The following is a 72,089-nucleotide window of genomic DNA, read 5'->3' as shown; positions in this document are numbered from 1 at the left end:
ACTGGCGGCAGAGAAGTCAGGCGCAGGAGTGCAAAAACTGTGTTACAATGGTGCAGTTTAATAATAACAACCACCGGAAACCGAACAAACAATCAATGGGTACAAAACCCGTTGCACACCAGATAAACCTGCACATGCACTTACAATAAACAGTTCCGGACAAGGACATGGGGGGGGAAGAGGGTTAAATACACAACATGTAATGATGGAATTGAAACCAGGTGTGTGGGAAGACAAGACAAAACAAATGGAAAATGAAAAGTGGATCGATGATGGCTAGAAGACCGGCGACGCCGAACGCCGCCCTGGAAAAGGAGAGGAACCAACTTCGGCGGAAGTCGTGACAATCCTAAATGTTTATTGCATGACTACCTAGTAAAGTTCGGAATACTGCAGCCAATGTTAATTGGTGATGTGTCCCAAAAGTATTGATATATTAAGTTTCCGACAGGATCGGGCATCAGCAAAAAAAAGTTGTGTAGTGAAAGTTTTCAAAATTATTACAACCAACCAGAATCAATTATTAATACATAATGCAGATTTAATATTTAAATAAATGTATGATTTCTTAGAGTGGATAAACTGAGCATTATACAAAATAGTTATGTAATGTATGTCAAGGGACTATATAATGTTACAATATGGGCAATGTTACCATAAAAACATCTTAAAACTTCTTGGAAATAGGGGGCGCCCTTTTCACTTTTGGATAAAATGGTGCCCAAATTAAACGGCCTCGAACTCTGTCCTAGATCATATGATATGCATATTATTATTACTATTGGATAGAAAACACTGAAGTTTCTAAAACTGTTTGAATTATATCTGTGAGTAAAACAGAACTCATTTGGCAGGCAAACTTCCAAACAGGAAGTGAAAATTCTGAAATGGGTCTCTGTGAAAGGCATCGCCTATTCAATTGCCTTGTATTTATGGATCTGTATGCACTTCATACGCCTTCCACTAGATGTCAACAGGCAGTAGAACGTGGAATGAGGTGTCTAGCCTGATGTGGGACCGAATGAGAGCTTTTGGAGTGACAGGTCAGCCATATTGGCAGTACTTGGCAACGCACCTGGGCTGTCTCTTATACACATCTAGATGTGTATAAGAGACAGGGGTATGTCATATCTTTGTCTGCAATGCGTTAGGTCTGTCTCTTATACACATCTAGATGTGTATAAGAGACAGGGGTATGTCATATCTTTGTCTGCAATGCGTTAGGTAGACACGAAGAAATGCTCCGTCTGGGACGTTATTGGATATATATGAGAAAAACATCCTGAAGATTGATTCTCAACTGAGTTTGACCAGTTTATTCGACTTTTATTATCACATTTAGAAGTTTTTGTTCAATGCGTCAAATCTTCATGGACACGTGAGCTACACATGCTAGCCAAAGTTGCTAATTCGACAGAAGAAATGGACATTAAAACAAAACAACGATTTATTGTGGAACTAGGATTCCTGGCACTGCATTCTGATGAAAGTTCATCAAAGGTAAGGGAATATTTATGATGTTATTTCGTATTTTTGTTGAATATGTTGACTCCAACATGGCGGAGAATGGCTGAGCGGTGTCTCAGATTATTGCATGCTGTGCTTTTTACTAAAGTTATTTTTTTTAAATCTAACACAGCAGTTGCATTAAGAACCAGTGTATCTTTAATTATATGTACAACATGTATTTTTCAGCAAAGTTTATGATGAGTTTTTCTGTTAGATTACGTGGCTCTCTAAAATTTCTCCGGACATTTTGGAGCAATTTGTGACCATGGCGCCAATGTAAAACCACGATTTGTAGCTATAAATATGCACATTTTCGAACAAAACATAAATGTATTGTATAACATGATGTCATAAGACTGTCATCTGATGAAGTTGTTCAAAGGTTAGTGATTAATTTTATCTCTGTGGGTTTTGTGAAAGCTATCTTTACGGTGAAAAAATGGCGTTGTGTTTTGGGCTATTGTGGTGAGCTAACATAAATATATGTTGTGTTTTCGCTGTAAAACATTTTAAAAATCAGACATGTTGGCTGGATTCACAAGATGTTTATCTTTCATTTGCTGTATTGGACTTGTGATTTCATGAAATTATATTATATCCCTGTGGCGCTAGGCTAGGCTATGCTAGTCAGCGTTTCTGATGACAATGATCCCGGATCCAGGATGGGTAGTCCAGAAAGGTTAAAGTAAATATGGACAACATTTCATTTACATTTCATTTACATGTGCAATAAAAACAGACACTAGCTGCTAGACAGCTTGTGGTGCAGCTAGTTGATGAGTTAGGGAGAAGCGCCGGTGGGACTTTTTGAGCTAAGTGTCCAAGGGCAGTAAAGGATATCAGGGTGCCTAGGAACTTGAAGCTGCTGATCATCTCCATGTCAATGTACAGTAGATGGGAGAATGGTCATTAAGTCTAACCATCTACTTTGTTTTGCTTACGCTGAGGCTGTTGTCCTCTCACCATTATGTCAGGTCCCACAGCTCCACATTTTTGTATTAATACAAATTTGTTATTACAGGGTTTTCACCCAGAGGCCTGAGTCTGCTAACCAGTTTGTGAGGCAGGATGGAAAGCAGAGCTATAAACGAAAATGCACTCTGACGCATGTAAAATGCATAATTGACAAATTTGTTTGGACAATAGGCAAACTGGAGTTGGTCCAGTGAATGTTTGCAACCATGTGCTACACGATATCTATTGTTCCAGTTTTTAAAATCGATATCTATTGTTCCAGTTTTTAAAATCGATATCGACCGGGCTGCAGTGGAGATGGTAAGAAGCTTCGATATCATGGGGACCTAACTTCTAACGTCCTTTCCTGGTACACCCACACAGACACTGCAGTCAAAAATGCCAACCAGCAGCTCTCCATCCTACGGTAGCTGAAGAAGTTTTGCCTGACTTCAAACATGAACAAGAGTGTCGGATTGAAGTGTCTGAAAAAATTTCAACAGAACCATAAGAGCAGATTCCTTTAAAAAAAAAACTTTACTGGCACAGTGGTTTTAAAATAATTCCTTGACTCCAAGAACCATAGATTATTTGTAGTTCATAACACAGTGGTGGGCCGTCAGGGCCAGCAACGCCTTCTCTGCTGGCCTAAACATCATCAGAATATAATTTTTTTTTTAAATATATTTTCCCACAAATATGTATTAAATTATTCCCCAGAGTAAGTTATACTCTTCATTTCATAGCTTTCCTCTTGGTTGCACTGCTTCCAGCCCCAGGTTGAGATTTGGAGGGCTGGTCTTTATGTTAGATCTTTTATCCAATCATATTCAGCCATCATGTGTTGCCAGGGGTCTAAAATCTGCCCTCAGGCCTTCAGAATCAACAGTGCGGGCGCTTGTAGCTTAAAGTGAATGGAAATGAAAATTTAGTGTCAACCAATCAGCTTTAGAGTTGGCTATTGTACGCCTGCTGGCTGGCTCCAGTGTTACACAGGAGCCAGCTAGCAGGCGTAGTGCGTGCACGTCTTTTGATTGGATTACCAATATTGAGAGGCAGGTCCTATGGGCAGGTCTATAAAGAACCTCAGAAATAGGAAACTGAATTTGATAAACAAATTAATTTGCGTACTACTAAGCTGTTTTTTCAACCCACAATGGCGGAAGGAGGAGAAGATATTGATTTGGTCGAGGATATAATTATAACGCCATTCTCAAGACTAACTTTTCAAGAAAAGTTAGACATTGTAAGGTAAGGTCGCCCGACGCCGACGCTACAAAGCCTGTCACAGGCGGGAAAGGGGTTCGTTCGCCACTTTCAAAGTTCCAACTACGAGCGCTATCAATGGCTCACAGGCTCCGAGAAGCACTGCAAACTGTACTGCTGGGAATGCCTATTATTTGCAAGTGATCGATTTGGTGTTTGGAGCCACACTGGCTTTGCAACTTGAGTTGTCTAACCAAGGCAGCAACGAGACACCAAAGTACGGCTGGGCACTTACAAGCAATGGTGCTTTTGAAAACTTTTGGGGACACCCGAGTGGATCTACAGCTCAACGAACAAGCGCGCAGGGCAACGGAGCTGCACAATGAAAAGGTGAAGAAAAATAGGGAAATATTGAAAAGACTCATTGATTGTGTCATGTTTTTGGGTAAACACTGTTTACCCAAAAATTTTCAATTTTTGTCAATTTCAAGGTGACGCAATGCCTGGTTATACTCCGTTTCTGTCTAAATGTATAGTGTCTAGAGCCATGGCATCATAATGATGGTAATAAGAGGTGGATTAATTCAGGTGGGACTGTGTAGGACCTCACTGAAGTACCAGGCCCCAGGCCCACGGCACGCCACTGTCAAAACATTAACACACAACTGACATTAACTTCTACTTGCTACGCATCCCGGATCCGGGAGCACCCCCCACAGTAAAAAAGCTGACTAGCATAGCCTAGCATAGCGTCACAAGTAAATACTAGCATCTAAATATCATTAAATCACAAGTCCAAGACACCAGATGAAAGATACAGATCTTGTGAATCCAGCCATCATTTCTGATTTTTTAAATGTTTTACAGGGAAGACACAATATGTAAATCTATTAGCTAACCACGATAGCAAAAGACAACTTTTTTTTCCCACCATTTTTTCCTGCATGGGTAGCTATCACAATTTCGACCAAATAAAGATATATATAGCCACTAACCAAGAAACAACTTCATAAGATGACAGTCTGATAACATATTTATTGTATAGCATGTTTTTTTTGGAAAAATTTGCATATTCAGGTATAATCACAGTTCTACATTGCAGCTGCAATCTGAAATATGGCCGAAGCTCTGCAGAATAATTACAGAGACCAACGTCAAATACCTAATTACTCATCTTAAAACATTTCTGAAAAATACACAGCGATAGCAAATGAAAGCCCAACATCTTGTGAATCCAGCCAATATGTCAGATTTTTTAAGTGTTTTACAGCGAAAACACAATATAGCATTATATTAGCTTAGCACAAAGAAGAAAACAAAAAAAACAAAAAAAAAAAAGGGGGGGGGCCAGAAACACAAGCATTTACCCAGCAGCACAGGTTAGCGATCGTAACAATACAGCAAAAGATATATAATTTTGGACTAACCTTGATATACTTCCTCAGATGACAGTCCTGTAACATCATATTACACAATGCATATAGGTTTTGTTCGAAAATGTGCATATTTAGCAGCACAAATCGTGGTTATACAATGTGATCAGTGGCAACAGGTCATGCATTCTGGCCGGCGCCATCTTGGAAAGGCACCTAATCTAATCAATAAATAATCGTAAACTTGACTAAAAAATACAGGTTGGACAGCAAATGAAAGATGCATTAGTTATTAATGCAACCGCTGAGTTAGATTTTAAAAATTAACGTTACTAGACATACAGTCTGCGTTACAGCCAGACTAGTGCCGCAATAATGGCGGACAAATGCGTTTACATTTTTCCACATAAATACGGAATAACATCATAAATAGCTCTTACTTTTGGACGAGCTTCCATCAGAATCTTGGGCAAGTGGTCCTTTGTCCAAAAGAATCGTTGCTTGGTTGTAAAACGTCGTCTTCAACTTCGGAATTAGCAGCTAACAATAGCTATGTGGCCACAACATGCCCAAATCCTCAAAACCGAATACTAAGGAAATTCCGAAAATAGCAATATACTCGCATAAACTGATATAACTCGGTTTAAAATAACTTCGTTATGATGTTTCTAACACCTATATCGAATTAAATTACAGACGGATATAGCTAAGGCCGATAACTGAGCGTTTCAAAATGCCATTCTGAGGTCTTGCTTTGCGCAATGACGAACGACGAAAAGAGAGCTCCCTTCGTTCCTTGGCCTTTTATAAGCTCTGAGAACTACGTAGAAACTCCATTCCACTTCTCATTGGTGACTGACATCCAGGGGAAGGCGGATGCAGTTCATGTCGACCCATAGGATACATACAGAGCTTTAAACTGATCTGAGAACAGAGCCTCGTTTTCAGACCTTCGCAGTTCCTGTCATGGATTTCGCTGCAGAAAGAGTTCTGGTTCACCCACAGACATAATTCAAACGGTTTTAGACACTAGAGATTGTTTTCTATCCAATAGTAATAATAATATGCATATTGTACGAGCAAGAATTGAGTATGAGGCAGTTTAATTTGGAGACGATATTTTCCAAAGTGGAAACAGCACCCCCTATATTGAGAAAAGGTTGCTTGACCGGTTCCCTTCTGCAAAACACAATTCATGGTTCCCTTCTGCAAGACACAATTGTGTAAAAATAAAGCAGAAGGAATGGGAACCCTATTCCTTTGAAGCAGTACTATATAGTACTGGGTATATACCTGAAGTTGTTATTTTACCCTAATAGGCTTCCATGTAATGTAAATATGACAAAAATGAAGTGAACGTGCACATTTAAGTCTACTCTGTTCGAAAACTGATATGTTGTAGATGTCAGCAAAGGTTTTACAAGGTTGTCACTGGCCAAATTTGCTTTATGTTAGCTTTTCAGTGTTTTCATGCTAATTGCGAGCTAACACTAGCGTTGAAATGACAGTCAGTCAGGCTGAAGAAGTTCCCTAACTTCAGCTGTTGTTTTGCTTAAATAAATGGCTTTGGGCTAAAAACGTAACTCAAAAACATGTCCTGCTTTAGTACTAGCTGATAAGTCACATTTAGGTTGCTTGTCTTCCTTTAGTCAATGATAAAGCAAAATAGAGACAACATAGTCCAAAAGTCGACAACTACCAGGATTTTGAGCAGAATGTTTTTGTAGTATCTCCATTGTCTAATCTATGTATGCCTGGCCCTGCATTCAAGCAACAATCTTGCTAGTATGTAATTTACCTTGATAGTATTAACATAGTCCAATGTGTTTCTGTAGCTGTTATAGTTGACATGTTTTTTCAGCAGGGCTTTTAATAAAACACAAGACAGCGCCGTTCACTGCGGCTAGCAGTATGGCCGGGCAGAGTTTGAGGCTAACTATATAATATGGCCGGGGTTCGAGGCTACCGACGTTAATTTAGTTAACTAGCCAGTATCTGACTTAGCTTATGCTAAGCACTGCTGATCCTGGTGCTAGATTAATGTTAGATGAAGCAGATGCTACGCTACAGCACTGTTTGCTAGCACAGATTGGAATATGTTCCGGGATTCCTCCGATGGCATTGAGGGGAACACCACATCAGTCATTGGCTTCATCAATAAGTGCATCGATGACGTTGTCCCCACAGTAACCGTACGTACATACCCCAACCAGAAGCCATGGAATACAGGCAGCATCCGCACTGAGCTAAAGGCTAGAGCTGCCGCTTTCAAGGAGTGGGACTCTAACCCGGAATCTTATAAGAAATCTCGCTATGCCCTCCAACAAACCATCAAACAGGCAAAGCGTCAATACAGGACTAAGATCGAATCGTACTACACTAGCTCTGACGCACGTCAGATGTGGCAGGGTTTGCAAACCATTACAGACTACAAAGGGAAGCACAGCCAAGAGCTGCCCAGTGACACGAGCCTACCGGACGAGCTAAACAACTTCTATGCTCGCTTCGAGGCAAATAACACTGAAACATGCATGAGAGCACCAGCTGTTCAGGAAGACTGTGTGATCACACTCTCCGCAGCCAATGTGAGTAAGGTCAACATTCACATGGCCAGACGGATTACCAGGACGTGTACTGCGAGCATGCGCTGACCAACTGGCAAGTGTCTTGACTGACATTTTCAACCTCTCCCTGTCCGAGTCTGTAATACCAACATGTTTTAAGCAGACCACCATGGTGCCTGTGCCCAAGAACACTAAGGTAACCTGCCTAAATGACTACCGACCCGTAGCACTCACGTCTGTAGCCAGGAAGTGCTTTGAAAGGCTGGTGATGGCTCACATCAACACCATCATCCCAGAAACTCTAGACCCACTCCAATTTGCATACCGCCCCAACAGATCCACAGATGATGCAGTCTCTATTGCACTCCACACTGCCCTTTCCCACCTGGACAAAAGGAACACCTATGTGAGAATGCTATTCATTGACTACAGCTCAGCGTTCAACACCATAATGCCCTCAAAGCTTATCAATAAGCTAAGGACCCTGGGACTAAACACCTCTCTTTGCAACTGGATCCTGGACTTCCTGACTTCCCCAGGTGGTAAGGGTCAGTAACAACACATCCGCCACACTGATCCTCAACACAGGGGCCCCTCAGGTGTGCGTGCTCAGTCCCCTCTTGTTCTCCCTGTTCACTCATGACTGCACGGCCAGGCACGACTCAATCACCATCTATAAATTTGCCGATGACACAACAGCGGTAGGCCTGATCACCAACAAGACAGCCTATAGGGAGGCGATCAGAGACCTGGCCGTGTGGTGCCAGGACAACAACCTCTCGCTCAACGTGATCAAGACAAGAGAGATGATTGTGGACCACAGGAAAAAGAGGACCGAGCACGCCTCCATTCTCATCAACGGAGCTGCAGCGGAGAAGGTTGAGAGCTTCAAGTTCCTTGGTGTCCACATCACCAACAAACGAACATGGCCCAAGCACACCAAGATAGTTGTGAAGGCACGACAAAACCTATTCCCCCTCAGGAGACTGAAAATATTTGGCATGGGTCCTCCGATCCTCAAAAGGTTCTACAGCTGCACCATCGAGCGCATCACTGCCTGGTATGGCAACTGCTCGGCCTCCGACCGCAAGCCACGACAGAGGGTAGTGCGAACGGCCCAATACATCACTGGGGCCAAGCTTCCTGCCATCCAGGACCTCTATACCAGGCGGTGTCAAAGGAAGGCCCTAATTGTCAAAGACTCCAGCCAACCTCATAGACTGTTCTCTCTGCTACCGCACGGCAAGCGGTACTGGAGCACCAAGCTTCTACACCCAAGCCATAAGACTCCTGAACATCTAGTCAACAGGCTACCCAGACTATTTGCATTGCCCCCCCCTCTCTTCCTCTTTATACCACTGCTACTCTTGTTGTCATCTATGCATAGTGACTTTAATAACTCTACCTACATGTACATACTACCTCAACTAACCAGTGCCCCCGCACATTGACTCTGTATCGGTACCCCCCTGTATATAGTCTCGCTATGGCTATTTTACTGCTGCTCTTTAATTACTTGTTACATTTATCTCTTAGTCTTATCCGTATTTTTTTTAAACTGCATTGTTGGTAAGTAAGCATTTCACTGTTGTATTTGGTGCATGTGACTAATACAATTTGATTTGATTTGAACTATTCACCACATTTTATGTACTGCAGTACTAGATAGCTGTAGCTTATCCTTTCAGGACTAGATTAGTTGGGTGGACAACATGTCAGTGCATGCTGCTAAAGCTCTCATTAGGTTGGAGAACTTTCGTCATAATTACTGTGTAAGTCTGTGCAAGGGGGTGAGAACCATGAGCCTCCTAGGTTTTGTATAGAAGTTAAATAGCTGTCCTCCGGCTACACCATGGTGCTACACCAGAGAGTGCTGTTGAGGCTACTGTAAACCTTCATTATAAAACAGTGTGTTTTAATAAATAATTTGATGACGTGAATATATTTAGCATAGTTTTATCTCAAAAGGATACATTTAAATAGGGAAACATTAAGCAAGTTTTCTGAAATTCACTGAGTAGGATGGTCCTTCCCTTCCTCCTCTGAGAACCCTCACTGGTGCACACTGCATAGCACAGAAGAAGCCTATCGATCCCAATGGCTAGCTGACTACACGACCACTTTTGCTAGGTGAAGCTGACCAGCCTAAACTTCCTTTAAATGTTCATAAGTACACTTATTGACTCAGTGTAACTCACTTTCTACATCTCATGGCTCCTCATTTCACCCAACATTTCTCCTTCTCCGTTCTCTAAGTTCCACCTCTGTTCTCGTCTTTCCAGCAAACCGATTCGCTGAGAGGAAAACTTTTTGCAACTTTTTTTTGGTTGAGAAAACTGTCCAGTTCTCAGCAAGTGTCTCTTAAATCAGAGGTTCTTAAAGTGGGGTCTGCGGAGGTACTGCATGGGGTCGTGGCCAGATAAAAAAATATTACATACATATTACATAAAGCTTTTAGCACGATGTCTGGTCACTACAAGTACTTGGTGATGCCATTTGGCTTAGCCAATGCTCCGTCAGTGTTCCAGGCATTCGTCTAAGGAGGTGTTCCTGGACATGCTCGGATGCCAGGTGGTTGTGTATATCGACCACATCCTGGTCTACTTGGCTACCTTGGAGGATCACATTGCTCACGTCCGAGTAGTCCTGGAATGCCTCCTGGCTAACCAACTGTTTGTCAAGGCCGAGAAGTACCAATTTTGTCAGGAGACTGTCTCCTTGCTAGGCTACCAAATGAGCCCACAAGGAGTGAAGATGGACGTCAAGAAGGTAGATGAAGTCAGGTTATGGCCAGTTCCAACCACCATAAAAGGGTTACAACAGTTTTTGGGGTTTGCCAATTTCTACCATCGTTTCATCAGGAACTTTAGCTCCATCGTCGCTCCTCTTTCCTCAAGGGTGGTCCCCGTAGGTTGGTGGGGAGTCCAGCAGCTGATGAGGCCTTCCGCCTATTGAAGTGACGTTTCACCTCCGCCCCATTGCTCAAACACCCAGATCCCACGATAGCCTTTGTTCTGGAGATGGACGCTTCAGAGGTGGGCGTGGGGTCAGTTTTGTCTCAACAACAAGGTAATTCACAAAAAGTGTGTCCGTGTGCGTATTACTCCAAGAAACTGTTCCCTGTAGAGAGGAATTACGACGTTGGCGATCGAGAGCTCCTGGCGGTGAAGTTGGCATTAAAGGAGTGGAGACACTGGCTGGAGGGCGCCTAGGACCCATTTGTCATCCTCACCAACCATCGGAACCTGGAGCACATACGAACAGCGAGGAGGCTGAATCCGCACCAAGCAAGGTGGGCCCTTTTCTTTACGAGATTTGACTTCACGCTGACCTATCGCCCAGGCTCAAAGAACACCAACGCCGATGCCCTGTCCCATCTCTACGATTCGGGAGAGGGTCCTGAATGCACCCATAATCCCTTCCTCTCGAGTTGTAGCCCCCCTGTGGTCTGGGACGTAGATGTGGACATTTGCCAGGCTCTAGAGAAGGAGCCCGCACCCACTACCTGTCCTCCTGAGCGTATCTACATTCCCACGGGGATAAGGGATCAGCTGCGGATCTGGGAGCACACAGCTGTTGTTGCTGGAAATCTATATTTTATTATTTATTTCACCTTTATTTAACCAGGTAGGCTAGTTGAGAACAAGTTCTCATATGCAACTGCGACCTGGCCAAGAGAAAGCATAGCAGTTCAACACATACAACAACACAGAGTTACACATGGAATAAACAACATACAGTCAATATTACAGTAGAAAAAAAAGGAAAACAAAAGTCTATATACAGTGAGTGCAAATGAGGTAGGATAAGGGAGTTAAGGCAATAAATAGGCCATGGTGGTGAAGTAATTACAATATAGCAATTAAACACTGGAATGGTAGATGTGCAGAAGATGAATGTGCAAGTAGAGAACTGGAAGGAAAGGTGGCCAAAGTATGAATTGGCTTTGGGGGTGACCAGTGAGATATACCTGCTGGAGTGCAAGGTACGAGTGGGTGCTGTTATGGTAACCAGTGAGCTGTGATAAGGTGGGCTTTACCTAGCAGAGACTTGTAGATGACCTGGAGCTAGTGGGTTTTGCGATGAGAGGGCCAGCCAACGAGAGCGTACAGGTCGCAGTGGTGGGTAGTATATGGGGCTTTGGTGACAAAATGGATAGCACTGTGATAGACCGCATCCAATTTGTTGAGTAGAGTGTTGGAGGCTATTTTATAAATGACATCGCCGAAGTCGAGGATCGGTAGGATGGTCAGTTTTACAAGTGTATGTTTAGCAGCATGAGTGAAGGATTCTTTGTTGCGAAATAGGAAGCCGATTCTAGATTTAATTTTGGATTGGAGATGCTTAATGTGAGTCTGGAAAGAGAGTTTACAGTCTATCCAGACACCTAGGTATTTGTAGTTATCCACATACTCACATAATCCATACAGAGTTGTGATGCTGGACAGGTGGGGGCAGTGATTGGTTGAAGAGCATGCATTTAGTTTTACTTGCATTTAAGAGCAGTTGGAGGCCATGGAAGGAGAGTTGTATGGCATTAAAGCTCGTCTTGAGGTTAGTTAACAGTGTCCAACGAAGGGCCAAATGTATAAAGAATGGTGTTGTCTGCATAGAGGTGGATCAGAGAATCACCAGCAGCAAGAGTGACATCATTGATGTATACAGAGAAGAGTGTCGGCCCGAGAATTGAACCCTGTGGCAACCCCCATAGAGAATGCCAGAGGTCTGGACAACAGGTCCTCCGATTTGACACACTGAACTCTATCAGAGAAGTAGTTGGTAAACCAGGCGAGGAAATCATTTGAGAAACCAAGGCTGTTGAGTCTCCCAATAAGAATGTGGTGATTGACAGAGTCTAAAGCCTTGGCCAGGTCGATGAATATAGCTGCACCATAACGTCTCCTATCAATGGCGGTTATGATATCAGTTAGGACCTTGAGCATGGCTGAGGTGCACCCATGACCAGCTCTGAAACCAGATTGCATAGGGGAGAAGATACGGTGAGATTCGAAATGGTCGGTAATCTGTTTGTTCACTTGGCTTTCGAAAAACCTTAGAAAGGCAGGGTAGGATAGATTTTGGTCTGTAGCAGTTTGGGTCTAGAGTGTCTCTCCCTTTGAAGAGGGGGATGACTGCTGCAGCTTTCCAATCTTTGGGAATCTCAGACGATACGAAAGAGAGGTTGAACAGGCTAGTGATACGGGTTGCAACAATTTCGGCACATAATTTTAGAAAGAGAGGGTCCAGATTGTCTATCCCGGCTGATTTGTAGGGGTCCAGATTTTGCAGCTCTTTCAGAACATCAGCTATCTGGTTTTGGGTGAAGGAGAAATTGGGAGGCTTGGGCGAGTTGCTGTGGGGGGTGCAGGGCTGTTGACCGAGGTAGGGGTAGCCAGGGGGAAGGCATGGTCAGCCGTAGAAAAATGCTTATTGAAATTCTCAATTTTAGTGGATTTATCGGTGGTGACAGTGTTTCTAGCCTCAGTGCAGTGGGCAGCTAGGAGGAGGTGCTCTTATTCTCCATGGACTTTACAGTATCCCAGAACTTTTTTGAGTTTGTGCTACAGGATGCAAATTTCTGCCTGAAAAAGCTAGCCTTGGCTTTCCTAACTGCCTATGGATATTGGTTCCAAAATTCCCTGAAAAGTTGCATATCACGGGGGCTATTCGATGCTAATACAGAACGCCACAGGATGTTTTTGTGCTGGTCAAGAGCAGTCAGGTCTGGAGTGAACCAAGGGCTATATCTGTTCCTGGTTAAAAAAAAATTGAAAGGGGCATGCTTATTTAAGATGGCACTTTTAATGAATGACCAGGCATCCTCTACTGACGGGATGAAGTCAATATCCTTCCAGGATACCCGGGCCAGGTCGATTAGAAAGGCCTGCTCACTGAAGTGTTTTAGGGAGCGTTTGACAGTGATGAGGGGTTGTCATTTGATCGCGGACCCATTACGGATGCAGGCAATGAGGCAGTGATCGCTGAGATCTTGGTTGAAAACAGCAGAGGTATATTTGGAGGGCAAGTTGGTTAGGATGATATCTATGAGGGTGCCCGTGTTTACAGATTTGGGGTTGTACCTGGTGGGTTCATTGATAATTTGTGTGAGATTGAGGACATCAAGCTTAGACTGTAGGATGACCGGGGTGTTAAAACCTCTTGAAGCTAGGGGGCAGTATTTTGATGGTCGGATAAAAAACGTTCCCAAAGTAAACTGCCTATTTCTCAGGCCCAGAAGATATAATATGCATATAATTGTCAGATTAGGATAGAAACCACTCTAAAGTTTCCAAAACTGTCAAAATATTGTCTGGGAGTACAACAAACTGATATTGCAGGCGAAAACCTGAGGAAAATCCAACCAGGAAGTGCTGTTTTTCTGAAACTACTCTGTTCCATTGCAAGCCTATCCCCCATTTAAAGGGATATCATTCAGATTCCTTTCCCTATGGCTTCCACAGTGTGTGAACAGTCTTTAGACATAGTTTCAACCTTTATTCTGAAAAATGAGCGAGAATGATCACATCGCGTCAGTGGATAGCCAGATGTCCTTAGATTTGTTCATGCGTGCGCCACTGGTAGCGAGACATTTTCTTTCTCTCTTGTATTGAAAAGTTTAGCGTCCGGTTGAAATATTAGCGATTATTTATTGTAAAAACAACCTGAGGATTGATTATAAAAACTTTCAACATGTTTCAACTAACTTTACGGTACTATTTGGAATTTTTGTCTGCCCGTCGTGACCTGCACGAGCCTGTGGATTACTCAACAAAACGCGCCAACCAAATGGAGTTTTTTGGATATAAAAATAATCTTTATCGAACAAAACAAACATTTGTTGTGTAACTGGGAGTCTCGTGAGTGCAAACATCCGAAGATCATCAAAGGTAAGCGATTCATTTTATTGCTTTTCTGACTTTCGTGACCAATCTACTTTGCTGCTAGGTGTTTGTAATGTTTTGTCTACTGAGAGCTGTCCTCACATAATCGCATGGTTTGCTTTCGCTGTAAAGCTTTTTTGAAATCTGACACGCCAGGTGGATTAACAAGCTAAGCTGTGTTTTGGTATATTACACTTGTGATTTCATGAAAAGTAAATCTTTTTAGTAATTTAATTTGAATTTGTCGCTCTGCAATACAGCAGATGTTGACGAAAATTATCCCGCTAATGGGATTGGTGCGCCAAGAGGTTTTAAGCATGTCCCATGTCCCAGTTTAGGTCACCTAGCAGTACGAGCTCTGAAGATTGATAGGGGCAATCAGTTCACATGTGGTGTCCAGGGCACAGCTGGGGGCAGAGGGTGGCCTATAGCAAGCGGCAACGGTGAGAGACTTGTTTCTGGAAAGGTGAATTTTTAAAAGTAGAAGCTCAAATTGTTCGGGTACAGACCTGGATAGTAAGACAGAACTCTGCAGGCTAACTCCGCCCCCTTTGGCAGTTCTATCTTGTCGGAAAATGTTATAGTTAGGGATGGAAATGTCTGGGTTTTTGGTAGTCTTCCTGAGCCAGGATTCAGACACGGCTAGGACATCCGGGTTGGCAGAGTGTGCTAGGGCAGTGAATAAAACAAACTTAGGGAGGAGGCTTCTAATGTTAACATGCATGAAACCAAGGCTTTTACGGTTAAAGAAGTCAACAAATGAGAGCGCCTGGGGAATAGGAGTGGAGCTAGGCACTGCAGGGCCTAGGTTAACCTTCACATCACCAGAGGAACAGAGGAGGAGTAGGATAAGGGTACGGCTAAAGACTAAAATAACTGGTCGCCTAGTACGTTCAGAACAGAGAGTAAAAGGAACCGATTTCTGGGCGTGGAGAATTGATTCAAGGCATAATGTACAGACAAAGGTATGGTAAGATGTGAATACAGTGGGGGTAAACCTGTGCATAGTGACGATGAAAGAGATATTGTCTCTAGGAATATAATTTAAACCAGGTGATGTCACCGAATGTGTTGGAGGTGGAATTAAAGTGTTCACTAAGGCGTATTGAGCAGGGCTAGAGGCTCTACAGTGAAACAAGGCAATAAATACTAACCAAAACAGCAATCGACAAGGCATGTATATATTTCTTATAGTAGTCAATCTATCTCCGAGAAGTATTGGTGGCCTACCTTGGCATAGGACATTATTCGCTACGTCAACTCCTGTTTCGTATGTGCTCAAACCAAATCTCCCCGCCATGCTCCAGCAGGGAAACTCCGTCCCCTTCCTGTGCCTCAGCGTCCCTGGTCTCATCTATCCATTAACTTTGTCACTGATATACAGTGTAGACATGGTTAATGTTGTAAATTACTATTGTAGCTGGAAATGGCAGATTTTGTTAATGGAATATCTACATAGGCGTACAGAGGCCCATTATCAGCAACCATCACTCCTGTGTTCCAATGGAATGTTGTGTTAGCTAATCCAAGTTTATCATTTTAAAAGGCTAAATGATTATTAGAAAACACTTTTGCATTTATGTTAGCACAGCTGTCCTGATTAAAGAAGCAATAAAACTGGCCTTCTTTAAACTAGTTGAGTATCTGGAGCGTCAGCATTTGTGTGTTCAATTATAGGCTCAAAATGGCCAGAAACAAAGAACTTTCTTCTGAAACTCTTCAGTATTCTTCTGAGAAATTAAGGCTATTCCATGCGATAAATTTCCAAGAAACTGAAGATCTCTTACAGCGCTATGTACTACTCCCTTCACAGAACAGCGCAAACTGGCTCTAACCAGAATATAAAGATGAGTGGGAGGCCTCGGTGCACAACTGAGCAAGAGGACAAGTACATTAGAATGTCTAGTTTGAGAAACAGACACCTCACAAGTTCTCAACTGGCAGCTTCATTAAATAGTACCCACAAAACACCAGTCTCAAAGTCAACAGTGAAGAGGCGACTCCGGAATGCTGCCCTTTTAGGCAGAGTTGTAAAGAAAAATCCATATCTCAGACTCGCCAATAAAAATATAAGATTAAGACGGGCAAAAGAACACAGACACTGGACAGAGGAACTCTGCCTAGAAGGCCAGAATCCCGGAATCGCCTCTTCACTGTTGACATTGAGACTGGTGTTTTGCGGGTACTATTTAATTGTAGGCCTGGTCCTAGCTTTGTGATATATAGTAGGTTGGTTCCTGCTAGTACTATAAAGTATAGGGTAAGTCCCGGAAGGTAAGCTCGAGCAGGCTGGTACCTGTAGGGAAAGTCCTAGGGTGTAAATCCTGATTGGGTTAGTTCATGTGACTACTATAAGAACAGGGTGAGTCATAGAAGGTAAGCCCAAGCAGGCTGGAACCTGCAATGGGTAAGTCCTAGGAGGTAAGACCCGGGTGGGGTTGGTTCCCTGCTAAACCTTTAACGAGAGGGTGAAAGTCTGTGGCCATGAGGCAGTAGAATGTGTATGGATGGATAAAGTGACATGCTTGTCTACTAGGATAAAAAGTTGCAATTCAGGGTTAAAAGAAAAGCAATAAGATGTTTGAACACTGTTGAATTTGGGTGTATTAGCAGTAGCAATAAAGAGAGGTTGGTGGTATGCCCTGTTGGGGTGGTGAACCATGACAGATTATGTGGAAATAGGAAGATAAGCGTGAATAATTTTGGTAATGTGTGTTATCAACAGTGATATTTGAGGCGCAATACTGGAATAAGACATTAAGTAATCCTTATTCTCCAGTAATACATTTGCAGACGCTATGGTATAGGTTCCAATACAAGGTATTAAGTGCCGTGACCAATTAATAGGCACAAATACAAAAACTATTATCCGGGGAAGTGGCTAGTGCTACCTTGGAAAATTGTTAATAGAAGGTGTGTATTAGAGACAGGAGTGAGGAAATGTAAACACCCTGGGCACCGATGGGAGAGGTTTGGGAATAATAACTATTGATATGGCAACAGAGGGCCCGATTCTCCAAGCGGAGTTAGAGGATTTTAATAAAGCCATGGAGGCGCTGAAAGAAACTGACGAGCATTCTACCAATTCGGCTCGAATATGGGAAATTAATATATGTATTTAGCTACAAAAAGACTGGTACTTCGGCTTCGATGGCAGGTTTGAAACCTGTGATCAAAACGACAATAGTGGGGGTATTGGATGAAATAGAGCAAGATGTTTTAAGAGTGGAATATAACTCCGCTCACTTCGCAGACGAGCGAGGGGTTAATACGGCCACAGTGAAAGTCACCAACAGTGATTTCAATGGCCAAGGTAAGACAAAGAAACGTAGCGAAAAAACATCAAAGCGTAGGGAAATAGTCCCACATCTAAAACAGGGAGCTATCGGACTTTGGAAGAATGGAGGAATGGAATTGAGCCTACTGCATTCTGAGGAAATGCTGCCATGCAAACCTTCACATAGTGGTTTATGGCTCGGTTCGATCAATAGTGGTTCAGAGCCAACTTTTTAATAGAGGCCAGGGATCAAATATTGCGGATTCCTTATGATGAGAAATTGGCTAAATTTGCCACAGGAAATTATATTTTGGATTGAAGAATCTAGGCGAAATGCCAGGGGAATAGATTCTAGAGGTAACAAATTTAAATTAACTGGCCAAACACTCCTTGTAAACTCAGAAAGCCTTGGTTTTTCTTTGATGTCATGAGACATTTTATGTGGTATTACTCTGAAATAGATTAAAATTTGATGTCGTCTTATTCTGAAATAGATTTCTAGAATGTACGAAAGGGTGGCGGGGTATTGGCGAATTAGTGAAGGGATTACTAAACCTAAAATGAACTTTACACTTTTTTAGTTAGTTCATGAACATTGTGGTGCGGTGGTTATGGAGAATAGTACATTAACTTCTTTGGGATAGTTGGCAGTATTTTCACGTCCGGATGAAAAGCGTGCCCAGAGTAAACTGCATGCTACTCAGGCCCAGATGCTAGGATATCCATATTATTAGTATATTTGGATAGAAAACACTCTGAAGTTTCTAAAACTGTTTGAATGATGCCTGTGAGTATAACAGAACTCATATGGCAGGCAAAAAAAAAACAATTCTGAGGTTTGTAGTTTTTCAACTCTTTGCTTATCCAAGATAGTGGAAATGGGGTCATATTGCACTTGCTAAGGCTTCCACTAGATGTCAACAGTCTTTAGAACCTTGTTTGAGGCTTCTACTGTGAGGGGGGGGGGGGGGGGCGAATGAGAGGGGATTGAGTAAGGTCTCTCCCAGAGTGCCATGAGCTGACCACGCGTGATCACGTGAGAGTTAGCTTGAGTTCCATTGCATTTCTGAAGACAAAGGAATTCTCCGGTTGGAACATTATTTAAGAATTATGTTAAAAACATCCTAAAGATTGATTCTATACATCGTTTGACATGTTTCTACGTACTGTAACGGAACTTTTTGACTTTGTCTGCACCTAGTGATCGCGCCTCATGAATTTTGATTACTGGGCTAAACGCGATAACAAAAAGGAGGTATTTGGACATAAATGATAGACTTCATAAAACAAACATTTATTGTGGAACTGGGATTCCTGGGAGTGCATTCTGATTTAGATCATCAAAGGTAAGTGAATATTTATAATGCTATTTCTGGCTTCTGTTGACTCCACAACATGGCGGATATCTGTATGGCTTGATTTTGTGTCTGAGCGCTGTACTCAGATTATTGCATGGTGTGCTTTTTCCGTAAAGCTTTTTTGAAATCTGACACAGTGGTTGCATTAAGAAGAAGTATATCTTTAATTCCATATATAAACACTTGTGTTTTCATCAACATTTATGATGAGTATTTCTGTAAATTGATGTGGCTCTCTGCAAAATCACCGGATGTTTTGGAAGCAAAACATTACTAAACATAACGCGCCAATGTAAACTGAGATTTTTGGATATAAATATGAACTTTATCGAACAAAACGTACATGTATTGTGTAACATGAAGTCCTATGAGTGTCATCTGATGAAGATCAAAGGTTAGTGATTCATTTTATCTCTATTTATGCTTTTTGTGACTCCTCTCTTTGGCTGGAAAAATGGCTGTGTTTTTCTGTGACTAGGCACTCACCTAACATAATCGCATGGTATGCTTTCGTTGTAAAGCCTTTTTGAAGGCTTTTGCCCTGCCATATGAGTTTTGTTATACACAGACATCATTCAAACAGTTTTAGAAACGTCAGTGTTTTCTATCCAAATCTACTAATAATATGCATATCTTAGCTTCTGGGCCTGAGTAGCAGGCAGTTTACTCTGGGCACCTTATTCATCCAAGCTACTCAATACTGCCCCCCAGCCATAAGAAGTTAAGCTTTCATAGTGTCTATCAAGTTTTTTCCCCCTGAGAATTAGAACTTAACATTATACATACTATACACATTTCATGGCACACAGTATATTTTACATCAGTTATCTTGTTATTTTTTTGTCCCACCCTTCAGCTTCCCTCAACTCCTCTCATCTACCTCTGAACACCATCCAATTTTCTATTTGTCATATTTTTCAACTGTGCTGTGATGTTTCAAAAAAGTTCTGATCCTTTATATTCTTATAGTTTCTACAGATTGTAAATGAAATACATGTTTTGCTAAGAGTATTATTATATATTATTCATTGATTACGACTCTTCAAATCACCCAGCAGATCTATTTGCAGAGAAAGCCCCAGGTAAATGTTGCAATTCTTCAGCCATTCCTGAACCTGTGCCCAAAAATAAGCTACATATGTGCAGTACCAAAACACGTGATCTAATGATTTGACCAAACATTTAGGAAGACGTCATGAAGTACACTCACCAGCCAGTTTTAGTACACCACACTGTTCACAAAAATGAATTGCTCCTACAGACAGGGAATGCAGTATAAAGCAGGCAGGTGGGCATTTTGGCATTCAGTTACTGTTAGATTGAACGTTAGAATGGGCAAAACTAGTGACCTAAGCAACTTTGAGCGTGGTATGATCATCGGTGCCAGGCGCCCTGGATCCAGCATCTCAGAAACAGCCGCCCTACTGGACTTCTCACACATGACAGAGTCTAGAGTTTACCAAGAATGATGCGACAAACAAAAAGTCAGCGACAGTCCTGTAGGCGAAAACAGCTCATTGATGAGAGATGTCGAAGGAGAATGGCAAGAATCATGCAAGTTAACAGGGCTCCCGAGTGGCGTAGTGGTCTAAGGCACTGCATCTCAGTGCTAGAGGCATTGCTACAGACACCCTGGTTTGAATTCAGGCTGTATCACAACTTCCTCTGATTGGGAGTCCCATAGGGTGGCGCACAATTGGCCCAGCGTCGTCGGGGTTTGGCCGGTGTAGGTTGTCATTGTAAATAAGAATGTGTTCTTAACTGACTTGCCTAGTTTAAAAAAAAGTTGGGGTCTCTATAAGCTTCAATATGAGGTCCTAAACCTAGCATGAAAGTATGGGCTAATATAGCCTAAATATTTGCCTTGGGGTAAGTTGAGGTGATGGTAAGTTGAGCAATTTTAAGTGTTTTCTTCCCAGGCCTAACGCAAGGAAAAACGCAGTGGTAATATTTCATTCAGTACAGAAATTTGTATGTGCTTAACTTACCCTGTCCAGCGTCTTAGCTCCATACAGACGTGACGCTTGGCATTCAGGCCAAAGAGTTCAATCTTGGTTTCATCAGACCAGATAATCTTGTTTCTCATGGTCTGAGAGTCTTTAGGTGCATTTTGGCAAACGCCAAGCGAGCTGTCATGTGCCTTTTACTGAGGAGTGGCTTCCGTCTGGTCACTCTACCATAAAGGCCTGATTGGTGGAGTGCTGCACAGATGGTTGTCCTTCTGGAAGGTTCTCCCATCTCCACAGAGGAACTCTAGAGCTCTGTCAGAGTGACCATCGGGAGCTTGGTCACCTCCCTGACCAAGGCCCTTTTGCCTCGATTTCTCAGAGTCTTGGTGGTACCAAACTTCTTCCATTTAAGAATGATGGAGGCCACTGTGTTCTTGGGGACCTTCAATGCTGCAGAGATTTTTTGGTAGCCTTCCCCAGATCTGTGCCTCAACATAATCCTCTCTTGATCTCTACGGACAATTCCTTCGACCTCATGGCTTGGTTTTGCTCTGACATGCACTGTCAACTGTGGGACCTTTTATAGACAGGTGTGTGCCTTTTCAAATCATGTCCAATCAATTGAATTTACCACAGGTGGTCTCCAATCAAGTTGTAGAAAAATCTCAAGGATGATCAATGGTAACAAGCCAGTGAATTGGTGCTCCATTTATCTTTAGACTTAAAATGTGCCACTAGTGTATTTTCAGTATTTCAAAACATTCGGTGGTGATAAATACAAACAATTAAACTGTTCTTTACTTCCAAAAGCCTACCAACACCATTTTTCTATAGCTACGACAGTATTTGAGGGAGGATGGTTACTAACATCCTGTTGATGACATTGGGCTTTCCGGCTTCTCCTGTGAGGGTTTAAGAGGTGCCGCCACCTCCTGTAAGCAGTGTGCATTTCTCTTTTGGCAAAGTTGTAGGACAGTATAAATCATAGACTGTAGCAGCCTATGTAAACTCAGCAAAAAAAGCAACGTCCCTTTTTCAGGACCCTGTCTTACAAAGATAATTCGTAAAAGTCCAAATAACTTCACAGATCTTCATTGTAAAGATTTTAAACACTGTTTCCTAAGTTTGTTCAATGAACCATAAACAATTAATGAACATGCACCTGTGGAACGGTTGTTAAGACACTAACAGCTTACAGACGATAGGCAATTAAGGTCACAGTTATGAAAACATAGGACACTAAAGAGGCCTTTCTACTGACTCTGAAAAACACCAAAAGATGCCCAGGGTTCCTGCTCATCTGCGTGAACGTGCCATAGGCATGCTGCAGGGAGGCATGAGGACTGCAGATGTGGCCAGGGCAATAACTTGCAATGTCCGTACTGTGAGATGACTAAGACAGCGCTACAGGGAGACAGGACGGACAGCTGATCATCCTCGCAGTGGCAGACCACGTGTAACAACACCTGCACGCGATCAGTACATCCGAAAATCACACCTGCGGGACAGGAACAGGATAGCAACAGCAACTGCCCGAGTTACACTAGGAACACACAATCCCTCCATCAGTGCTCAGACTGTCTGCAGTAGGCGGAGAGAGGCTGGACTGAGGGCGTGTAGGCCTGTTGAAGGCAGGTCCTCAGCAGACCGGCAACAACATCGCCTATGGGCACAAACCCACCGTCGCTGAGCCAGACAGCACTGGCAAAAAGTGCTCTTCACTGACGAGTCGTTGTTTTGTCTCACCAGGGATGATGGGCGGATTCACATTTATTGTCAAAGGAATGAGCGCTACACCGAGGCCTGTACTCTGGAGCGGTATCGATTTGGAGGTGGAGGGTCCGTCATGGTCTGGGGTGGTGTGTCACAGCATCATGGGACTGAGCTTGTTGTCATTGCAGGCAATCTCAAAGCTGTGCATTACAGGGAAGACATCCTCCTCCCTCATGTGGTACCCTTCCTGCAGGCTCATCCTGACATGACCCTCCAGCATGACAATGCCACCAGCCAAGCTGCTCATTCTGTGCGTGATTTCCTGCAAGACTGACATTACTGTGTTCTTCCATGGTCAGCGAAGAGCCCGGATCTCAATCCCATTGAGTATGTCTGGGACCTGTTGGATCGGCGGGTGAGGGCTAGGGCCCCCCCATAAACATCCGGGAACTTGCAGGTGCCTTGGTGGAAGAGTGGGGTAACATCTCACAGCAAGAACAGGCAAATCTGGTGCAGTTCATGAGGAGGAGATGCACTGCAGTACTTAATGCAGCTGGTGGCCACACCAGATACTAACTGTTACTATTGATTTTGACCCCTCCCCCCCTTTGTTCAGGGACACATTATTCAATTTATGTTAGTCGCATGTCTGTGGAACTTGTTCAGTTCATGTCTGTTGTTGAATCTTGTTATGTTCATACAAATATTTACACATGTTAAGTTTCCTGAAAATAAACACAGTTGACAGTGAGAGGACGTTTCTTTTTTTTTGCTGAGTTTATATCTAATGCAAATAACTTTACTTGGTGAAGGATGTTCAAAAAGGGGGTAGTTTGAGTTTACCCTCCACAATGTGTGGTCACATTTCAAAAAGGCTGACATCCCCCCCAATAAAATGGCTATGGGTTCCTAACATTTAGCAGTGCTGGCTATTCATTGAAATGTACATTGCAAGTTGCAATGTTGTCTGTGGCTTCGATTTGAACATAGTTTGAAGCAATAAACAGGTCATGAAATTAAATTTACATTGGAATGTATGCTTTGTATTAATTAATGCACTCAATACGATAGACTAGAATTGGCTTGACCACAGACAATTTCACCCTTAATGACAGTGTTCAACACTTTGTGTGAAGCGGTTTAGAGAGTAGCATCTCTTTAACAAAGCAACTGGAGTCAGGTTAAAGTGAAGACAAATATTCTTAAAATGGTCTGCGGCCGGGGTAAGCCAATCTAAGTTAAAATCCTCTAAAACAAATCATTTGGATGACAGAAAAGGTTTGTAAAGAACACTAAAGTTGTAAAGAACACTGTAAAGACACAACCCCAGCTCACACAACTTTGTCAAAATAGTCCTCATGATAAGAAACCCAATACCAGAGTGACATCTTCTGCACAATAAAGGGACTCCAACTTTCCTGCACAATAACGTGACTCCAACTTTCCTCCATAGTAAATTAATGTGAACACTAGAAAACACTCCAACTTGTGTGTACACTTGTGTACTACCTACTAGTTATTTTTTTGCAGCTGTCAGAGCTGTGTAGCTTGTTAAAGTGGAGGTGTGTCACCACATGACTAGCACCCTACATGCCGTGTTCAATGATGTATATAAACACTGGATTGCTATTGGCCAATAAGAAGCCTTGAAGCCATTAGTTGCTATATTGACACTCCCCAGAAGCAGTCCTCTATAGGAATGAATGTAATTTTACAGTATTTCAAATAAATGTTTTAAGGACAAAATTACCGGTATTTAAGTATTTTTCTTGTTGTAGTGGGGACAGTAACAGTCAAACTTTCTATCTAAAAATTATACTTTAAGGAAAATGTTTTATTATATATTTTGTATTTGTATGTTTAGCTCACATAATATAATACAAAATAATGCATTAAGGTGTATAATAGAATAAATGTGGCGAAAACAAATGTAGACATTAATAAATGCATTTCTAAAGCTTCCAAAATATTTGTTACAACGTTGGGGAATTGCCAAGATGGAGGCGCGGTGGCTTCAAAACAGCGCCCCCTGTTTTGTCATCTAGTGCATATATAAATGATTGGCCATATTTCAATGTATTAATCAAACATTAACTTCTGACCTTGTTTTAGGCTACATGGTTTACTACTAACGTATATCATATAACAATTATTCATTATATCTTCAAACTAAAGTGTAGACCCACAGAGTGGGATATTTTAGTGTGTGGATCGATACGCAACTAGAGAGAGCAATAGTAATGGGAAAATTAATGTTTGTTTTGGGATAAATGCCAATCACAGGCTTAAGAGATCATATATGTTTTGTTCTGAGATAATGTCATCAGCTAACGTCACTTCTTGTGAATTTTGAAGCATGTATGTAATAAAAACAAGCACATAATATCATGACCTTTATGAATTATGAAGCCTTTATGTGCTTTATCCCATAGAACAAAACAAAACATATTACTGCACCTGTACATAGCCCATCTATAGTTTAGCCCAAACAACTACCTCTTCCCCTACTGTATTTATTTATTTATTTTGCTCCTTTGCACCCCATTATTTCTATTTCTACTTTGCACGTTCTTCCACTGCAAATCTACCATTCCAGTGTTTACTTGCTATATTGTATTTACTTACTTTATATTGCCTTTACCTCCCTTATCTCACCTCATTTGCTCACATTGTATATAGACTTAATTTTCTACTATATCATTGACTGTATGTTTGTTTGTTTTACTCCATGTGTAACTCTGTGTTGTTCTATGTGCCGAACTGCTTTGCTTTATCTTGGCCAGGTCTCAATTGTAAATGAGAACTTGTTCTCAACTTGCCTACCTGGTTAAATAAAGGTGAAATAAATAAAAAATAAGATGTGTTAACGTCAAACATTATTTATGTCGTTTATCACAAAACTCCATTCTTTCCCCATTAATTCCCCCTATAAGAATTGCTGAACGAACCAGAGTAACTAATTTCCGGTTTTTAGGACTACAAACTGGCAATCTCTATTGAGCAAGGCTCATTGGCATTGGGGTTCTCTCCAAAGTCCTCTGAAAAAGTTTGCATAGCCCACTGTATTAAAGTAAGATCATATAAAGACGATATTAGTGTCAGACCCATAGAAACGTCTATATTTAGTTGTTGCCATGTGTCTCATGGGCATTTTGACCTGATGGTCAGACGATCCGACAAATGTCGTTCTGCCTGTAACTTAAGGACACGCCTCTTCGCCGAATGGAGTGGACCGCGCCATAACGTAAAGTCCTATCTACGTAGGATGAACATTTACATTTTTTATTATATAGCATTTTACATAACATATTATTGTACGTTTAATCCATGCCAGAAACTATGACGCGAGAAGAGGAGTTAATTCGGATTGCAAAAAAACTGGACAAGATGGTGTCTAGAAATAACACGGTGAGTGTATTTTGACGCCTTGTTTTATGTCGCATGTTTTTCTGTCACCTCGTGCAGTCAAATGTATGAAATCATGTGTAGATACATGCTTTATTTTGAATTTGCAATGACGTATTCCATTTTATAGTTATCTACATTAATACAAAGTTTTACATTTCGAGGTTGTGCTTTAAAACGTTGTGCAAGTGGCAAATGCTGAACGGGTGTTTGGCACAGGATTGTCCAGCTTTTGCCTATTAAGCAAGACCGTGCGATATACACACACACACTGAATAAAATTACTAATGCAAAAGTGTGAGACTTAAAGCATTCTGGTATTCTACAACAACTCCGTGAATGGAACCGAAAGTAAAACAACGCACGGTCGTGACAATGGCGTGCTATGGGGCTGTATTTTGTTAGTATGGGCCAATTGTTCAGTTCTGTTTTGGCGGATTGTAGAATTCAAGTCGTTCACTGATACCTTTAATGATATTCCTTATTAACATAGTAGACTACATAAACACAACTATTTTGACTATTAGGCTACATTACTATTACAAGATTTGTACATAGTCATTATAGTATTACAGTTTGTTATTGATTGTAATTTTGATTAATACCATTGATTACATGTCAATAGTGTGATCACTTAAAAACAGACTGTAGAAACATGTGCAGCTGCTACAGTAGGGCTACTAATTACAGTACAAACCCGTCCTGCAGCATTAATTCAATAATACTATGCTCCCACCATCACCCTGCTCTTCCAAGTCAACACAGGGTACTACACAGAGGTGCAACTTTGGTTTTAGAAGTTGCGGGACCTAACCTGTCTGCGGGTCCTCCCTCTGAATTGTTTTGGGCATCTAGAGCTAATTTTCTGCATTTCTACACAATATAATATTACCCTTTTGCGGTCACTTTGATTGTAAGAATATAATATATTTTTAAACACTTCTACATGAATGTGGATGATACCATGATTATGGATAATCCTGAATGAATAGTGAATAATGATGAGTGAGAAAGTTATAGATGCACAAATATCATATCTCCACTGCGTCTCCAGACTCTGTCACGTCTGTCACATGTGCTCATGTGCTCAGTGTGAACCTGCTTTCATCTGTGAAGAACACAGGGTGCCAGTGGCGAATTTGCCAATCTTGGTGTTCTCTGGCAAATGCCAAACGTCCTGCACGGTGTTGGGCTGTAAGCACAACCCCCACCTGTGGACGTCGGGCCCTCATACCACCCTCATGGAGTCTGTTTCTGACCGTTTGAGCAGACACATGCACATTTGTGGCCTGCTGGAGGTCATTTTGCAGGGCTCTGGCAGTGCTCCTCCTTGCACAAAGGCGGAGGTAGCGGTCCTGCTGCTGGGTTGTTGCCCTCCTACGGCCTCCTCCACGTCTCCTGATGTACTGGCCTGTCTCCTGATTTTTTTTGACCACGTGGACTGGGATGTGTTCCGAATAGCCTCAGACAATAACATTGATGTATACGCTGACTCGGTGAGCGAGTTTATTAGCAAGTGCATCGGAGATGTCGTATCCACTGTGACTATTAAAACCTTTCCTAACCAGAAACCGTGGATTGATGGAAGCATTCGCACAAAACTGAAAGTGTGAACCACTTCTTTTAATCATGGCAAGGCGACTGGAAACGTGACCGAATGCAAACAGTACAGCTATTTCCTCAGCAAGGCAATCAAACAAGCAAAGCGTCAGTATAGAGACAAAGTAGAGTCGCAATTCAACGGCTCAAACACAAGACGTATGTGGCAGGGTCTACAGTCAATCACGGATTACAAAAAGAAAACCAGCCCCGCGACGTCTTGCTCCCAGACAAATTAAAAAAATTCTTTGCTCACTTTGAGGACAATACAGTGCCACTGACACAGCCTGCTACCAAAGCCTGTGGGCTCTCCTACTCCGTGGCCAACGTGAGTTAAACATTATAACGTGTTAACCCTCGCAAGGCTGCAGGCCCAGACGGCATTCCCAGCCGCGTCCTCAGAGCATGCGCAGGCCAGCTGGCTGGTGTGTTTACGGACATATTCAATCAATCCCTATCCCAGTATGTTGTACCCACATGCTTCAAGATGGCCACCATTGTTCCTGTTCCCAAGAAAGCTAAGGTAACTGAACTAAATGCCCCGTTGCACTCACTTCTGTCATCATGAAGTGCTTTGAGATACTAGTCAAGGATCATATCACTTCCACCCTACCTGATACCTTAGACCCACTCCAATTTTCTTACCGCCCCAATAGGTCCACTGACGATGCAATCGCCATCACACTGCACACTGACCTATCCCATCTGGACAAGAGGAATACCTATGTAAGAATGCTGTTCATTGACTACAACTCAGCATTTAACACCATAGTACCCTCAACTCGTCATTAAGCTCGACCCAGCCTTGTGCAACTGGGTCCTGGACTTTCTGACGGGCCGTCCCCTGGTGGTGAAGGTAGGAATCAACATCTCCACCCCGCTGATCCTTAACACTGGGGCCCCACAAGGGTGCGTTCTCAGCCCTCTCCTGTACTCCCTGTTCACCCATGACTGCGTGGCCATGCATGCTTCCAACTCAATCATCAAGTTTGCAGACGACACTACAGTGGTAGGCCTGATTACCAATAACGATGAGACGGCCTACAGAGAGGAGGTGAGGGCCCTCGGAGTGTGGGGTCAGGAAAACAACCTCTCACTCGACGCCAACAAAACAAAGGAGATAATCGTGGACTTTGGGAAACAGCAGAGGGATCACCCCCCCCCATCCACATCGACGGGAGAGTAGTGGAGAAGGTGGAAAGTTTTAAGTTCCTCGGCGTACACAGACAAACTGATATGGTCCACCCACACAGACAGTGTGTTGAAAAAGGCGCAACAGCACCTCTTCAACCTCAGGGGGCTGAAAAAATGTTGGCTTGTCACCTAAAACACTCACAAACTTTTAGATGCACAATCGAGAGCATCCTGTCGGGCTGTATCACCACCTGATACGGCAACTGCACCGCCCTCAACCACAAGGCTCTCCAGAGGGTAGTGCGGTCTGCGCAACGCATCACAGAGGGCAAACTACCTGCCCTCCAGGACACCTACAGCACCTGATGTCACAGGAAGGCCAAAAAGATCATCAAGGACAACAGCCACCCGAGCCACTGCCTGTTCACCCCACTATCATCCAGAAGGCGAGGTCAGTACAGGTGCATCAAAGCTGAGACCGAGAGACTGAAAAACAGCTTCCATCTCAAGGCCATCAGACTGTTAAGCAGCCATCTAGCACATTGGAGGCTGCTGCCTATAGTCATAGACTAGAAATCACTGCCCACTTTAACTTCTCTGCGCTACGGATCCCTTTTACGGGATCACTTTCCTAAACAACCGCTAGAATTGCAGGGCGCCAAATGCATAAATATTACAAAAAATATTTATAATCATGCAATCACAAGTGAAATATACCAAAACACAGCTTAGCTTGTTGTTAATCCACCTATCATGTCAGATTTTGAAAATATACTTTACAGCGAAAGAAATCCAAGCTTTTGTGAGTGTAGCAATCAATGCTACAACAGCTAGCCCCAAATTAGCATGGTCACGAAAGTCAGAAAAGCAATAAAATTCATCGCTTACCTTTGATAATCTTCAGATGTTTCCACTCACGAGACTCCCAGTTACACAACAAATGTTATTTTTGTTCAATAAATATTACTTTTATCACAAAAAAACGCCATTTGGGTTGCGCATTATGTTGAGAAAACAAAAGCCTTCTTCCGTTCGACAAATTCCAAAAAGTATCCGTAATGGTCGTAGAAACATGTCAAATGTTTTTTATAATCAATCCTCAGGTTGTTTTTAACAAACATAATRGATAATATTTCAACCGGACCGTAACCTATTCAATAAGATAGAAAATGAGGAGCCCCTCGCACGCAGGAAACATTCAGAGGACACCTGACTACTTATGAAACATCTCGCTCATTTTTCAAAATAAAAGCCTGAAACTGTCTAAAGCCTGGTCACAGCCTGAGGAAGCCATTGGAAAAGGAATCTGGTTGATACCCCTTTAAATAGAGGATAGACGGTCCAGGATTTTTTTTTTTAATAATAATCACTTCCGGGTTATATTTTCTCAGGTTTTCGCCTGCAGAATAAGTATTGTTATACTCACAGACAATATTTTGACAGTTTTGGAAACTTTGGAGTGTTTTCTATCCTAATCTGTAAATTATATGCATATTCTACGATCTGGGCCAGAGAAAATGTCCGTTTACGTTGGGAACAAAAAAAAAAAAAAGAGATTCTGACCCCTAGCGCTAAGAGGTTTTAAGGAATGGAACACTAGTCACTTTAATAATGTTTACATATCTTGCATTACTCATCTCAAATGTATACAATGTATTCTATACTAATCTACGGTATCTTAGTCACTTAATAATGTTTACATATCTTGCATTACTCATCACATATGTATATACTGTATTCTATACTATTCTATGTTATCTATATAGTTATAGTCTTAATTCATTCCTACTTAGATTTGTGTTTTGTGTATATGTTGTGTAATTTGTTAAATATCACTTGTTAGATGTTACTGTACTGTCGGAGCTAGAAGCACAAGCATTTCGCTACACCCACAATAACATCTGCTAAACACGTGTATGTGACCAAGAAAATTTAATTTGATATAGATAAGGAATAACAAAAATCCAATTATCGAACCCTGTGGCAGGATGTCTTGATCCTGGTTGATGCACAGCAGCTAGCATAATCAAATTGTTCTCTATCCTAAACATAACTATATAACCAATTATATGCATAATCATGAAAACCATAATATTGCAATTTAGAAGGTAATATTTCATGATCAAACGCTTTGGATAAATCAAAAAAAGATGCCAAGAGTGTATTCATTATTGTTCAGGGTGGTAAAAATTTTGTCCACAAGTTGCAAAAGATCCATCTCTGTGGAGAAGTGTTTTTTAACGAAAACCATATTGGTGCTCATATAAAAATATATGATTTTAAATGTTTCAACATTCTCTTATACACCAATTTTTCTAGGATTTTTTAAAAACATGATGGTACAGATATTGGGAGATCATTTGTAAAATATCTTGGATCCCCAGATTTATAGAGGGGGATAACTTTAGGAACAATACCAGTTTGCATAGATTTGGTGAAAATATACGTTAGAGGCTCAATAATTTATTTAAATTTAAACAGAGAAGGGAAATGTTCCTTCATGTAATCCAAGGGATTTCCATCAGTTTTCTCTATTTTCTTTGACAGAGAAGAACAAACATTCACAAAAAAGTTATTAAATTCACATTACATCAGGATCACTATAGGTCTTACTACCAACAATAAATTGAGATGGGATAGTTGTAGATTACTTTTTCTTATTCAGCAGTTGATTGATGATTTTCCAAGTTGACTTTATATTATTTAAGGATTCTTGGAATTAAAATACATTTTTGGGGATGTCCATTTTGGGGATGTTATATATTTTATACATCTGCAAAAGTTAACTTCAGCGCCATCACAGGCTGGTCTTCCCTGGTTGTCTGACTGTGCTGAGACCCCTGTCACCATTTGATTACCTTGGTGTACATTATATTATCCAAGAATAGAATCAATGATTCAATCATTTAAATTACCATTATTCCCAGATCCCAGACTGTAGACTACCCATGAACTCAAGATGGAACTTTGTATCCATTCACTGATTGTTATAATATACTGCAACATTCACCTGACCTCCGTAGACTGGTCTTCCCTGGCTGTCTGACCCTGCTGGGACCCCTGTCACCATCTGATCCTGCTAAGACATGATGAGAATAGTGTTGTGTACTGACTTTGCACCATGACAGTGAAGCCTCTAGAGCTGTTTATTACTGTCAATGGGAAAAGTAGGGAATTACCTAGGGAAACTGACAGATCAATAACGTTTCATTGCTACTATGTTCCGGAGTTCCAAATTAAGCAGCAGCAGCTGAAAAGATGAGCTCCTACAAATATTGAAATTTAAATGTTTTTTTAGAGTAAAGTACATCGAAAAAAAAATCAAAAGAAAACTGCAAACTGAATAGGAGACCAAACAAGCAGCAAACAAAGAAGAAAGGCTTTTGAAAAAGTAACAATTTTTCATAAAATTATACCGTTTTCTTAGCTAGCTAAGTTGTTTACCTGTTGCTAGGCAGTTGCTAGGGACATTCCTGAAAGAAGCTAGCTAGCTAACAAGGAGTGTCTAGTTGGCAGAAGAGAAGAAGGGACAAAGAAGCGACAAAGGACAAAGTGGACAAAATAAGGACAGAAGAAAAGAAAAGGGACATTAAGGTGAAGCAGTCCTCTAAAGACACAAAAGACAATAATACAAGAAACAACACTTCTATTGCCTCTCCCTCTACGATACGCACTCCCGGTTTGTTTGGAGCGAGTAGTTGCATTCCGCTTTGCTCCACAGTAGTATTACAGGTAGTATTACATTTCATTCATTACAGTACAACAGTTTGATTTGTTTGATCTTAGCTGGCTACATAGCCGTCTTTGTATCCAAGATAATTGTGTTAGTCTAGAGTAATTGTCGAGGTTACCTAGCCAGTTAGAGGTTACCTAGCCAGCTACACTTCAAACAAAGTCAACAACGCAGCCACTGCTAGCTAGCCTATTTCACCAGCCAGCAGTACTATATCATTTTAGTCAATAAGATTTTTGCAACGTAAGCTTAACTTTCTGAACATTCGAGACGTGTAGTCCACTTGTCATTCCAATCTCCTTTGCATTAGCGTAGCCCTTCTGTAGCCTGTCAACTATGTGTCTGTCTATCCCTTTTCTCTCCTCTCTGCACAGACCATACAAACGCTTCACACCGCGTGGCCGCTGCTACTCTAACCTGGTGGTCCCAGCGCGCACGACCCACGTGGAGTTCCAGGTCTCAGGCAGCCTCTGGAACTGGCCGATCTGCGGCCAACAAGGCAGAGTTCATCTCAGCCTATGCTTCCCTCCAGTCCGACTTCTTGGCACTGACGGAAACATGGATTACCACTGATAACACTGCTACTCCTACTGCTCTCTCCTCGTCTGCCCACGTGTTCTCCCACCACCCCGAGAGCTTCTGGTCAGCGGGTGGTTGGCACTGGGATCCTCATCTCTCCCAAGTGGACATCTCTCTTTCTCCCCTGACCCATCTGTCTATCCTCCTTTGAATTCCATGCTGTCACAGTTACCAGCCCTTTCAGCTTAACATCCTTATCATTTATCGCCCTCCAGGTTCCCTTGGAGAGTTCATCAATGAGCTTGACGCCCTGATAAGTTCCTTTCGCTGAGATGGCTCACCTCTCACAGTTCTTGGTGACTTTAATCCCCACGTCTACCTTTGACTCATTCCTCTCTGCCTCCTTCTTTCCACTCCTCTCCTCTTTTGACCTCACCCTCTCACCTTCACCCCTACCACAAGGCAGGCAATACGCTTGACCTCATCTTTACTAGATGCTGTTCTTCCACTAATCTCATTGCAACTCCCCTCCAATCTCCGACCACTACCTTGTATCCTTTTCCCTCTCGCTCTCATCCAACACTTCCCACACTGCCCCTACTCGGATGGTATCCCGCCGTCCCAACCTTCGCTCTCTCTCCCCCGCTACTCTCTCCTCTTCCATCCTATCATCTCTTCCCTCTGCTCAAACCTTTCTCAACCTATCTCCTGATTCTTGCCTCCTCAACCCTCCTCTCCTCCCTTTCTGCATCCTTTGACTCTCTATGTCCCCTATCCTCCAGGCCGGCTCGGTCCTCCCCTCCTGCTCCGTGGCTCGACGACTCATGCGAGCTCACAGAACAGGGCTCCGGGCAACCGAGCGGAAATGGAGGAAAACTCGCCTCCCTGCGGACCTGGCGATCCTTTCACTCCCTCCTCTCTACATTCTCCTCTTCTTCTCTGCTGCTAAAGCCAATTTCTACCACTCTAAATTCCAAGCATCTGCCTCTAACCCTAGGAAGCTCTTTGCCACCTTCTCCTCCCTCCTGAATCCTCCTCCCCCTCCTCCCCCTCCCTCCCTCTCTGCTGATGACTTCGTCAACCATTTTGAAAAGAAGGTCGACGACATCCGATCCTCGTTTGCTAAGTCAAACGACACCGCTGGTTCTGCTCACACTGCCCTACCCTGTGCTTTGACCTCTTTCTCCCCTCCTCTCCAGATGAAATCTCCGTCTTGTGACGACCGGCCGCCCAACAACCGCCCGCTTGACCCTATCCCCTCCTCTCTTCTCCAGACCATTTCCGGAACCTTCTCCCTTACCTCACCTCGCTCATCAACTCATCCTTGACCGCTGGCTACGTCCCTCCGTCTTCAAGAGAGCGAGAGTTGCACCCCTTCTGAAAAAACCTACACTCGATCCTCCATGTCAACAACTACAGACCAGTATCCCTTCTTTCTTTTCTCTCCAAAACTCTTGAACGTGCCGTCCTTGGCCAGCTCTCCTGCTATCTCTCTCAGAATGACCTTCTTGATCCAAATCAGTCAGGTTTAGACTAGTCATTCAACTGAGACTGCTCTTCTCTGTGTCACGGAGGCGCTCCGCACGTCTAAAGCTAACTCTCTTCTCCTCTGCTCTCATCCTTCTAGACCTATCGGCTGCCTTTGATACTGTGAACCATCAGATCCTCCTCTCCACCCTCTCCGAGCTGGGCATCTCCGGCGCGGCCCACGCTTGGATTGCGTCCTACTCTGACAGGTCGCTCCTACCAGGTGGCGTGGCGAGAATCTGTCTCCGCACCACGTGCTCTCACCACTGGTGTCCCCCAGGGCTCTGTTCTAGGCCCTCTCCTATTCTCACTATACACCAAGTCACTTGGCTCTGTCAATCCTCACATGGTCTCTCCATCATTGCTATGCAGACGACACACAATTAATCTTCTCCTTTCCCCCTCTGATAACCAGGTGGTGAATCGCATCTCTGCAGTTCTGGCAGACATATCAGTGTGGGATGACGGACACCACCTCAAGCTGAACCTCGGCAAGACGGAGCTGCTCTTCCTCCCGGGAAGGACTGCCCGTTCCATGATCTTCCATCACGGTTGACAACTCCATTGTGTCCTCCTCCCAGAGTGCTAAGAACCTTGGCGTGATCCTGGACAACACCCTGTCGTTCTCAACTAACATCAAGGCGGTGACCCGTTCTGTAGGTTGCATCTCTAACATTCGCAGAGTACGACCCTGCCTCACGCGAGGAAGCGGCGCAGGTCCAATCCAGGCACTTGTCATCTCCCGTCTGGATTACTGCAACTCGCTGTTGGCTGGGCTCCGCCTGTGCCATTAAACCCCTACAACTCATCAGAACGCGCGCAGCCCGTCTGGTGTTCAACTTTCCCAAGTTCTCTCACGTCACCCCGCTCCTCCGCTCTCTCCACTGGCTTCCAGTTGAAGCTCGCATCCGTTACAAGACCATGGTGCTTGCCTACGGAGCTGTGAGGGAACGGCACCTCCGTACCTTCAGGCTCTGATCAGGCCCTACACCCAAACAAGGGCACTGCGTTCACCACCTCTGGCCTGCTCGCCTCCCTACCTCTGAGGAAGTACAGTTCCCGCTCAGCCCAGTCAAAACTGTTCGCTGCTCTGGCACCCCAATGGTGGGAACAAACTCCCTCACGACGCCAGGTCACGGAGTCAAATCACCACCTTCCGGAGACACCTGAAACCCCACCTCTTTAAGAATACCTAGGATAGGATAAAGTAATCCTTCTAACCCCCCCCCCCCCCCTTAAAAGAGTTAGATGCACTATTGTAAAGTGGTTGTTCCACTGGAATCATAAGTGAACTGCACCAATTTGTAAGTCGCTCTGGATAAGAGCGTCTGCTAAATGACTTAAATGTAATGTAAATGTACTGTATACTGACTGTTGGGGGGAAAATAATATCAAACGTTAGCCAACATTTGGCTAGATCTAATGGTACATCAACTGGCGAAAACGAGGCAAGTTAATTTACTTCTGTTGAAACGATTTCCATACACACAACAGCTGTTCGATACTGCTACCTGACAGATTGCTAGGCTAAACTGGCTGTGGTAGCTACTAGCTAGCTAGATAGCTAGCTAAGTTAGTTCATTCCCTTCAGACAGAACTTCAGTCGAGAGGGGATGAAACATTAGCTAACGTTACATGTCAGTTACACTACTAGCTCAGCTCTGGGAATATAATGTTTTCCTTTCTGTTAAGTCAAACAGCAGTTACCATGCCAGCTACATCAGTCAAATAAAGATTAGCCAGTTTCTGCCCTACTTGCTTTTACAACTTAGAAAAAAGCACAACACACACATATAACAGCTGCCTCTGTTCGCATGCTCTGTGGTCTCCGGACGGTCCTAAATCCAGCCGGTTGAAACCACCAAACAGCCAACCCGACCACTCTGAGTTGTCCGCATGGTCCTAAAGCACACCGGTGCCACTTATTTTTATTTATTTATCACAATGCAATGATAAAACTGGGGGGTGCCAAAAATGCAATTTCAGAATGAGGGGTGGGCCGCCCCCAGTGAAAGTTGCACCCCTGGTACTACATATGTAATGAAAATAAATAATTCTGCTGCTCTCCCTGTTGGCTACAACTTCCAATACCATCATCTCCATGTTTGTGTACATAGGAGGGTGCCCTGGACCTGCTGAATGAACTGAAGAGCTTCAACATGACGCTGAAACTTCTGCAGGTAGAGGACCTTCAACAGGAAAATCCCACTCACCTGTTATGTATCATTTAGGTGTACAGAAGTTTCATATTTTAGGCTACTTCTACGTTCAACATTTAAATATTATCAAATGCATGGGGAATACAGTGCAGTCAATTTCCCCACAAACACGGAATGGATTATATAGTTATGCCTACTCCAAATGATAAGTGTGAACTCATTATAAAATTGTAAACTCATTATTTCAAGGATCACATGCAACAAAACATTCTCTCTGCTGAATAGGAAACGAGGATCGGCATGTCTGTGAATGGAATCAGGAAGCACTGCACAGACGACGTGGTCGTTTCCCTGGCCAAGATCCTCATCAAGGACTGGAAGAGACTGCTGGGTAGGATTGTAGGAGACTGTCTTTTAGAACGTGGAGCTGTCTGGAGTTGCGTTTTACAGTTTACACAGTACCTAGAGACAACATTTTACCCTCTTTTCCCCCTAGATGCTGCACGTACTCAGAGTACTGAGAGGCCCAATGAGATGAAGAATGGGGTTGACTCCAACAAAGCCACAGGGTCCCCAGTCAGGTCCCCTTTAGAGAAAGACACCAGGTAGGTGCATACACACACACTCAAACCATTGCCTGCGTGTGAAGGCAAAAATGTAAACATAAGAAAGGGGAAGATATGGTATCTGGTGTGGTCTGTGTTTTTTTGCTATAGTCACAAGAGGCTGGATGTTTCTGATTCAGATCCTCAATCTGAAAAGGAAGAACAATGTTGAACACAAAAAAAATGACGAGAAAGCTGTTGACCTTTAAAAAGAGCAATATACAGAGGCATTCAAAAACAAACGGCATGCAGAACAATCCAAAAATGGAAAACATATAGAAGATGCCAGAAAAGAAAGACCTGTAGAACACTCCAAAAAAGAACAACACTTAGAAGAACCCAAAAAGGAGAGACACTTCGAAGGATCCAGAAAAGAAAGACATGTACCTGTACATGACACAAAAAATGAAAGACATGTGCAAGAACCCAAGAAAGAAAGACATTTTGAAGAACCCAAGAAAGAAAGGCATTTAGAAGAACCCAAAAATGAGAAACACACAGACGAACCCAGAAGGGCGAGTTTTGCAGATGAAACGAGAAATGAAAGACACACAGAGGAATGCACAAAGGAGATACCATTGTACGAACCCCCACAAGAGAGACCTGTTGAAAACCGCAGACAAGGGTTTGAGAGGTGAGAGGTGCCTCTGTTAAGTTGTTTCCATACAGTCTAGAGAGGACAAGTGCTGGGCCTCAGGGATGTATTGTGTTTTCAGGAGAAGCGTCTTGGATGATCTTTACCCCTCTTGTTACTCTCCTCCTTCGGCCTCCCCGACCACCCCGTCTTCCTCCCCCTGTCAGACGTATGTCTGAGGAGGTGAATAAACGGGTGAAGAAAGAGGTGAAGAAGGAGAGAGAGAGGTCAGGATGGATAGATACTCTAGTGTCAACGCATGGAACTTTTCTGAGAACACTATTACTTTCAGATGCTTTGGTACATTACTGAATGAGTGGTTTGTACAGATATATAAGGCTACAGCTTGAGATGTTTATATTGGAAGCCCTTGAGATGGATTGCACACTAACCTTGTTGTTTCACTGACTTGTTCATACAGCATACCACTGGGCACAACATGTAATTTCAACGTAGAAATTTGGGTAATATTTGGTTGAGACGTTGATCAATTAGATTTCAACCTTTATTCACCCACTCAAAAAGTCAGACGGAAGTTTGTTGAATTACAAATGCGTTTTCACTGTGCTTGCAACCATCTAAAAGCATATCTATATTCCAATGGGGAAACAATGTCAGATTTTTGGTTTAGTCCTCATCTATATGTGTTAGCAGTGTACTTTCAACCATTTTAAAAGCACCACAAAGTTGAAAAGGGGAATACAATGTCAGATTATTGGTTTAGTTCTCATCTAAATGTGTTATCAGTGTACCTTCCTATCAGTGTACCAGATATTTAGTATTTATACCTAAACGTAATGTTTTATCACTGTGCTTCATCTAATTGCACTACCAAATTACCTGGATTGCAGTTGAGATTACATTAAAAGTACATAGTGCAAGTGTACCAATGCTTTAGATATTCTGCACAGATTATTATAGCAATTGTGAAGATCTCCACAGAACGACAACTTTTGCACGCTATCTTGAACATGCACACGTTCTATGATTACATAAGAAGACATTTATAGTTACAGTAGGCTAACTTCAATGTGGCCCTTTCCTGCAGTCAAATGACCTAGTGGCCAAATGGGTGGAATATTATTCATAATTTCATAATTAATAAACAAATAAAATAATGTATCCGGTGTTTCTATGTCAAACGGGTTTGTTATAGTTCAGTCTTCTGTGATGTATATAAAGTGTAATATTGGAATGCAAACTAAACATTTTATACATCTCTATATCTGATATGGTACATGTCTTCTTTTTTTTAAGCCCATAACCATGTGTGTGAGGTGTATACTTTTGTTTCAAAGTATATTTGAAACACTCTGTGTGACCCTGTTTAGCCCACTGCAGTAAAAAGTTAAGGTTGAATAAATACTGTTACTTTAGTTTGTAAAATTGCCTTAACTTTATGCCATTTACTGTATTACAAAAGTCATATTGAATTGTGTTTGGTTGTCAACACAATCAAATATCAACATTTAAAGGATATACTGTATAATGCTTGGATGGTTTCATCTGAGCCACTGGCCTAATCCTATTCTTTAACGTTTTATTTTTTATTTAGTTGGAGATGTGAATCCAACATAATTTCTTAACTTGACGACACGTTATTATGCAATTTATTGTATTGCAAAAGGGATATTGAATTGTGTTCGATTGTCAACTCAACCAAATATCAACATTTGAACATCAACATGTGTCTTTTGTGCCACTGACTTAGTCTGGCTTTAATTCCAGTTTGTTTACAAATGAATAATGTATATGTTGGATTCATTTCTCCATTTCAACCAAGAATCAAAGTTAAAGATTACGACTAAATCAGTTTGTGCCCAGTGGGTAGTGACCTTGAAGAGTGACTTACCCAGCACCCACTTCTGCATGGAGCGCGGTGTGATCACGGTCAATACATGCTTTCCTTAATCATTCGATTTGTGCTAGTTGTATTAGTTTTGGAAAGCATGGTTTGACTCAGATTTCATTTGGAATATTTCAATTTCCATTCAGGAGAGATTCTTCAGACACTCTGTCTCCTTCTCATCCTCGTCCCACCCCTCCGTCCAGATGTCACTCAGTGAAGGAGAAGAAAGAGAGGTCAGAGGGCATGCTGTTTGTGAATAGACTGAGTTGTCTATTTTGGTCCATAGTTTGTGATAGATCATCACTTACCTCTGTTTTATCAGACACAGTGAATTATGCCCTGAAATCACTGTTTTACGGTTTGTTTTGTTATCATAGGTTGTACTTTATACAGCACAGCAAAGTCAAAATCATTGCAACAATGAGCATGTTCCTCGTTTTTTGATGATAAACTCTCAGCGATACACAGAAAATGACAAAAGTTTTCAGAATTGCAATAGATTTAGTCTGTTGGTTTTTCATTTAGGAAAAAAGCTCCTCCTGACCCTAATGCCCCACTTCCTCCTCATCCTTATCCTTCTATGCCCACTGCAGCAGAGGTCAAGGAGAGGTCAGTCACTTCTCTTCTGTCAAACAAGACATATTGGACTACAGTATAAATTGTCCTTCCTGTATTATACTTTTGCTAAAATTTGTATTCTATTCTACTGAGCCATTTACTTTATGTTCGTTCGTATTCTTATCTTTTATTACTTCTTATAGTTGTTGCATTGTCGAGGAGCAACCTGCAAGCAGTGATGGCAAAAGTACGCAAATGTCATACTTGTGTAAAAGTAAAGATACCGTAATAGAAAATGACTCAAGTGAAAGTCACCCAGTAAAATACTACTTGAGTAAAAGTCTAAAAGTATTTGGTTTTAAATATACTTAAGTATCAAAAGTAAATGTAATTGCTAAAATATACTTAATTATATTTACTTGAGGCGGCAGGTAGCCTAGTGGTTAGAGCATTGGGCCAGTAACCGAAAGGTTACGGAAAATGGGTGTCAAGGAAAATGTATGGAGTAAAAAGTACATAATTTTTTTTAGGAATGTAGTAAAGTAAAAGTTGTCAAAAATATAAATTGTAAAGTACAGATACCGCAAAAAACTACTTAAGCAGTGAATTTTAACTTAAGTACTTTACACCACTGCCTGCAAGTAAGCGTTTGGTTGGATGGTGCATGTGTATCCCCTATATACGACTAAATCTTGAAAAGTGTGCTACTATACTATCGATAGTAATGATGGATAGTAGTGATGATCGAAAAGAGCCTCCGCGGATTTCTGTGGTTAGAAAAGAGACTCCAGACCCAATGCTCCTTTTGCACCTCTTCCTCTCCATCTCCATCCTCCCCCTCCTGTGAAGCGCCCGTCAGTGGAAGTCAAAAAGGAGAGGTCAAGGTCGCTTTGATGTTGCATGGTTGTTTTTTTGTGTGGTTACTTTTGAGTGTCAGCAATGTTTGTTATCTGTGACATTGTTGAACTGCTCCTATTGACAGATATGCTAAATTGATTATATTCATTCCGACACCACGCATTTTTGTTGCTTTTCCTTGTGAAGTTTCAAACATCACTTTCTTTGCTGTTTGCTACCCAGAGAGGAGTTGTCAGATTACAAACCCGTTTCTCTGAAGGTGATGTCATCTGACCATGTGAAAAAGGATGGGTCTGGGATCTGTAAATCATACTACCTCATTCATGTTGAGTGTGCTCAATTGTGTTTAGCCTTTTCAGTACATGTTCCTAATGTCATGATAAATATAGTATCCAACAGTCATTTAATAGTTCCTGTTATATAGTGCCTTCGGAATGTATCCAGACCCCTTGACCTTTTCCACATTTTGTTAGGTTACAACCTTATTTTTAAATTGATTAATAAAAAAATTCTTCTAATTTCTCTCATCTCAGGGTAACACATTACCCCATAATGACTAAGCAAAAACGAGTTTAGAAATTATCGCTAATTTATTAAGAATAAAAACAAAAAAATATCAGTATTCAGCACTTTTGGCAGTGATTACAGCCTCGAGTCTTCTTGGGTATGACGCTACAAGCTTGGCACACCTGTATTTGGGGAGTTTCTCCAAGTCTTCTCTGCAGAGCCTCTCAAACTCTGTCAGGTTCGATGGGGAGCGTCGCTGCACAGCTATTTTCATGTACTAGAGATGTTCGATCGGGTTCAAGTCCGGGCTCTAGCTGGGCCACTCAAGGACATTCAGAGACTTGTCTCGAAGCCACTCCTGCGTTGTCTTGGCTGTGTGTCTTGGCTGTGTGCTTTGGGTCGTTGTCCTGTTGGAAGGTGTACCTTCACCCCAGTCTGAGGTCCTGACTAGTCTCCCAGTCCCTGCTGCTGAAAAACATCCCCACAGAATGATGCTGCCACTACCATGCTTCACCGTAGGGATGGTGGCAGATTTCATCCAGACGTGACGCTTGGCATTCAGGACAAAGAGTTCAATTTTGGTTTCAGCAGACCAGAGAATCTTGTTTTCCCATGGTCTGAGAATCTTTAGGTGCCTTTTGGCAAACTCCAAACGGGCTGTCATGTGCCTTTTTTTACTGAGGGGCTTGCGTCTGACCACTCTACCATAAAAGCCTAATGGTGGAGTGCTGCAGAGATGGTTGTATTTCTAGAAGGTTCTCCCATCTCCACAGGAACTCTAGAGCTCTGTCAGAGTGACCATTGAGTTCTTGGTCACCTCCCTTGACCAAGGCCCTTCTCTCCCGATTGCTCAGTTTGGCCGGGTGGCCAACTCTAGGAATAGTCTTGGTGGTTCCAAACTTCTTCCGTTTAACAATGATGGAGGCCACTGTGTTCTTAGGGACCTTCAATGCTGCAGAAATGTTTTGGTAGCCTTTCCCAGATCTGTGCCTCGACACAATCCTGTCTTGGAGCTGTACAGACATTTCCTTCGACCTCATGGCTTGGTTTTTGCTCTGACATGCACTGTCCACTGTGGGACCTTATATAGACAGGTCATGTCTAAAAGTGCCCAAAAGAAAGGCAGGTCATGCCTTTCCAAATCCTGTCCAATCAATTGAATTTACCACAGGTGGACTCCAAGTTGTAGAAACATCTCAAGGATGATCAATAGAAACAGGATGCACCTGAGCTCAATTTCGAGTCTCATAGCAAAGGATCTGAATACTTATGTAAATACGGTATTTTTGTTTTGCAAACATTTCTAAAAACCTGTTTTCGCTTTGCCATTATGGGGTGTTCTGTGTAGATGGCTGAGGAAATTGTTTTATTTTATCCATTTTAGATTAGGGCTGTAACAAAATAAAAATTGGAAAAAGTCGAAGGGTTTGAATACTTTCATGACATTCTCTAAATGTGGATGATGATGATATAATTTTGATAAATTAGATGAAGATTATTATGACAACAGTTGCAAAGCACTGCTAAACGTTCTCCTTTTGCAGAAAATACTCCGATAGCATAGTGCCCAAAAGACCATCTGTTGATGCCAAGGAAGAAAGGTTGGCAAGCCATAGTGCACAGGAGCATGCATAATTATACACTGCATGTGGGCCTATGTGCTTGTTTGAGTTGAATCCCACTGACATGAGTTGTGGTTGTATATTTGGTGATATTAGAGAGTTGTGTGTTAACCCCTTCATTGGAGCAGAGGTCTTCATAGGGAAATACTGTATGTGTGCATATTTATCTGTGCTTCGCCACCTTGTCATGTTATCTGCCCTCTGCTGGTGAAGCTGTTTAATCAAGCATGCCTGCTCCCTGAATGCCGTGTGCTTTTTGCCAATCAGCAATGGCTGCAATACATGCAAATATTACATAAAAAATGTTTCCTGTTTTAGAAAGGATTTGTCAGATTCCAAACCAAAACCTGCTAAAAGGCCAAGTCTGGATGGCAAGAAAGACAGGTCTGCATAAGCAGCATCATATTATGTACCCAATAATTGGTGGATGTACAGTCGTGGCCAAAAGTTTTGAGAATGACACAAATACTAATTTCCACTAAGTTTGCTGCTTCATTGTCTTTAGATAATTTTGTCAGATGTTACTATGGAATATAGTATAATTACAAGCATTTCATAAGTGTCAAAGGATTTTATTGACAATTACCTGAAGTTGATGTAAAGAGTCAATATTTGCAGTGTTGACCCTTCTTTTTCAAGACCTCTGCAATCCGCTCTGGCATGCTATCAATTAATTTCTGGGCCACATCCTGACTGATGGCAGCCCATTCTTGCATAATCAATGCTTGGAGTTTGTCAGAATTTGTGGGGTTTTGTTTGTCCACCCGCCTCTTGAGGATTGACCATAAATTCTCAATGGGATTAAGGTCTGGGGAGTTTCCTGGCCATGTACCCAAAATATCGATGTTTTGTTCCCCAAGCCACTTAGTTATCACTTTTGCCTTATGGCAAGGTGCTCCATCATGCTGAAAAAGGCATTGTTCATCACCAAACTGTTCTTGGATGGTTGGGAGAAGTTGCTCTCGGAGGATGTGTTGGTACCATTCCTTATTCATGGCTGTGTTCTTAGGCAAAATTGTGAGTGAGCCCACTCCCTTGGCTGAGAAGCAACCCCACACATGAATGGTCTCAGGATGCTTTACTGTTGGCATGACACCTGACTGCCGGACAAGCTTTTTTCCGGTTGCCCCAAACAATCAGAAAGGGGATTCATCAGAAAAAATGACGTTACCCCGGTCCTCAGCAGTCCAATCTCTGTACCTTTTGCAGAATATCAGTCTGTCCCTGATGTTTTTCCTGGAGAGAAGTGGCTTCTTTGCTGCCRTTCTTYACACCAGYCCATRCTCCAAAAGTCTTCGCCTCACTGTGCGTGCAGATGCACTCACACCTGCCTGCTGCCATTCCTGAGCAAGCTCTGTACTGGTGGTGCCCCGATCCCGCAGCTGAATCAACTTTAGGAGACGGTCCTGGCGCTTGCTGAACCTTCTTGGGCGCCCTGAAGCCTTCTTCACAACAATTGAATCGCTCTCCTTGAAGTTCTTGATGATCCGATAAATGGTTGATTTAGGCGCAATCTTACTGGCAGCAATATCCTTGCCTGTGAAGCCCTTTTTGTGCAAAGCAATGACGACGGCACGTGTTTCCTTGCAGGTAACCATGCTTGACAGAGGAAGAACAATGATTCCAAGCACCACCCTCCTTTTGAAGCTTCCAGTCTGTTATTCGAACTCAATCAGCATGACCGAGTGATCTCCAGCCTTGTCTTCGTCAACACTCACACCAAGAGAATCACTGACATGATGTCAGCTGGTCTTTTTGTGGCAGGGCTGAAATGCAGTGTAAATGTTTTTGGGGGATTCAGTTAATTTGCATGGCAAAGAGGGACTTTGCAATTAATTGCAATTCATCTGATCACTCTTCATAACATTCTGGAGTATATGCAAATTGCCATCATACAAACTGAGGCAGCAGACTGTGAAAATTAATATTTGTGTCATTCTCAAAACTTTTGTCCACGACTGTACTAAACTTCACTCTAAAAACACTTATTGACCTCACTTTTAAACCTGTATGAAGTGAACTTTGAAGGAAAATAATTAAATCAAGAAATATTGTAATTTGTAAAGCTCTTTTCTCACACCCAAGCACAGATTCTTTTTTTATTATATAATAATAAAAGCAGACCTCAATCAATGCTATATACAGGTGTTGTCCAATCCGTTGAACAGAATTAACATTGGTCATTGAAAGCTCTTCTGAACAGCTCAGTCATTTAGCTGTGCCTTAAGCAATGCCAGAGACTCTACAGCCCTGGCAGTGACTTTAAGTGCATTCCACATAGTCACCCATAGTTTTTTGTCTGCTGTGGGACTGCTGAAAGGAGATGGACCTGTAGGAGCGAAGGGAGTGTACGACGAAGTCAGACAGATACTTGGGTCCAGAGTTGAGGATAGCTTGGTAGGTGTGAAACATAATTTTAAAGTCAATGCGTGAGCATGTGGGGAGCCAGTGGAGGTTGAACAGAGCTGGAGTGATGTGCTCATGGGGGAAGTGTGGTTGAGGACACATGCAGCACAGTTCTGGACATATTGTAGCCTTCTTAGGCACTTGTCAGATTGTTCAACCAACACGGTATTACAATAGTCCAGACGGGATAAGATAAACGTGTGGATGAGTTGCTCAGCTGGAGGCTGTAAAAGCGTAGGTTACATAGGTCGTAACCTGGCAATGCTTCATAGATAGAAACATTTAACTTTGGTAACACTTCTGATGTGGGCCTCAAACGAGAGCTGACTGTCAAATATCACACCCAGATTGCGGACCTCACTGGAGGGTAGGACCTTGACACCATCAATATTGAGGCCGTAGCTGCTGATTTAGTCGATGATGCGAGTGCCAATCAGGAAGACCTCTGTCTTTTTGCAGTTTAACTGCAGGAAACTCAGCTGTAACCACGCTTTGATGTCCTGCAGGCAGCTGACCAGGAATGCAGTGGCATTGGCAGTGTTTGTGGAGATATACAGCTGAGTGTCGTCAGCATAAAAGTTAAAGACCAGTCCATGTTTCCCAGTGGCAGCATGTAGATCTAAAACAGTAGCTGCCCTAGGACCGAGCCTTGAGGGACCCCCTGGCGGATCAGTGAGATAGGACGTGAACCAGTCCAGGACAGTGTCTGACAGGCCCGGTAGCTTCACAATGCCATCCAGCAGAATGGCATGGCTGACCGTGGCAAATGCTGCATTGAGGTCCAGCAGTTTGAGGATGCTGGCAGCCCCAGAGTCCGCATTCATGAGGAGGTCATTGGTGACCCTTACCAAGGCAGTCTCTGTGTCTGAAACCAGACGGGAAGGGCTTGAGAAGGTTGTGATTGGCAAGATGTTGTTGGAGTTGGCTAGACATATCATGTTCGAGGAGCTTACTCAGCAAGGTCAGGTTGGAGATAGGCCTGTAGTTCTGGAGGTTGTCAGGATCAGATCCAGGCTTTTTAAGTACTGGTGTGAGTGCGGCGAGTTTGAGATGTGGAGGAATACATCCAGTGGTTAATGGATGTGTTCCTTGCTTAACCGTGCTTCTACACCTGCATTACTAGCTGTTTGGGGTTTTAGGCTGGGTGTCTGTACAGCACTTCGAGATATTAGCTGATGTACGAAGGGCTATATAAAATAAAATTGATTGATTGATTGATTAATGATTTCTGTAAAAAAGGCTCCAGAACAGATAACTAGGACTTGACAAGTGAGGTGGGGATAGGGTCAAGTGAGCAAGTGGTGGGCCTCATTATTCTAACCAGCTTGGTTACATCAGCTGCAGGGAGCGTAGGACTGTGTAGATCAACTACAGGGGCTGGAGAGGACAGGATGGTGTTATTTTAGATTTTCAATTTTGCTTTGGAAGAAACAAAGGTATTGATTGCACCGTTCTGGGGAGGCTGAGGTAGCAGAGTTGTTCACAGGCTGAAGGAGCTTGCTCAGGTTTTCCTCTCTCTCTCTCTCGTTGTTGTAGAAAGGACTCCACTGACTCCAAGCACAGTCTTTCTGTGAAACGTCATTCGACTGACTCCAAATCAGACAGGTAGGTACTGGCTCTCATTCAGATTCATTACTATGACTGACACTTCTCTGGTCATTACTGCTAAATGCCTTAATATGTTGCCATGAGCTATCCAGTGGGCGAAGTACATCCGTCAGCATCTAGTTTTAATTGATATTCGATTGAATTTCAAATAACATGACATCAATATTAAATCAACATAACAAGTGAAAAGGAGTGGGAAAGTACTCAATTGTCATACTTAAGTAAAAGTAAATGCTAGTAGATTATTATTTTTTTTACGGACAGACGGGGGCACACTCAAACACTCAGACATGATTTACAAACGCAGTATTTGTGTTTAGTTAGTCCGCCAGATCAGAGGCAGTAGGGATGACAACGTATTCTATGTGCGTGAATTGGACCATCATTCTGTCCTGCCTGAGCATTCAAAATGTAACGAGTGCTGTTTGCTACCAGGGAAAATGTATGGAAGTTAAAAGTACTTAGTTTCTTTAGGGATGTAGTGGATTAAAAGTAGCAAAAAATATACCAAACAAAAATATAAACGCAACATGTAAAGTGTTGGTCCCATGTTTCATGAGCTGAAATAAAAGATCCCAGAATTTTTTCATACACACAAAAAGCTTATTTCCCTTAAATTGTGTGCACAAATTTGTTTACATCCCTGTTGGTGAGCATTTCTCCTTTGCCAAGATAATCCTTCCTCCTGACGTGTGGCATGTCAAGAAGCTGATTAAACAGCATAATCATTACACAGGTGCACCTTGTGCTGGGGACATAGAAGGCCACTCTAAAATGTGCAGTTTTGTCACACAACACAATACCACAGATGTCTAAAGTTTTGAGGGAGAGTGCAATTGGCATGCTGACTGCAGGAATGTCCACCAGAGCTGTTGCCAGATAATTGAATGTTCATTTCTCTACCATAAGCCACCTCCAACGTCATTTTAGATAATTTGGCAGTACAACCAACTGGCCTCACAACCGCAGACCAAGTCTCACCATGTGAGCCCAGGACCTCCACATTCGGCTTCTTCACCTGCAGGATCGTCTAAGACCAGCCACCCGGAAAGCTGAGGAAACTGTGGGTTTGTACAACCAAAGAATTACTGCACAAACTGTCAGAAACCATCTCAGGGAAGCTCATCTGCGTGCTCGTCGTCCTCACCAGGGTCTTCACTTGACTGCAGTTCGGCATCTTAACCGAGTTCAGTGGCAAATGCTCACCTTCGATGGTCACTGGCACGCTGGAGAAGTCTGCTCTTCACAGCTGAATCACGTTTCAACTGTACCGGTAAGATGGCATTGTGTGGGCGAGCGGTTTGCTGATGTCAACGTTGTGAACAGAGTGCCCCATGGTGGCTGTGGGGTTATGGTATGGGCAGGCATAAGCTACGGACAACTAACACAATTGCATTTTATCGATGGGAATTTGAATGCACAGAGATACGTGACGAGATCCTGAGGCCCATTGTCGTGCCATTCATCTGCCTCGTTTCAGCATGATGATAATGCACGACCACATGTCGCAAGGATCTCTACACAATTCCCTGGAAGCTGAAAATGTCCCAGTTCTTCCTTGGCCTTCATAATCACTAGACATGTCACCCATTGAGCATGTTTTGGATGCTCTGTATCCATTTCCCGCTAATATCCAGCAACTTCGCACAGCCTTTGAAGAGGAGTGGGACAACATTCCACAGGCCACAATCAACTCTATGCGAAGGAGATGTGTCCCGCTGCATGAAGCAAATTATTGTCACACCAGATACTGAATGGTTTTATGATCCACTCCCCTACAATTTGTTTAAGTTATGTGACCAACAGATGCGTATCTGTATTTCCAGTCATGTGAAGTCCATAGATTAGGGCCTAATTTCTTTAGATGAACAGTAACTCAGTAAAATATTTTACTAAGTTGTTTCATTTATATTTTTGTTCAGTGTATACATAGTAAAGTATAGATACCACCAAAAAGTGACTTATGTATATTTACTTAAAGGAAATTATTTCAAATTATGTATCCTGAGAACTTGATTGCTGACATACAAATTATTGTGGGTCTATATCAACAATGGACTAAGAAATCTAGCCCGTATGATGATTTTGGATCATATGATGCTCCGTTTTGCAACTTTCAATAATCAATGAATCAATTTCAGTAATCTTGTCCTGTAGGAAGCATTTTGCATCATATGAAGCCAAATGCATTTCTGTATTTTGAAAGTTAGGTAACTTGATTGCTTTCAGAATAGAGCAATCTGGCCTGTAATGATGCATTTTGTGTCATATGAAAGTTACGTATCTTGAAAACTTGATTGTTGACATGCAAAATATTTTGGGACTATATCAACAATGGACTGATGAAACAAATACCAAAAGACACATTTTGGGGTGTAGTTTTCCTTTAAGTACTTTACACCACTGCAAGCGAGCCATGTCATTGCATTTTAGTTAAAATGTTGATWAAAAAAAATACAATTTCCGTGTACGTTTTCCACATTTCCACATTTTTAAAACTTTTATTTGTTGAAATGACATTGAATCAATCAGTGGGTAGTAACCCCTTCTCTCTTTCAAATTGTCAATAATTTACTACCTCTCTTTAGGAGGGACTCAATGGGTTCCAAGACTAGCAGCTCACCCTCAGCTAAGAAGCTCCCTAGTGAGACGTAAGAGTGCCCCTTTCTTATGCATATAGAAAAGCTAATTTCCTTTTCTTATTTATTTTACTGCGTCATTAAGGCTTTTTTATTTACTTTGCATAATGGAGCGCATTAAGATACGGATGTTTGTTCACTCCATTGCTTTTTCTGTCTCTGTGTTTGTTTCAGGAAAGAATCTCATGGCTCCAAGTCCTCTCACCCTGGCCCTCTGCAGAGAAAGTCCTCAACGGACAGTATTGAACGGTACCCTTTTTAACTGGAAAATACTATCTACTGTACTACTGAAATCATTATGGATCAGATTTTAAACTCTTGATTGACGTATATGCTGTTTGGCTTGTGTACGATGACCAGGAGAAAGAAAGAGATGCCAAAGATCCCCACCACCCCCGCCAGTCCCATGTCCCCCTCCTTCAGCTCAGCAGGGGTTCCCCTGTCCCCTTGCCTGGCCACTGGAGAAACCATCAGGGACAAATGCATCGAGATGCTGGCTGCAGCTCTACGCACAGATGGTGGGGAAAAGACCAGCCACTAACTGAATGGATCAGAGTACAAGTACAGACACTCACAGAGATACAAGTAACAAGAGATCAATCTGCACATAAAGTGACTCAACGCACATTCATTCACACACACAGTACAGTATGGAAATTAACGGTTACATTAAATTAATAGCGGTTACATTACACACAGAATGATAGATTTTGTAGATGAAAAAGAGTAAACGTAATACCCTCAGTTTTCTCTCCTCAGATAACTTCAAAGAATTTGGGACAAACTGTGACTCAATGGCAGCAGAGATTGAAGATCATATCCTTTTAAATCTGCTTGTGGTTCTGAAGTATTTTACCAATTTGGGTTGGTTTCAATTTGCAGTGTGTTTGCAGAGCTGCCATTTGCTCTCTTGGCTTTGAATATAACACATTTTATATTTGTTTGAACTTTGATTGTCACCGTTAGATATTTCAGCCAGGTGGTGATGAAAGCTTCCTTAACTGTCCTCCGCTGCACATATTTACAAGGAGATGGGAGCCACAGATATGAAGTATAAAAACAGGGTGCGGAGCCGCATCAGCAACCTGAAGGACTCCAAAAACCCTGGGCTGCGGAGGAACGTCCTGGCTGGAGGCATAGAGCTGAGACGCTTCGCCATCATGTCTGCTGAGGTACTGTAAACTTCTGTCATATCAACCCATGACCCACCCCTGCCTCTAACATATTCCTAAGATGTTGTATTAAAGAGAGAGTCAAGCACCTACCAAAACATTGAGTAGACAAATTTCCCTCAGAGATTTTGTCTGTCTGTCTAGGAGATGGCTAGTGATGAGCTGAAGCAGCTGAGGAACAATCTGACTAAGGAGGCCATTAGGGAACACCAGCTGTCCAAAACCAGCGGTACCATTTCTGATCTGTTTCAGTGCAGCAAGTGCAAAAAAAAGAACTGCACCTACAACCAGGTAAACATACTATACTCTGCATACACACCATATTCTGCATATTACAAGGTATATACTATATTTTACTTAAACAGATACACACGGCTCACTGCTCACTGCACTGAAAACATACATATGCTCTACATACTGACCCAATATCAGTTTTATATTGTACACTCCTCCAGTTACATTTTATACAGTGGAGACAGCCTGTGCTGTTGAATGAAAGCTGCCTTCGTATTAACTGTGTGTGTGTGTGTGTGTGTGTGTGTGTGTGTGTGTGTGTGTGTGTGTGTGTGTGTGTGTGTGTAGATGCAGACCCGCAGCGCTGACGAGCCTATGACCACTTTTGTCCTCTGTAACGAGTGCGGGAACCGCTGGAAGGTGAGACATTTCCCTCACCAGTTCAGATAAAGCCCATTAAAATAGATAACGCTAGCCCAGCACATACAGTGGTGTCTCTGAGGCATAACAATGGTCCACAGACATAAATAATCTATCCATTTACTAATATTAATTTGTTTTCTATTCCAGTTCTGCTGATGTGGCCCAGCTCCAATGACGATGTTGCAGACCACATTTTTTCTATGAGGGGTTATAATGTTTAGCAATGAGTAATTTTACAAAAACAAAAATGAATACTTACAATTTACTTTTTAAGATGGGCTCCCGAGTGGAACAGCGGTCTAAGGCACTGCAAGAGGCATCACTACAGTCTCTGGTTCAATTCCAGGCTGTATCACATCTGGCCGTGATTGGGAGTCCCATAGGGCGGGGCACAATTGGCTCAGCATCGTCCGGGTTTGGCCGGGGTAGACAGTCATTGTAAATAAGAATTTGTTCTTAACTGACTTGCCTAGTTAAATAAAGGTTACATTTCAAATATGGTGCTTTTAATGGGGGTTGCATTTTTTTTGTAAGAGGCAGGGGTTGAGACAGTCTCCAGATTGATGGCAGTGTCATTTAATCTGTCCTGGTTGGACACATGGTGCTGAGGAGATTGAATGAGTAAACAGTATTGAAATTATGCTAATTAATACAAAATAATGTCTTTGTCAAATTGTGTTTGAACTACCGGTGAAATGGAAAGTCAATATACTGTACCACTAAGAGCAGCCACAAGATGGCGAGGAAGAGTAATTTATACTGTAAGAGCTCCCACTTGCAAATGACATATCATTTAGGGAGTGAATGTTATTTACAGTACCAGTCAAAGGTTTGTACACACCTACTCATTCAAGGGTTTTTCTTTATTTGAAATGTTTTCTACATTGTATAATAATAGTGAAGACATCAAAACTATGAAATAACATATATGGTATCATGCAGTAACCAGCATTTTTTTTAAACAAATCAAAATATATTTGAGGTTCTTCAGAGTAGCCACCCTTTGCCTTGATGACAGCTTTGCACACTCTTGGCATTCTCTCAACCAGCTTCATGAGGTAGTCACCTGGAATGCATTTCAATTAACAGGTGTGCCTTGTGCGTTTGAGCCAATCAGTTGTGTTGTGACAAGATAGGTCTATCTTCTGTATACCACCCCTATTTGGTAAAAGACCAAGTCCATATTATGGCAAGAGAAGCTCAAATAAGTTCATTAGAGTTAACTGCACCTCAGATTGCAGCCCAAATAAATGCTTCACAGAGTTTATGTAACACATCTCAACATCAACTGTTCAGAGGAGACTGACTGCATTAATATCAGGCCTTCATGGTCGATTTGCTGCAAAGAAACCACTACTAAAGGACACCAATAAGAAGAAGAGACTTGCTTGGGCCAAGAAACATGAGCAATGGACATTAGACTGGTGGAAATCTGTCCTTTGGTCTGATTAGTACATTTTTTAAATTTTGGTTTCAAATGCAGAGTTGGTGAACTGATGATCTCTGCATGTGTGGTTCCCACCGTGAAGCATGGAGGAGGAGATGTGGGGGTACTTTGCTGGTGGCACACTGTGATTTATTTAGAATTCCAGGCACACTTAACCAGCATGGCTACCACAGCATTCTGCAGCGATGTGCCATCCCACCTGGTTTTCCCTTAGTGGGACTATCATTTGTTTTTCAACAGGACAATGACCCAACACACCTTCAGGCTGTGTAAGGGCTATTTGACAAAGAAGGAGAGCGATGACCTGCTGCATCAGATGATGACCTGGCAATCACCTGACCTCAACCCAATTTAGATGGTTTGGGATGAGTTGGACCGCAGAGTGAAGGAAAAGCATCCAATAAGTGCCCAGCATACGTGGGAACTCCTTCAAGACTGTTGGAAAAGCATTCTAGGTGAAGCTGGTTGATAGAATGTCTAGAGTGAGCAAAGCTGTCCTCAAGGCAAAGGGTTGCTATTGTAATGATTCTAAAATATTAAATATATTTTGATTTGCTAACACTTTCTGGTTACTACATTATTCCATATGTGTTGTTCCATAGTTTTGATGTCTTCACTGTTATTCTACATTGTAGACAATTGTAAAAAACAACAAAAAAAAACAATGAGTAGGTGTGTCAAAACTATTGACTGGTACTGTACAATGAGGGTTACATGGAGAAAAATGGACCTCTGAAATGACAATAGACAGCCCTTCAGCAAAATATATTTTACCTAACGCTTTTTACCTAACGCCGAAAAAAACAAGTGACCCTTCGCTATACCCAAAATAATAATTAAATTCATAAAGTGGATAGCAGAGAACATGTCTACCGTTTACCCTCACTTCTTGGACAGACCAGAGCCTTCGATATGCAGTTTAGAAACTTTTCTTCATGCTTTAAGCATGGCAACGCAGGAATTATGATAGCGCACACAGGGCTCAATTTGTAAAGCCTGATAAGCAACTAATTCTTAAACACTGAGAAATATTGACAATTCATCTATTACAAGTTAAATGACATGCCCCTACACTGACATTGAAAATAATACTAAACCCTCCCCATTTTCCTCCAGGTACCCATTATGCACATTTTGATCCATCCTTTAGTATCTGGCATTTTTCATGTTTCCAGCTGTGTGAAATTAGGCATTTTAAATCATTGACACTCTGTATTATCTCTTATCATTGATAAGAAAAACAATAGTTACAAATTCACTGAGGCTCTGTTTCAATATTTACAGTACTTAGAATTAAGTCATGTAGTTGGGCATGCATTCTAAGTAGGACATTGGAAGGTAGCCTGACAGGACATGACAGGATTAGGAGACAGACATGAAATATCAACAGACCAAATATAATAAATCATGTTGTTCACAGCTTCATTCTACAGCCCCTTGTACAGTAGTTATAAACCTATTACACGTATCGCCTCAAATCAGCCTCTGTCTATTGTGAGTGAGATGGTGCTGTCGAGCAAGATGAATCATCATTGAGCAAGCAAACACTTGAGTCGAGAGTGCAGAGGATGGGTCCAGCGAGCAGAGGATGAGTGCCACCAGAATACAGACCAGTCAGGAGCACATACATTTTGTGGAGAGGTTAGAAGGATGTGTTACGCGAGCGGACAGGCTTAACTTGACCACTTGCAAGTGTGACTTTGGTCGAGCAGAATATAATTGCCACAAATCAAAAAGAAAAATGTCTGATTTATAAAATATAGAACCATGAGCTAAGAAACAGTTCAAACAGGTAAAACATTTATTTAAAAGCATCAAATTGTCCACCAACAATAGTTACATGTCTTTGTCAAGTTTTCACTCTCAATTTCTCAAGTTGCTCTCTCGCAGTCTATATAGAGGACAGGAAGATACAGACAATGGAATTAGTAGTATGAAGTCTAAGGGCTGAATCCCAATTTAAAATACTTGTAGCTCAAATTTTTATGCAAATGACATCAATGCATGATTTGTGTTTAACAGTGTCTGTATGTGGGAACTAACCAAGTCGATGAGTGTGTATAGGGACTGGTCATCACTGAGTGCAGAGTAGAGGGGTAAGCTCAGACGAACAGTGTACTCCATCCTTACCTCGAAACACAGGTCTGGGGAGCACCAAATATCTGAGGAGAAGAGAGGAATGTCACAAAACACTGCACTTAATCACAAACAAGAAAAGTGGGCAAACGAAAATACAGGCTTGTAATATAGGGTGTATACAGAGAGTGGAAAATAAAACAAAGGAAGGGCTAGAAAAGTAACGTTTTGGAAAGATTTGGTGAAGTGGTAAAAGAGGATGATAGCAGTGTTATGTGTGATGATTGTGAGGCGCTATACAAATTTGACAGTCACAAGATGGGGACTTCAAATAGGCCTATGGCACGTCATGGGAACTGTAGCCTGCTGGTCAGATATGTTAAACGGAAACTGAAATCTGAACACTGACTGCAGGTCTATAACCTCTCACATAGCCTCAGTGGCGTGTATTCATGGAAGCCTGGCTTCCCCAAAACATTTACCAAGAAAAAAACAAATTATTTTATCTTTCGTCTCTCTGTTTCATAACTTTCCTTCAATTCACAAGAGGSTGAATGTACTGTATCTCATGGGAGAAAGCATTCAAGCTAAACGGCGCCCCTCTGACTCTGTATGTGTAGGCCATCTATCTGATGCTGTCTGGTCCAAAATACTATGACATTATTGCCGCACTTAACATTGAAAGCAAGGGAAGTCAGCAAGCATTTGGCCTCCCTTGATAAAAAAAAGTGTAAAATAATTGCCAATCAGCATTGAGCTAAACTGAGTTTTTTTATTTTTTTTTATTTCACCTTTATTTAACCAGGTAGGCTAGTTGAGAACAAGTTCTCATTTGCAACTGCGACCTGGCCAAGATAAAGCATAGCAGTGTGAACAGACAACAACACAGAGTTACACATGGAGTAAACAATAAACAAGTCAATAACATGGTAGAAAAAAAGAGAATCTATATCACAATGTGTGCCAAAAGCATGAGGAGGTAGGCAATAAATCGAATAATTACAATTTAGCAGATTAACACCTGGAGTGATAAATCATCAGATGATCATGTGCAAGTAAGATACTGGGTGCAAAAGAGCAGAAAAGTAAATAAATAAAAACAGTAGGGGTGATAGGTAAAATTGGATGCCTATATACCGACGATAACTATGTACAGCTGCAGCGATCGGTTAGCTGCTCAGATAGCAGATGTTTAAAGTTGTTGAGGGAGATAAAATCTCCAACTTCAGAGATTTTTGCAATTCGTTCCAGTCGCAGCGCAGAGAACTGGAAGGAAGGCGCCAAATGAGGTTTGGCTTTAGGATGATGTGAATACACCTGCTGGAGCACGTGCTACGGGTGGGTGTAGCCATCGTGACCAGTGAGCTGAGATAAGCGGCACTTTACCTAGCATAGCCTTGTAGAATGACCTGGAGCCAGTGGGTCTGACGACGAACATGTAGCGAGGGCCAGCCGACTAGGGCATACAGGTCGCGTGGTGGGTCGTTATAAGGTGCTTTAGTAACAAAACGGATGGCACTGTGATAAACAGCATCCAGTTTGCTGAGTAGGTATTGGAAGCTATTTTGTAGATGATATCGCCGAAGTCAGGATCGGTAGGATAGTCAGTTTTACTCGGGTAAGTTTGGCGGTGTGAGTGAAGAGGGCTTTGTTGCGAAATAGAAAGCCGACTCTAGATTTGATTTGATTGGAGATGTTTGATATGAGTCTGGAAGGAGAGTTTGCAGTCTAGCCAGACACCTAGGTACTTATAGATGTCCACATATTCTAGGTCGGAACCGTCCAGGTGGTGATGCTAGTCGGCGCGTCGGTTGCAGGCAGCGAACGGTGAAAAGCATGCATTTGTTTTACTAGCGTTTAAGAGCATGGGAGGCCACGGAAGGAGTGTTGTATGGCATTGAAGTCGTTTGGAGGTAGATAGCACAGTGTCCAAAAGGGCCAGAATATACAGAATGTGTCTGTCTGCGTAGAGGTGGATCAGAATCGCCGCAGCAAGAGCAACATCATTGATATATACAGAGAAAAGAGTCGCCCGAGAATTGAACCCTGTGGTACCCCATAGAGACTGCCAGAGGACCGACAACATGCCTCCGATTTGACCACACTGAACTCTGTCTGCAAAGTAGTTGGTGAACCAGGCAAACAATCATTAGAAAAACCGAGGCTACTGAGTCTGCCGATAAGAATATGGATTGACAGAGTCGAAACCTTGGCCAGGTTGATGAAGACGGCTGCACAAGTACTGTCTTTATCGACTGGTTATGATATCGTTTATACCTTGAGCGTGGCTGAGGTCGCCCCTGACCGGCTCGGAAACCGGATGCACAGCGGAGAAGGTACGTTGGGATTCGAGATGGTCAGTGATCTGTTTGTTGACTTGCTTCGAAGACCTTAGATAGGCAGGCAGGATGGATATAGGTCTGTAACAGTTTGGGTCCAGGGTGTCTCCCCCTTTGAAGAGGGGATGACCGCGGCAGCTTCCAATCCTTGGGGATCTCAGATGAATACGAAGGAGAGGTGAACAGGTGGTAATAGAGGGTGCGGACAATGGCGGCGGACAGTTTCAGAAATAGGGGGTCACATTGTCAAGCCCAGCTTATTTGTATGGGTCCAGGTTTTGCAGCTCTTTCAGAACATCTGCTATCTGGTTGGGTAAAGAGAAGCTGGGAGGCTTGGGCGAGTAGCCAGCGGGGGGCGGAGCTGTTGGCCAAGGTTGGAGTGCCCAGGAGGAAGGCATGCGCAGCCTTGAGAAATCTGCTTGAAGTTTTTCGATTATCAACGATTTATCGGTGGTGACCTGTTACCTAGCCTCAGCAGTGGCAGCTGGGAGGAGGTGCTCTTGTTCTCCATGACTTTACAGTATCCCAGAACTTTTTGGAGTTAGAGCTACAGGATGCAATTTTCTGCTTGAAAAAGCTGGCCTTTGCTTTCCTGACTGACTGCGTGTATTGGTTCCTGACTTCCCTGAACAGTTGCATATCGCGGGGACTCTTCGATGCTATTGCAGTTCGCCACAGGATGTTTTTTGCTGGTCGAGGGCAGTCAGGTCTGGAGTGAACCAAGGGCTATATCTGTTCTTATCTGCATTTTTTGAACGGAGGCATGCTTGTCTAAGATGGTGTAGGAAATAACTTTTAAAGAATGACCAGCATCCTCAACTGACGGGATGAGGTCAATATCCTTCCAGGGTACCCGGCCAGGTCGATAGAAAGGCCTGCTCGCAGAAGTGTTTTAGGAGCGTTTGACAGATGATGAGGGTGGTCGTTCGACCGCGACCCGTAGCGGATACAGGCAATGAGGCAGTGATCGCTGAGATCTTGATTGAAGACAGCAGAGGTGTATTTGGAGGCAAGTTGTCAGATAATTGTCATTTAGGGTGTCATGTTTACGGCATTTAGGGTTGTACCTGGTGGTTCCTTTATATTTGTGTGAGATGAGGGCATCAGCTTAGATTGTAGACTGCCGGGGTGTTAAGCATATCCCAGTTTAGGTCACCTAACAGAACAAACTCTGAAGCTAGATGGGGAGCGATCAATTCAAGATGGATGTCCATCACAGCTGGGAGCTAGGGGGGGTCGGTAGCAGGCGGCAACAGTGAGAGACTTATTTCTGGAGAGATTAAATTTTTTAATTAGAAGTTCGAACTGTTTGGCATAGACCTGGAAAGTATGACAGAACTTTGCAGGCTATCTCTGCAGTAGATTGCAACTCCTCCCCTTTGCAGTTCTATCTTGACGGAAAGTTTATAGTTGGGTATGGAAATCTCAAATTTTTGTGTGGCCTTCCTAAGCTAGGATTCAGACACGCAAGGACATCAGGGTTGGCAGAGTGTACGCTAAAGCGGGTGAGTAAACAAATTAGGGAGGAGGCTTCTGATGTTGACATGCATGAGACCAAGGCTTTTTCGATCACAGAAGTCAACAAATGAGGGTGCCTGGGGACATGCAGGGCCTGGGTTTACCTCCACATCACCCGAGGAACAGAGGAGTAGTAGGATGAGGGTGCGGCTAAAGGCTATCAAAACTGGTCGCCTAGAGCGTTGGGGACAAYGAATAAAAGGAGCAGATTTATGGGCGTGGTAGAATAGATTCTGGGCATAATGTGAGACAGGGGTATGGTGGGGCACGGGTACAGCGGAGGCAAGCCCAGGCACTGGGTGATGATAAGAGAGGTTGTATCTCTGGACATGCTGGTCWCAATGGGTGAGGTCACCGCATGTGTGGGAGGTGGGACAAAGGAGGTATCAGAGGTACGGGGAGTGGAACTACGGGATCCATTGCAAACCAAAACAATGATAACTAGCCTGAACAACAGTATACAAGGCATATTGATATTTGAGAGAGACATACAGTAAGGCATAAAGTAATTGCAGGTCTTGATTGGGAGAGCTAGCTAAAACAACAGGTGAGATAACAGCAGCTAGTCAGCTAACACAGCAACAGCAGGTAAAATGGCGATGACTAGGCAGAGAGGGTCGGATTAACTACACAGAGAGCCTGAGTTAAAACACAGAGCCGACAGATAAAACACAAATAAACAGAATGGAGTACCGTGAATTAATGGACAGTTCAGCAGGCATCAGCTATGTAGCCAAGTGATCATAGTGTCCAGGGGGCAGCCGTAGATGGAGCAGGGAAGCCGCCACTACGCTAGCATGCGGCATTTAAAGTTAGTAGCGTGGGGGTGGTCTGCTCAGACGGAGGCCGGTTGAGGGTACAGCGGATGGAGTATTCGTCGGCAGACCAGACGTGGTGGTGCGGCGGGGCGCCGTGTCGACAGAGAATCCAAGCCAGATGGCGAAAGAGGTATTGTAGAATTTTGTTTGCTAACTGGTGCTAGCTTCGTGGCAGTGGCGCTAGCTGCAAACTAGCTGTGAGGATCAGAAGTAGTGGCTCAGGGATTACCTGCGTTGTTGTGGAGAGACAGTCCGATGCTGGTAAATTAGTGAGTAATATCCAGGCTAATAACAGGGCTGGTGTCTGTGCAGAAGGTAAAAGCTGCTAGCAGTGGCTAAAAATGACTAAATAGCTTGTAGCTGATTAGCTGGTTAGCTACTGGAGGTTCTTGAATGTGTTCCAAAGTTAAAAAATAATAGCGATTCCGTATCACATTGGGTGAGGTAGGTTACCGGAAGGTATAATCAAATAAATAATTGAAAAGAGAGATTTTTTTTTGTTTTGTTATATATACAAAAAATACGAAAAATACAAGAATACACGAGAGGACGAAACAAAACACGCCTACACTGCTACGCCATCTTGGAGTGTGCTCAACAGTGAATGATCCTGGCTCACCCCCAAAAAAGCGTCAAGGGAAGCCAGTTTGGATTTGGCGTCACTCCTATCAAATCACATTGAGAGCATATGTGACCTGATTGTTGCAAGTCACGACTTCACAGGAGAGCCGTTTGAACGTAAAATATTTTTTATCAAAATGCGTTTTTTGGCAGAAATGCCTTCTCGAACGTGAACTTTCATGTGCCTTAATAACAAAGTTGTATACCATCTGTAAATACGAATACAATTGTTAAATTATGAGCCTTGTCGGTTAAGCTACAGAAAAAGGCAGCAACCTTCCCATTAGCCATGGTTGGCTGAGATAATGAGTGGGCTACATGCCGAGAGATGAGTTTGGATTTGTCTGCCATATAGAACGCTTCTGTCTATTTGAGCTTGTCAGTCTGTGTTGGTAATCCTGTCGAACGCGGCTTTTAATTTTTTTTTTTTTGTGTAGTCGAGCTGCATAAGTGTTGCTCTCCACTTTCTGGAGGATCAAGTTTTGAAATCAGTAGAATTACAGTATGATAGCTAAAGAGATGGAGAAAACACCGTCTCTAGATTAAATCAAATCAAATTTTATTTTTTCACATGTGTAAAATACAACAGGTGTAGTAGACCTTACAGTGAAATGCTTACTTACAAGCCCGTAAATAAGTATTTTTGGGGATAGGGGGCAGTATTCGGAAGTTTGGATGACTGAGGTGCACAAAGTAAACTGCCTGTTACTCAGGCCCAGAAGCTAGGATATGCATATAATTAGTAGATCTGGATAGAAAACACTCTAGTGTCCGGAACTGTTAAAATAAGGTCTGTGAGTATAACAGAACTGATATGGCAGGCGAAAACCTGAGGAAAATCCATCCAGGAAGTGGGATATTTTTGATGTGGGTACTTTTCAATTGAATGCCTATACAGAATGTAATGGGTTAGGACCCAGATTGCAGTTCCTATGGCTTCCACTAGATGTCAACAGTCTTTAGACATTGTTTCAGGCTTGTTTTCTGAAAAATGAAGAAGAATGAGACCATTTTGTAAGTGGACTGTAGAATGAACCAGAGCTGGTTTGCGCGCGTGACCGATTGAGCCCCCTTCGTTGTTTTTCCTTACTATTGAATACTTTATTGTCCGGTTGAAATATTATCGATTATTTAGACAATAGACAACCTAAGGATTAATTATAAACATCGTTTGACATGTTTCGACGAACTTTACCGGTACTATTAGGATGTTTTCGTCTGCATGTTGTGACCGCCTTTGAGCCAGTGGATTACTGAACAAAACACGCCAACAAAACTGAGTTTTTGGGAAATAAAGAGGAACTTTATCGAACAAAACAAACATTTATTGTGTAACAGGGACTCTTGTGACTGCAACCAGATGAAGATCATCAAAGGTAAGTGATACATTTTATCGCTATTTCAGACATTCGTGACTCCTCTACTTGGCTTGAAAACGTTCGCATGCTTTTGTAAGCAGGGCGCTGTCCTCAGATAATCGCATGGTATGCTTTCGCCATAAAGCCTTTTTGAAATCTGAGACTAACAAGAAGTTAATCTTTATTCCGATGTATAACACTTGTATCTTTTATGAATGTTTATTATGAGTTTTTCTGTATTTTGAATTTGGCGCTCTGCAATTTCACCGGATGTTGTCGAGGTGGGTCGCTAGCGGAACGCCTATCCCTAATTAACCAACAACACTTTAAAAATTAAAGTGTTAAGTAAAAAATAATGAATAAAAGTAACATAATTAAACAGCAGCAGTAAAATAACAATACAGTTGAGGTAATATGTACATGTAGGTAGAGTTATTAAAGTGACTATGCATAGATTATAAACAGAGAGTAGCAGCACCGTAAAAGAGGGGTCTGTGTAGCCCTTTGATTATTTGTTCAGGAGTCTTATGGCTTTGGGGTAGAAGCTGTTTAGAAGTCTTTTGGACCTCGACTTGGTGCTCCGGTACCGCTTGCCGTGCGGTAGCAGAGAGAATAGTGTGTGACTAGGGTGGCTGGAGTCTTTGACAATTTTTAGTGCCTTCCCCTGACACCGCCTGATATAGAGGTCCTGGATGACAGAAAGCTTGGCCCAAGTGATGTACTGGGCCACACGCATTACCCTCTGTAGTGCCTTGCGGTCGGAGGCCGAGCAGTTGCCATACCAGGCAGTGATGCAACCAGTCAGGATGCTCTCGATGGTGCAGCTGTAGAACCTTTTGAGGATCTGAGGACCCATGACAAATCTTTTCAGTCTCCTGAGGGGGAATAGACTTTGTTGTACCCTCTTCATGACTGTCTTGGTGTGTTTGAACCATGACAGTTTGTTGGTTATGTGGACACAAAGGAACTTGAAGCTCTCAACCTGTTCCACTAAAAATGGCGCTGGAGAAGAAGGCAGACGTTTTACTTGTCCCCAAACGATTGTGTTTTTTTTTTTTGTTTATTTGCAAATTATTTTTTTAACTTATTTTGTATACCGGGATTCCTCTGATGGCATTGAGGAGTACACCACATCAGTCATTGGCTTCATCAATAAGTGCATCGATGACGTCGTCCCCACAGGTACTGTACGTACATACCCCAACCAGAAGCCATGGATTACAGGCAACATCCGCACTGAGCTAAAGGCTACAGCTGCCACTTTCAAGGAGCGGGACTCTAACCCAGAAGCTTATAAGAAATCACGCTATGCCCTCCGAGAAACCATCAAACAGGCAAAGCATCAATACAGGACTAAGATCGAATCGTACTACACCTTCTCTGATGCTCGTCGGATGTGGCAGGGCTTGCAAACCATTACAGACTACAAAGGGAAGCACAGCCGAGAGCTGCCCAGTGACACAAGCCTACCAGACGAGCTAAACTACTTCTATGCTCGCTTCAAGGAAAATGGCACTGAAACATGCATGAGAGCACCAGCTGTTCCGGAAGACTGTGTGAACGCTCTCCGCAGCCGATGTGAGTGACCTTTAGACAGGTGACCTTTAGACAGGTCAACATTCACAGGGCCAGACAGATTACCAGGACGTTTACTGCAAGCATGCGCTGACCAACTTGCAAGTGTCTTCACTGACGTTTTCAACTTCTCCCTGTCCGAGTCTAATACCAACATGTTTCAAGCAGACCACCATAGTTCCTGTGCCCAAGAACACTAAGGTAACCTGCCTAAATGACTACCAACCTGTAGCACTCACGTCTGTAGCCAGGAAGTGCTTTGGAAGGCTGGTCATAGTTCACATCAACAAAATTATTCCAGAAACCCTAGACCCATTCCAATTTGCATACCGCCCCAACATCCACAGATGATGCACTCTCTATTGCACTCCACACTGCCCTTTCCCACCTGGACAAAAGGAACACCTATGTGAGAATGCTATTCATTGACTACAGCTTAGCGTTCAACACCATAGTACCCTCAAAGCTCATCACTAAGCTAAGAACCCTAGGTCTAAACACCTCCCTCTGCAACTGGATCCTGGACTTCCTGACGGGCCGACCCCCAAGTGGTAAGGGTAGGTAACAACACATCCGCCACGGTGATCCTCAACACAGGGGCCCCTCAGGGGTGCGTGCTCATTCCCCTCCTGTACTCCCTGTTCACTCATGACTGCAAGATCAGGCACGACGCCAACACCATCATTACGTTTTCAGATGACACAACAGTGGTAGGCCTAGTCACCGACAACAACGAGACAGCCTATAGGGAGGAGGTCAGAGACCTGGCTGTGTGGTGCTAGGACAACAACCTCTCCCTCAACGTGATCAAGACAAAAGAGATGATTGTGGACTACAGGAAAAAGAGGACCGAGCACGCACCCATTCTCATCGATGGGACTGCAGTGAGCAGGTTGAGAGCTTCATATTCCTTGGTGTCCACATAACCAACAAACTAACATGGACAGTCGTGAAGCGGGCACGACAAAATCTATTCCCCCTCAGGAGACTGAAAAGATTTGGCATGGGTCCTCAGATCCTCAAAAGGTTCTACAGCTGCACCATCGAGAGCATCCTGACTGGTTGCATCACTGCCTGGTATTGCAACTGACATTTACTCCTGAGGTGCTGGCTTGTTGCACCCTCGACAACTACTGTGATTATTATTATTTGACCATGCTGGTCATTTATGAACATTTGAACATCTTGGCCATGTTGGCCATGTTCTGTTATAATCTCCACCCGGCACAGCCAGAAGAGCCACCCCTCATAGCCTGGTTCCTCTCTAGGTTTCTTCCTAGGTTTTGGCCTTTCTAGGGAGTTTTTCCTAGCCACCGTGCTTCTACACCTGCATTGCTTGCTGTTTGGGGTTTAGGCTGGGTTTCTGTACAGCACTTTGATATATCAGCTGATGTAAGAAGGGCTATATAAATACATTTGATTTGATTTGATTTACAGAATGTAGTGCGATGCCAGTACATCACTGGGGCCAAGCTTCCTACCATCCAGGACCTCTTTACCAGGCGGTGTCAGTGGAAGGCATAAAAATTGTCAAAGACTCCAGCCACCCTAGTCACATACTGTTCTCTCTGCTACCGCACAGCAAGCGGTACGAGCGCAAAGTCTAGGTCCAAGAGCCTTCTAAACAGCTTCTACCCCCAAGCCATAAGACTCCTGAACATCTGGTGAAATGTCTACCCAAACTATTTGCGTTGCCCCCCCCCCCCCCCACACCTTTCCACACCACTGGCACTCTCTGTTGTCATCTATGCATAGTCACTTTAAATGAAATTAACTCTACCTACATGTACATATTACCTCAACTAACCGGTGCCCCCGCACATTGACTCTGTACCGGTACCCCCTGTATTGTTATTTTACTGCTGCTGTATATACAGTTGAAGTCAGAAGTTTACATACAATTAGGTTGGAGTCATTAAAACTCGTTTTTCAACCTCTCCACAAATCTTTTGTTAACAAACTATAGTTTTGGCAAGTCGGTTAGGACATCTACTTTGTGCATGACACAAGTAATCTTTCCAACAATTGTTTACAGACAGATTATTTCACTTATATCACAATTCTTATCACAATTAAACTGGGTCAGAAGTTTACATACACTAAGTTGACTGTCCCTTTAAACAACTTGGAAAATTCCAGAAAATTATGTCATGGCTGTAGAAGCTTCTGATTGGCTAATTGACATCATTTGAGTCAATTGGAGGTGTACCTGTGGATGTATTTCAAGGCCTACCTTCAAACTCAGTGCCTCTTTGCTTGACATCATGGGAAAATCAAAAGAAATCAGCCAAGACCTCAGAAAAACAATTGTAGACCACAAGTCTGGTTCATCCTTAGGAGCAATTTCCAAACATCTGAAGGTACCACGTTCATCTGTACAAACAATACCACGCAAGTATAAACACCATTGGACTAGGCAGCCATCATACCACTCAGGAAGGAGACTCGTTCTGTCTCCTAGAGATGAACGTACTTTGGTGTGAAAAGTGCAAATCAATCCCAGAACAACAGCAAAGGACCTTGTGAAGATGCTGGAGGAAACAGGTACAAAAGTATCTATATCCACAGTAAAACAAGTCCTATATCGACATAACCTGAAAGACCGCTCAGCAAGGAAGAAGCCACTGCTCCAACACCGCCATAAAAAAACAGACTACGGTTTGCAATTGCACATGGGGACAAAGATTGTTCTTTTTGTAAAAATGTCCTCTGGTCTGATGAAACAAAAATAGTTTGGCCATAATTACCATTGTTATGTTTGGAGGAAAAAGGTTGAGGCTTGCAAGCCGAAGAACACCATCCCAACCGTGAAGCACGAGGGTGGCAGGAGGTGCTTTGCTGCAGGGGGACTGGTGCACTTCACAAAATAGATGGCATCATGAGGTAGGAAAATTATGTGGATTTATTGATGCAACATCTCAAGACATCAGTCAGGAAGTTTAAGCTTGGTCGCAAATTGGTATTCCAAATGGACAATGACCCCAAGAATACTTCCAAAGTTGTGGCAAAATGGCTTAAGTACAACAAAGTCAAGGTATTGGAGTGGCCATCACAAAGCCCTGACCTCAATCCTATAGAAAATGTGTGGGCAGAACTGAAAAAGTATGTGTGAGCAAGAAGGCCTACAAACCTCACTCAGTTACACCAGCTCTGTCAGGAGGAATGAGCCAATATTCACCCAACTTATTGTGGGAAGCTTGTGGAAGGCTACTCAAAATGTTTGACCCAAGTTAAACAATTTAAAGACAATGCTACCAAATACTAATTGAGTGTATGTAAACTTCTGACTCACTGGGAATGTGATGAAATAAATAAAAGCTGAAATAAATAAGTTATGGTGTTAGCACTGAGGTGGTTTGCCCTAGTAGGAAGCCCCCTGTGTAGTTCACCATGCACTATCAACTCAAACATAAATATCACTGTCATGTCTACCTCCGATAAAAATCCCAGTAAAGCAATAAAAACAATCAAGCATCCCAGAAAAGCGCAAAAAATATCCCACATTAACATATGTAGCCTAAGAAACAAGGTTCATGAAATTGATACCTTGCTAGTAACATATATATATCCGCCGCTATGACTTCATGTTTTAGCATGATAGTGCACGACCACATGTCGCAAGGATCTCTACACAATTCCTGGAAGCTGAAAATGTCCCAGTTCTTCCATGGCCTGCATACTCACTAGACATGCCACCCATTCAGCATTTTCGGGATGCTGTGTATCGACATGTACGACAGTGTGTTCCAGTTCCCGCCAATATCCAGTAGCTTCGCACAGCCATTGAAGAGGAGTAGGACAACATTACACAGGCCACAATCAACAGCCTGATCAACTCTATGCGAAGGAGATGTGTCGCACTGCATGAGGCAAATGGTGGTCACACCAGATATTAACTGGTTACTCCACGCTCCTACCGTTTTTCAAGGTATCTGTGACCAACGAATGCATATCTGTATTGTCAGTCATGTGAAATCTATAGATTTGGGCCTAATGAATTTCAATTGACTGATGTCCTTATCTGAACTGTAACTCAGTAAAATCTTTGAAATTGTTGCATGTTGCTTTTATATTTTTGTTCATATAACTACTGTAACCTTTTTAGATTTAAAATTGCTCTAGGATATTGGGCTCCCGAGTCTAAGGTCTAAGGCTCTGCATCTCAGTGCTAGTGGCTACCCCCTGGCTAACCTCTCTGTCCCGAAGCAAGCACCTGTGAGCCTGGAACTAGCCTCGTGCTAGGCCCATCCCCCGGCTAGCTAAAGAGGTCCATCAGCCACTCCTTGGGCTACAATACATATTTTGCCAATTGTCCTAGACCCCTTTTACTGCCGACATGGAGCCCCGCCGATTCCATCACGGCTGGTCTACAAACGTAACTGCCCGAGGGGTTTCAACAGGCTCCTCCGTCGCGATGTCCCTTGAAGGCCCATCTGCTAGCTTGCTATCCGCGGCCCGCTAACTGTCTAGAGCATATCGGACTGTTAGCTGAAGAAGACCATCAGCCAATTTCTTGTGCTACAATACCTATTTTGCCATTTGGCCTGGACCCTTTTACTGCCTACACGGAGCCCTGCCGATCCAACACGGCTGGTCTGCCGACGTAACCATCCAAGGGGGCTACAACAGATTTCTTCTGTCACGACATCCCCCTAAGGCCCATCTGCTAGCCTGCTAGCCCTGGCCCGCTATCTGTCTGAATCGCCGTGTCTCCAGCTCGCCTAGCTTCCCACTGGTCCCTATGATCACTCGGCTACGCATACTTCTCCCTAATGTCAATATGTCTTGTCCATTGCTGTTTTGGTTAGTGAGTATTGTCTTATTTCACTGCAGAGACTCCAGCCCTGCTCAATATGCTTTAGCTAGCCCTTGTTTCACCTCCCACACATGCGGTGACCTCACAGGGTCTAAATGATGTCTCTAGAGACAAAACCTCTCTTTTCGTCACTCAATGCCTAGGTTTACCTCCACTGTACTCACATCCTACCATACCCTTGTCTGTACATTATGCATTGAATCTATTCTTCCGCGCTCAGAAACCTGCTCCTTTTATTCTTTGTTCCGAACGCACTAGACGACCAGTTCTTAAAGCCTTTAGCCGTACCCTTATCCTAATCCTCCTCTGTTCCTCTGGTGATGTAGAGGTTAACCTCTAATTCCTCCCAAACCCGGCTTCCGGAAGCACCCCCATCAGTAAAAAAGCTGACTAGCATAGCCTAGCATAGCGTCACAAGTAAATACTAGCATCTAAATATCATTAAATCACAAGTCCAAGACACCAGATGAAAGATACACATCTTGTGAATCCACCAGCATCATTTCTGATTTTTAAAATGTTTTACAGGGAAGACACAATATGTAAATCTATTAGCTAACCACGTTAGCAAAAGACACCACTTTTTTTACTCCACCAGTTTTTTACTCCATCAGTAGCTATCACAAATCGACCAAATAAAGATATAAATAGCCACTAACCAAGAAACAACTTCATCAAATGACAGTCTGATAACATATTTATTGTATAGCATATGTTTTGTTAGAAAAATTTGCATATTTCAGGTATAAATCACAGTTCTACATTGCAGGTGCAATCTGAAATAGCGCCGATGCAGCCAGAATAATTACAGAGACCAACGTCAAATACCTAATTACTCATCATAAATCATTTCTGAAAAATACACAGCGTACAGCAAATGAAAGCCCAACATCTTGTGAATCCAGCCAATTGTCAGGTTTTTTAAGTGTTTTAAAGCGAAAACACAATTTAGCATTATATTAGCTTACCACAATAGCCGGAAACACAAGCCGTTTACCAGTAGCAAAGGTTAGCGATCGTAACAATCCAGCAAAAGATATATAATTTTTGACTAACCTTGATATACTTCATCAGATGACAGTCCTGTAACATCATATTACACAATGCATTAGGTTTTGTTCGAAAATGTGCATATTTAGCAGAACAAATCGTCGTTATAAAATGTGATCAGTAGCAGCATTTCATGCATTCTGGCCGGCGCCATCTTGGAGAGGCACCTAATCTAATCGATAAATAATCGTAAACTTGACTAAAAAATACAGGTTGGACAGCAAATGAAAGATATATTAGTTATTAATGCAACCGCTGTGTTAGATTTTAAAAATTAACGTTACTAGACATACAGTGTGCGTTACAGCAAGACCAGTGCCGCAATAATGGCGGACAAATCCTTTTTCATTTTTCCACATAAATACGGAATAACATCATAAATAGCTCTTACTTTTGGACGAGCTTCCATCAGAATCTTGGGCAAGTTGTCCTTTGTCCAAAAGAATCGTTGCTCGGTTGTAAAACGTCCTCTTCAACTTTGGAACTAGCAGCTAACAATAGCTACAGTGGGGAGAACAAGTATTTGATACACTGCCGATTTTGCAGGTTTTCCTACTTATAAAGCATGTAGAGGTCTGTAATTATTATCATAGGTACACTTCAACTATGAGAGACGGAATCTAAAACAAAAATCCAGAAAATCACATTGTATGATTATAAGTAATTAATTTGCATTTTATTGCATGACATAAGTATTTGATACATCAGAAAAGCAGAACTTAATATTTGGTACAGAAACCTTTGTTTGCAATACAGAGATCATACGTTTCCTGTAGTTCTTGACTAGGTTTGCACACACTGCAGCAGGGATTTTGGCCCACTTCCCCTACAGATCTTCTCCAGATCCTTCAGGTTTCGGGCTGTCGCTGGGCAATACGGACTTTCAGCTCCCTCCAAAGATTTTCTATTGGGTCCAGGTCTGGAGACTGGCTGGCCACTCCAGGACCTTGAGATGCTTCTTACGGAGCCACTCCTTGTTGCCATGGCTGTGTGCTTCGTGTCGTTGTCATGCTGGAAGACCCAGCCACGACCCATCTTCAATGCTCTTACTGGGGAAGGAGGTTGTTGGCCAAGATCTCGCGATACATGGCCCCATCCATCCTCCCCTCAATACGTGCAGTCGTCCTGTCCCCTTTGCAGAAAAGCATCCCCAAGAATGATGTTTCCACCTCCATGCTTCACGGTTGGGATGGTGTTTCTGGGGGTTGTACTCATACTTCTTCTTCCTCCAAACACGGCGAGTGGAGTTAGACCAAAAAGCTCTATTTTTGTCTCATCAGACCACATGACCTTCTCCCATTCCTCCTCTGGATCATCCAGATGGTCATTGGCAAACTTCAGACAGGCCTGGACATGCACTGGCTAAGCAGGGGGACCTTGCGTGCGCTGCAGGATTTTAATCCATGACGCGTAGTGTGTTACTATGGTTTTCTTTGAGACTGTGGTCCCAGCTCTCTTCAGGTCATTGACCATTTACATTTACATTTAAGTCATTTAGCAGACGCTCTTATCCAGAGCGACTTACAAATTGGTGCATCACCTATGATATCCAGTGGAACAACCACTTTACAATAGTGCATCTAACTCTTTTAAGGGGGGGGGTTAGAAGGATACTTTATCCTATCCTAGTATTCCTTAAAGAGGTGAGGTTTCAGGTGTCTCCGGAATGGTGATTGACTCCGCTGACCTGGCGTCGTGAGGGAGTTTGTTCCACCATTGGGGTGCCAGAGCAGCGAACAGTTTTTGACTGGGCTGAGCGGAACTGTACTTCCTCAGAGGTAGGGAGGCGAGCAGGCCAGAGGTGGATGAACGCAGTGCCCTTGTTTGGGTGTAGGCCTGATCAGAGCCTGAAGGTACGGAGGTGCCGTTCCCCTCACAGCTCCGTAGGCAAGCACCATGGCTTTGTAACGGATGCGAGCTTCAACTGGAAGCCAGTGGAGAGAGCGGAGGAGCGGGGTGACGTGAGAGAACTTGGGAAAGTTGAACACCAGACGGGCTGCGGCGTTCTGGATGAGTTGTAGGGGTTTAATGGCACAGGCAGGGAGCCCAGCCAACAGCGAGTTGCAGTAATCCAGACGGGAATGACAAGTGCCTGGATTAGGACCTGCGCCGCTTCCTGCGTGAGGCAGGGTCGTACTCTGCGAATGTTGTAGAGCATGACCTACAGGAACGGGTCACCGCCTTGATGTTAGTTGAGAACGACAGGGTGTTGTCCAGATCACGCCAAGGTTCTTGCACTCTGGGGAGGACACAATGGAGTTGTCAACCGTGATGGCGAGATCATGGAACGGGCAGTCCTTCCCCGGAAGGAAGAGCAGCTCCGTCTTGCCGAGGTTCAGCTTGAGGGTGATCCGTCATCCACACTGATATGTCTGCCAGACATGCAGAGATGCGATTCACCACCTGGTTATCAGAGGGGGGAAAGGAGAAGATTAATTGTGTGTCGTCTGCATAGCAATGATAGGAGAGACCATGTGAGGATATGACAGAGCCAAG

At 42.9% G+C, this 72,089-nt stretch overlaps 1 protein-coding gene across 13 annotated transcripts; it reads left to right on the top strand.

The window, feature by feature from the left end:
* The first annotated feature begins 25,806 nt into the window (after positions 1-25,806).
* Positions 25,807-52,485, top strand: LOC111958927 (transcription elongation factor A protein 3). Of its 13 annotated transcripts, none has more exons than XM_023980288.2 (17): positions 25,808-26,192; positions 36,819-36,881; positions 37,146-37,251; positions 37,357-37,465; positions 40,095-40,181; positions 40,474-40,557; positions 43,416-43,472; positions 43,812-43,877; positions 47,436-47,504; positions 50,096-50,158; positions 50,321-50,395; positions 50,507-50,664; positions 50,906-50,962; positions 51,164-51,318; positions 51,463-51,609; positions 51,901-51,972; positions 52,123-52,485. In XM_023980288.2, the coding sequence occupies exons 1-17, from the start codon at positions 26,112-26,114 to the stop codon at positions 52,129-52,131; spliced, it is 1,458 nt and encodes a 485-aa protein (XP_023836056.1). In that variant the 5' UTR covers positions 25,808-26,111; the 3' UTR covers positions 52,132-52,485. The 13 variants fall into 13 exon arrangements, with proteins under 13 accessions (XP_070293611.1, XP_023836056.1, XP_070293610.1 ...); XM_070437509.1 differs by having other exon boundaries at positions 25,809-26,192; positions 50,906-50,966; positions 51,168-51,318; XM_070437510.1 differs by lacking the exon at positions 50,096-50,158 and having other exon boundaries at positions 25,807-26,192; positions 50,906-50,966; positions 51,168-51,318.
* The last annotated feature ends 19,604 nt before the right edge of the window (positions 52,486-72,089 follow it).

The sequence above is a fragment of the Salvelinus sp. IW2-2015 genome, linkage group LG35 (genome assembly GCF_002910315.2).
Source record: "Salvelinus sp. IW2-2015 linkage group LG35, ASM291031v2, whole genome shotgun sequence".
Taxonomy (NCBI): Eukaryota; Metazoa; Chordata; class Actinopteri; order Salmoniformes; family Salmonidae; genus Salvelinus; species Salvelinus sp. IW2-2015.
Note: the sequence above shows the minus strand (reverse complement) of the source record. Positions and strands in the feature narration are given on the sequence as shown.

Coding starts and splice junctions, on each gene's coding strand:
- LOC111958927 (XM_023980288.2), top strand. CDS start 26,112: ATGCCAGAAACTATGACGCGAGAAGAGGAGTTAATTCGGATTGCAAAA. Junction 40,182..40,473: donor GTGAAGGAGAAGAAAGAGAG/GTCAGAGGGCAT, acceptor TTTTTCATTTAG/GAAAAAAGCTCCTCCTGACC. Junction 50,963..51,163: donor GGCAGCAGAGATTGAAGATC/ATATCCTTTTAA, acceptor CCTCCGCTGCAC/ATATTTACAAGGAGATGGGA.